This window comes from Homo sapiens, chromosome 6, assembly GCF_000001405.40.
Source record: "Homo sapiens chromosome 6, GRCh38.p14 Primary Assembly".
Taxonomy (NCBI): Eukaryota; Metazoa; Chordata; class Mammalia; order Primates; family Hominidae; genus Homo; species Homo sapiens.
This window is the reverse complement of record NC_000006.12, coordinates 98,798,956-98,859,903: the sequence shown is the minus strand read 5'-3', so window position 1 is coordinate 98,859,903 and position 60,948 is coordinate 98,798,956. Positions and strand designations below refer to the sequence as shown.

General features: G+C 42.3%; 1 protein-coding gene and 2 long non-coding RNA genes across 3 annotated transcripts, besides 9 other annotated features; 1 reads left to right on the top strand and 2 right to left on the bottom strand.

Moving 5' to 3' along the window:
- Positions 1 to 9,638: 9,638 nt before the first annotated feature.
- LOC124901364 (uncharacterized) lies at positions 9,639 to 12,895 on the bottom strand. Its single transcript, XR_007059690.1, has 2 exons — positions 11,064 to 12,895; positions 9,639 to 10,330 (listed from the first exon to the last, which is right to left on the bottom strand). It is a non-coding gene; the product is annotated as an uncharacterized LOC124901364 (long non-coding RNA).
- Positions 11,478 to 11,697: a silencer, noted in NCBI's record as "silent region_17412". NCBI's record gives its function as "represses an Ori minimal core promoter by ATAC-STARR-seq in GM12878 lymphoblastoid cells {active_cell/tissue: GM12878}" and the evidence as "EXISTENCE:reporter gene assay evidence [ECO:0000049][PMID:35858748]".
- Positions 11,808 to 11,927: an enhancer, noted in NCBI's record as "active region_24851". NCBI's record gives its function as "activates an Ori minimal core promoter by ATAC-STARR-seq in GM12878 lymphoblastoid cells {active_cell/tissue: GM12878}" and the evidence as "EXISTENCE:reporter gene assay evidence [ECO:0000049][PMID:35858748]".
- A 7,550-nt stretch (positions 12,896 to 20,445) lies between the features above and the next one.
- POU3F2 (POU class 3 homeobox 2) lies at positions 20,446 to 25,330 on the bottom strand. The gene has a single exon (NM_005604.4). It carries the CDS (start codon positions 25,028 to 25,030, stop codon positions 23,699 to 23,701), a length of 1,332 nt encoding a protein of 443 aa, NP_005595.2. The 5' UTR covers positions 25,031 to 25,330; the 3' UTR covers positions 20,446 to 23,698.
- Positions 23,421 to 24,016: an enhancer, noted in NCBI's record as "H3K4me1 hESC enhancer chr6:99283764-99284359 (GRCh37/hg19 assembly coordinates)". NCBI's record gives its function as "activates a minimal SCP1, AML or CMV promoter by ChIP-STARR-seq in naive H9 embryonic stem cells {active_cell/tissue: H9 hESC(naive)}" and the evidence as "EXISTENCE:reporter gene assay evidence [ECO:0000049][PMID:30033119]".
- Positions 24,017 to 24,613: an enhancer, noted in NCBI's record as "H3K4me1 hESC enhancer chr6:99283167-99283763 (GRCh37/hg19 assembly coordinates)". NCBI's record gives its function as "activates a minimal SCP1, AML or CMV promoter by ChIP-STARR-seq in naive H9 embryonic stem cells {active_cell/tissue: H9 hESC(naive)}" and the evidence as "EXISTENCE:reporter gene assay evidence [ECO:0000049][PMID:30033119]".
- Positions 24,612 to 24,681: an enhancer, noted in NCBI's record as "active region_24850". NCBI's record gives its function as "activates an Ori minimal core promoter by ATAC-STARR-seq in GM12878 lymphoblastoid cells {active_cell/tissue: GM12878}" and the evidence as "EXISTENCE:reporter gene assay evidence [ECO:0000049][PMID:35858748]".
- Positions 25,320 to 25,389: a silencer, noted in NCBI's record as "silent region_17411". NCBI's record gives its function as "represses an Ori minimal core promoter by ATAC-STARR-seq in GM12878 lymphoblastoid cells {active_cell/tissue: GM12878}" and the evidence as "EXISTENCE:reporter gene assay evidence [ECO:0000049][PMID:35858748]".
- PNKY (long intergenic non-protein coding RNA PNKY) lies at positions 28,204 to 29,763 on the top strand. Its single transcript, NR_148381.1, has one exon. It is a non-coding gene; the product is annotated as a long intergenic non-protein coding RNA PNKY (long non-coding RNA).
- Positions 31,554 to 32,719: an enhancer, noted in NCBI's record as "amplified fragment containing the chr6:99275060-99276226 (GRCh37) conserved CAGE region with expression in brain". NCBI's record gives its function as "drives transgene expression in the floor plate {active_cell/tissue: floor plate}" and the evidence as "EXISTENCE:transgenic organism evidence [ECO:0001131][PMID:24670763]".
- Positions 33,738 to 34,243: an enhancer, noted in NCBI's record as "H3K4me1 hESC enhancer chr6:99273537-99274042 (GRCh37/hg19 assembly coordinates)". NCBI's record gives its function as "activates a minimal SCP1, AML or CMV promoter by ChIP-STARR-seq in naive H9 embryonic stem cells {active_cell/tissue: H9 hESC(naive)}" and the evidence as "EXISTENCE:reporter gene assay evidence [ECO:0000049][PMID:30033119]".
- Positions 34,244 to 34,749: an enhancer, noted in NCBI's record as "H3K4me1 hESC enhancer chr6:99273031-99273536 (GRCh37/hg19 assembly coordinates)". NCBI's record gives its function as "activates a minimal SCP1, AML or CMV promoter by ChIP-STARR-seq in naive H9 embryonic stem cells {active_cell/tissue: H9 hESC(naive)}" and the evidence as "EXISTENCE:reporter gene assay evidence [ECO:0000049][PMID:30033119]".

Genomic DNA, 60,948 nt, shown 5'->3' with positions numbered 1-60,948 from the left:
TTTAGTAAAAAAAGATTGAACCACATTAAAACTGTCCACTTTTTAGGACATTTCTCACTCTGTGGCCCAGACTTTTCTGCTTATTACTTTACACCTGCTCTAGTGCTTGGAAATGCCCATGTGTCTACACGCTGTCAAATGACCTACAGATCTGCTTGGGCTAATGCTCAAGTAACACCTGTCTTAAGACCTTAAGCTCAGCACCAAACAGTTGAGTAGTAGACCCAGCAGTTTCTCCAAATGATGTACAGCTTTAGAGTCCAGTGAGATCCAGCTATGGAATCTCCTATGTTAGCACACAGAAAAGTCAATTCCCTCAAAATATGGTTTGTTCTTGTGTCATTTTATTACCAGTCGACATACCCTAAATTATCACGTAAGATTCCAGCTTTTATGTAATCATACCTAGTGGCAAGTTCATTACATTGGACCACTTCTATCATAGAAGGGGCAGCATTTTGTTCTTTCTGGAATAAACACTTTGGATGTGGATTTGCCTTCCCCGCACACAATGCTTCTGCCAAAACTACCATCTGTGGACTTATGAAATGCCTTATCTGCCATCATAGTATTCCATAAAGCATTACTTCTGATCAAACAAGGCTCATGAGATTCACTGGTCTTACCATGTTTCACACCATCCTGAAGCATCTGGCTTGATAGAGTGGTGGAATGGCCTTTTGAAGGTCAGTTACAGTGCCAGCTAGGTGGCAATACTTTGCAGGACTGGAGCAGGGTTCTCTGGGAGGCTGGGTATGCTCTGAATCAGTGTCAATATATGGTCCTGTTTCTCCCATAGCCAGGATACACAGGTCCAGGAATCAATGGGAGGAAATGGAAGTAGCACTGCTTGCTTTTACCCCTAGTGACCCATCAGCAAAATTTTTGCTTTCTATGACCTTATACTCTGCTGGCCTGGAGGTCTTATTTTTAAAAGGAGGACAGCTTCCACCAGGAGGAACAATTATTCCATTGAACTGGAAATCAAAACTGCCACCTGGCCCTTTGAGGTTCCTTATGCCTTTGAGTCAACAGACAAAAAAGGGCGTTGTGATGTTGGCTGGAGTGATTGATCCTGATTACCAAGGGGCAACTGGACTACTAATGGAAGTAAGGAAGCGTATGTCTGGAAGACCCCTTAGGGCTGGCTCTTAGTATTACCATGCTCTGTGATTACGGTCAATGGAAACACAAAACAACCCAATCTAGCAGAACTACGAATATCCCAGACTTCAGGAATAAAGATTTGGGCCACCCAAGCAGGTTAAGAACTATAATCAGCTGAGATGCTTGCTGAAAGCAATGGGAATATAGAATGGGTTAGTGGAATAAGGTAGTTATGAATACTAGCTATGACCACATGACCAGTTACAGAAATGAGGACTGTAACTGTCATGTCTATTTCCTCATATTGTTTTGAATATGTGTATGTGTAGCAAACATCTGTGTTTTCTTTCCCCTGTTATCTCTCTATCATGTAATATAAGATGTATTGACTTTATGTCATAGTATTTAAGTAGTGTTAACTTTATAGCATTTAGGTTATGGGATGTGGAGAAGAGAAAACATCATCCAAGGACTTTGCATCCTTTTCTGAGGAAAGGTTGTATTTTTGGTTGTACATAGGGTAGTTGTATCATTTTAGGTGGAAGTATGATGATATAGTTTGGATGTCTGTCTCCACCTAAATCTCATGTTGAATTGTAATCCTCAGTGCTGGAGGTGGGGCCTGATGGGAGGTGTTTGGGTCATGGAAGCAGATCCCTCATGGCTTGGTACTGTTTTCACGATAATGAGTGAGTTCTCTTGAGATCTGGTCATTTAAAAGTATGTGGCACCTCTCCTACCCCACCTCTCTCTCTCGCTCCTGCTTTTGCCCTGTGAAATGCCTGCTCCTACTTTGCCTTCCATCATGATTAAAAGCTGCCTGCCTGAGGCCTCACCAGAAGCCAAGTGATGTTAGTGCCATGCTTGTACAGCCTGCAGAACTGTGAGCCAGTTAAACCTCTTTTCTTTTATTCAGTTACCGGTATTTCTTTACAGCAACACAAGAACAGCCTAATATATATGACTTTGTTATTGTCTTTATATGATGATTAAGTGTGGTTCAAGGAGATGCATATGGGTGCCATCTTGGCAAGGAGTGGACTTGTGATGGTTAATTTCATCTGTCAACTTGGCTGGACCATAGGATGCCCAGATAATTAGTCAAACATTATTCTGGGTGTTTCTGTGAGGGTATTTTGGATGAGAGTAACATTTAAATTGGTGGACTTTGTGTAAAGCAGATTGCCCTCCGTAATGTGGGTGGGCCTCATTTAATCATTTGAAGGCCTGCAGAGAGCAAAAAGACTGCCCTCCCTAATGCAAGACAGAATTTCTCCATCAGCCTGCCTTTGGACTTCACTGAGACTTTTGACTCTTCCTGGTTCTACCACAGACTGCCTTCACATGCAAATTGGGATGCTGGCTCTCCAAACTGCTGGCCTTCAGACTGGAACTTCAGAGCATCAGCTCTCCTGGGTCTCCAGCCCACCAGCCTTCCCTAAAGATTTTGTACTTGCCAGCCTTCATAATCACAGGAGCCAATTCCTATAATAAATCTCTTTCTCTGTGTGTACACATTCTATTGGTTCTGAATAACTAATATTCTTCCCAATAAAGCCAAAAATGCTAGTGACCTACAAATTATATACAGGAAAAGAAAGATATTTTATTAACTGGATTCAAAACACTTTACAGGTACTAAAGGCCATGACTCAGAGCTAACAGAAGTTTGCATTATATACACTTTATCTGAGAGATCTAGTCATTCATTGGGTGTTAAGTGTGTAGACTTTTCTATTTCCATGCTCTTGCCTGCCTTATAAACGTCTACTTAATCTTTATAATAAACACCATTTTTGTAGGACTTTTGCTTAAGAATATTTAAGTTAAATATTTTATCACTGCATTTTAAAAAACTCTGTAAGCTAACATAACACTGATACACAAATCTACTTTGAACTTTCATTTATTACCAATAATGGTAATTTAGTTTCTTTTTTTATAAAATGTTTTTGATGCATTCAGCACTACCTAATATATGTAAGCTGAATACAAGCTAGGAAGCAAAATAAAAATTACATTAAATATCTTGCTACTACATTCATTAAATCAATTATATATGATCCTGGGCTACAGAAAAAATTACAAAATTATGAAATATGTTTTGAAAATAATCTCAGAAACTTGTGAGATATTGAGGCTCTGTAGAACAGTTTACAAAACAAAATGCAAGAAATTATGTATAGCATTCGTAGGCTTCTTATAAGAAAAAAAAGCAATTTTTGAAGTTCCTTCAAGGACAAAAGATAATGGATGTTTTTATAGTTTGCATCTGGACTAACTCTATTAGCATCATTAGTGGTAATGTATTCCAGAAGCCATTTAATGTAATGATGCAGATAATATTTTTTTCATTAAGAATGTTGTGGAATTTCAAATAACATTTTTAAGATGAAATATTTTAATATTTTAAGAGCAGTTTTCTCAAAAGATCTATTAACCTATATAGAAAGAAATAGGAAAACTGTAGGTTAAGAGACTACTAAAAATCTTCACTTTTGTAACTCACCTACGAATTGGTACAACCAATAAGTTGCTAAGACAGAAAGGAAAAAGTTCCTTTACTTTTATGTCTTAGCCTAGAGATGTTTAAAATATAAGCATTATCATATTAAAAGTACGTTAATTATCATGCACATGATTCTTAATTCCTTTTTTTTTCCTATTCAGTCACCTTTTAACGTTTCTTGAACCTCCATCCTTTCTTTGGAAAAACACCCCTCTCAGACTCTCAGGACATGTGGTTTGGGTGGGGCTATTTCCTTGGTTTTAAAGATTGATATATGATGTGGAAACTAGGCAATCAAAGCACCTCCCCACTTCCACACTCCACGCCCACGTGCTTGCATGCGCGTGTGCACACACACAAACTCAAAAAGTTTTCTGGGCCTTGGGTGGCTGGGACTTCTGGTAGTACCAAATAGATGCCTAGCATACTACCAAGCTTTCTAGACAACAGAATGAGTTCGCATGCCAGGAAAGGAAGAGAGCCAGACTCAGTCCTATAATCTAATTTGTCCTCATGGATAGAGCCACTGCAGAAGTTGCATGATCTAATAAATCTTCTTTGCTTGAGTTTTTCGTTTGTTAAGCCTATTTAGTTTCGGTTGTTTGCAAATGAAAGAGTCCTAATAGTCATACACTACTATTTTTAAAAAATATATTCTTATAAGCAACTCTTTCTCCTACCCATTTCTTAAAAAGGACAATATCCCTTTGTCATTTCCAGGTGTTCCCCACATCCTACTTCTTCCTACTTCTTCCTGCTATCATCCTACTTATTCCTGCTAAATATCATTTTCTCACATTAATAAACACTGCAGAATCATTTTCTTATATTACCCCTCCTAGGTTTGAGTTCTTTTCCAACTAAGAATTTAAATTGAGTCAGCTTGCACCTAATATTCACCTGCTTCTGTTCTTCTAGAAGTTGGTATGAATTTATGGACTTGGATTATAAATTCCTCATGGCAATTACAAGTAAGATTGATATTTGAGTAGTTCACGGTTCCCCACACACTTAGAAATAAGTGTCAAGCAGTATCATTTGGACTGGTTAGTTGAAAATTGTATCTAGTGTAAAGTCCTTCACTCACATTTGACATACCTCAGAGGATTGTAAGTTGGGCAGGAATGGCACCTCAAGAACCTTTAAATGTTGAGTTTTACTATGATGCAGAACAGGTAAGATTTTTTTTCTTTGTGAAAATTTTCCTATAACTTGACCTCACAGTGAAAGTATGCTAAACTTACAACAAACCCATTCTCATATCACTCTTTCAGTTATTTATTGCTGCATTGTGACCCTTCAAAATGTATGTCTTGAAGCAATAATGCTTATTTCTCATGATTCTGTGGACTGTTTGGGCAATTCTTCTGTTCTCTGGAAGTGTGTATGTGTTTGTGTTGTGTTGGCACATATCATGTACCTGAGCTCACTTGGGGCTTCAATCAGCTAGCTGATTGGCTGGGATTAGGGTTAGCTGGGTTGTTTGCTGAGTACCTCGTTTCTGTCTTCTCTCAGCACTTCCAAGACTGCAAAAATAGAAGTTACAAGATCTCTTAAAACGTAGCTTTGCAAGCCATCCAGGGTCATTTCTAAAACTGCATTTTATTAATCAAAACAAGAATCAGCCCAGCTTAGGTAGGGTTGGTGATGGTGGGAATAACTTTACCACTTTATGAGAGATGTGGCAAAATCCCACTGTAGAAAGTGTGCAGGATGGAGGCTATTGTAACCATCTTTGGAAACAAGGTACCACACTTATTTTTATTTATAATTGGAGAAAAACTCCTTTTGATGCATACAGCAGAATTCTTCCTGAATCACTTGATACTCATAAAAGTATTCAAAATGAAAAATAATGTTTTTCATTCAGAAGTAAATATTTCTGAAGTGGAAACTATTAGAACATGCAGTTATTTATAAGTCACACATATGCTGGGATATTTTTCTTTTTCTTATATACACAATTGAGCTGATAATCTGTAAAACATGTAGGCCTTGCTCTTATTCAAAAAGGCAAAACATAAATATTGTTATCACTATCCATTCTGTCTTTTACTTTTCTCTGTAGTGTTTCAATTTTTTGAAAACATAAATGGTTTGGAAGGGCCATACAGGCCTTTAAACCAAAGTATTGCATTATGTAAGTCTGAAAAGTGCAGCAGTATATGCAAGATGCTTGTCTTTTGCATTTGAGATATTTTTAAATGTTCTATGAAGTGTGATTTATTCAAAAGTTTTACATAATTTATATAGTTTTAAAACAAAAACTCTCAAGAATACAAATATGTGTGTAAAAATATAAAGACATTCATAGAAATGGTAAACACCAAATTCAGCATGGTGGATACCTCGGGTGAAGAAGAGAGGAAAAGGTGATCAAGCAGCTGTAACTCAGGGGAAGTAACATGTTGGCAATACTTTATTTCTTAAACTGTGTGATAGGTGTGCAGGTAATTGTTAAATTTTTCTTTATATCTTTCTATGGAAAATACTGCAAAATTATAAAGAGAATTTTATATTTTATATTTATCATCTAATTAAGATGCCATCAGATCTATGCTACATGAAGCTTTTTCAGAAATAAACTTTTTTATTGGTTTCTAAAATGTTGCCTCACTATAGAGATAATTCTGAAAATTTAGCCTCCCATGCGGTACCATTTCATAATAGCTTTTTCCTTTTCTTTCCGATTTGAGAGACCATGCTAATAACAGCAGAGAGGCAGGGCATCCTGCAAGTTTTCCCACTCCATACATGCACCTTCTAACTCAGAGCCAATAGCCTCTCTAGTCCACTTAGTTGCATCTGAGAGGTTATGGTACATTTTGTGAAATATACAGGGGGTATATGTGGGAGTAGTTTGTCTACATCTGAAAAAATGCTAGCAAAATGACTCCGAAAACTTTAATTCCCTTAACAAATTAGAGCAAAATTTTATTCTGACAAATGTTACATAAAATAATTTCTTGGTTTTTTCCCAGTAGCCTAAAAATTTTAATTTTTTTTTTTTTTTTTTTTTTGAGATGGAGTCTCGCTCTGTCGCCCAGGCTGGAGTGCAGTGGCGCAATCTCTGCTCACTGCAAGCTCCGCCTCTCGGATTCACGCCATTCTCCTGCCTCAACCTCCCAAGTAGCTGGGACTACAGGCGCCCGCCACCACGCCCAGCTAATTTTTTGTATTTTAAGTAGAGATGGGGTTTCACCGTGTTAGCCAGGATGGTCTCGATCTCCTGACCTCGTGATCCGCCCATCTCGGCCTCCCAAAGTGCTGGGATTACAGGCGTGAGCCACTGTGCCTGACCAAAAATTTTAATTTCTAACTAACATTTTCAGGTGAAAAGTTTTTTTTTTTAAAATATGAATGCTATGTAGGGAGCTTCCAAGAAAAAGAAATTAATGACCTCTGGTTAGCTTTATTTTAAATAAGAAGTGGAAAATAGAACTAACTTAGGTTGACTATCTATAGCACAGAGAAGAAGAAGAGAAATTATGTGGAAGTCAGTTCATGCTCTGTTTTTATTTTTCCCCTAGCTTTATTAAGGTATAATTAACAAATAAAAACTGTGTACATTTATGGTATATAACATTTTGATATATGTATATTTTATGATATGATTACATCAAGCTAATATATCATCCATCGGGAGGCCAAGGTGGGCGTATCACGAGGTCAGGAGATTGAGACCATCTTTGCTAACACGGTGAAACCCCTATCTACTAAAAATACAAAAAAAAATTAGCCAGGCGTGGTAGTGGGCGCCTGTAGTCCCAGCTACTCAGGAGGCTGAGGCAGGAGAATGGCGTGAACCCAGGAGGCCGAGCTTGTAGTGAGCTGAGATCGCGCCACTGCACTCCAGCCTGGGCGACAGAGTGAGACTCCATCTCAAAAATAAATAAAAATAAAATAAAATATAAATATATATATTCCATCACTTCATATAGTTGTTTATTGAGGTGAGTATATTTAAGATCTAATCTATTAGAAATTTTCAAGAATACAATACATTGTTATTAACTGTATTCATCATGATAAACAATAGATCTCTGTAACTTAGTCACCCTTTCTAACTGAAACTCTACCCTTTAACCAACATTTCCCCACCCCTACCTCCAGCCCCTAGCAATTACCATTTTACTCTCTGTTCTATGTGTTCAACTTTTTTAGATTCCCCATGTATGTGAGATCATGTAGTACTGTCTTTTGGTGCTTTGCTTATGTCATTTAACATAATGTTCTCTACATTCACCCATGTTGTCACAAATGACAGGATTTTCTTCTTTTTTAAGGCTTTGTAGTATTCGTGTGTGTGTGTGTGTGTGTGTGTGTGTGTGTGTGTTATTCCTTTATCCATTGATCCATTGATGGACACTTAGATTGATTCCATATCTTGGCTGTTGTAAATAATGCAACAATGAACATGGGAGTGCAATTATCTCTTTGACATACTGATTTTATTTCCTTTGAATATATATCTAGAAGTGGAATTGCTGGATCATAGGGTAGTTCTATTTCTTTAGTTTTTTGAAGAGACTCCATACTGTTTCCCATAATAGCTGTACTAATTTAATTTCCCACCAATAATGGACAAGGGTTCTCGTTTCTTCACATCCTCTCCAAAACTTATTTTTTCTCTTTTTTATAGTAACCATTCTAACAGGTGTGAGGTGGTATCTCCTTGTGGCTTTAATTTGCATTTTCTCTGATGATTAATGATGTTGAGCTTTTTTTCATACACATGTTGACCATTTATATGTCTTCTTTTGAGAAATGTCTATTCAGGTCCTCTGACCATTAAAAAAATAGGCTGTTTTCTTGCTACTGAATTGAGTTTCGTATATAATTTGGATATTAACCCTTTATCAGAGGTATGGTTTGCCGATATTTTCTGTTGACTCTGTTGATTGTTTCCTTTGCTGTGGAAAGCTTTTTAAGTTTGATGCAATCCCATTTGCCTGTTTTTGCTTTCCTGCCTGAGTGTTATGGTCAAATCCAAAAAAATCATTCTCCAGACCAATGTCAAGGAACTTTCACACTATTTGTTCTTCTAGTAGTTTTACAGTTTCAGGTCTTACATTTAATTCTTTAATCCATTTTGAGTTGATGTTTGTATATATCGTGAGATACAGGTCCAATTTCATTTTTCTATGGGTGGATATACAGTTGTCCCAACATAATTTATTGAAGAGACTATCCTTTCCCCATTGTGTGTTCTTGGCACCTTTGTGAAAGATCAATTGACTGTAAATGCATGGATTTACATATAGGCTCTCCATTCTGTTCTATTGGTCTATGTGTCTGTTTTTATGCCAGTACTATACTGTTTTGATTACTTAAGCTTAGCAACATACTTTGAAATCAGGTAGTGTGATGCCTCTAGCTTTGTTGTTTCTGCTCAAGATTACTTTAGCTATTCAGGCTCTTTTGTGGTTCCATACGAATTTTAGAATTTTTTTTTCTATTTCTTTGAAAAATATCATTGGAATTTTGATAGGGATTGCATTGAATCTGTCAATCATTTGGGGTCATATGGACATTTTAACAAATATCAATTCTTCCAATCCATGAACACAGGATATATTTCAATTTATTTGTGTCTTCAATTTCTTTCATCAATGTTTTATAGTTTTCACTGTACATCTTTCACCTCCTTGATTAAGTTTATTCCTAAATATTTTATTTTTTGGTTGCTATTATAAATGGGATTGATTTCTTCATTTCTTTCTCAGATTATTTTTTGTTAGTGTATAGAAATGCTACTGATTTTTTGTATGTTGGTTTATATTCTATAACTTTATTGAATTCATGTATTAGTTCTAAAAGTTTTTTGATGTAGTCTTTGGGGTTTTCTATATGTAAGATCATGCCACATGCAAACAGAGACAATTTTATTTCTTCCTTTCCAATTTGAATCCTTTTACTTCTTTTTCTTGCTTAAATGCTCTGGCTAAAACTTACAATACTATATTGAATGAAAGTGGTGAGAGTGGGCACTTTAGTCTTGTTTTTGATCTAAGAGGAAAAGTTTTCCATTTTTCATATGCTCTTTATTTAAAACCAGGTAATCTCAGTTACTTTACACTATATTCAAGAGAATATTGACATATTTGTATTCCACTGGCCCCTATTCAAATTGCCTTCCTTTTTCCTAACTGAAATCAATACAGTATACCACTCCTATCTTTTAAAGTCTAGGAAACCTTAGAAAGGGGTTTTTGTGTTTTAGGAAGTGATATTAAGTATAAACAAATGTCTTCTCCCCAAACATGACCTCTCATAGTTTTAGTTGACTGAATGTGTTAAACAAGGAAAGTTTAATGTATGTCTAAATTTCTTTAAAATAGACTCCTTTCTTTAGCTGTCTTAGAAACAAATAAACATTTGGATGAAAATATGTGGCAGAAGATACATGAAAAAGAAGTGATATGTCTCAAGCAGGTCTCATTCTCTAGCCTGGGTGCTGTTCTTCTATAAAAATTTCTCCACACCATGGATAGCACCTACTACAAATGAAAAATGTGAGACCTCAGATTCACGTACGTTTTTTCTTCCTTCACATTCTTGCAGTTACAGAGGTACCATTTATTAGCATGTATTCTTAATGAAATTTCCTGAATTGAAATTAAGTTGTTTTTACTAGGGTCAGCATTAGAGGTATTTCAGTAAATAGTTAAATGTTGCTGAAAAACCTGCTATCCTGGTGACTTCGTGATATTCCTGGGAGGGGGTGGGGGAGATGGAGGAAGGAAAAGAGAAATAAACTAGTAAAATTAGCACATCTAAAACTGAACACAATTTCTACAATTCTCTTTTGTTCTCATCTGTCTATGCTTGTCCATTTTCTTCCTTAAAAATGTAATCATGGTATCACCATTCTTTTGTCTTTTTTTCCCCCTACAGCCATTCAGGCACCAGTCATTTGCCTATCCTTTTCAAATTTCCCTGACTGACCACTTTGAGTCAGATCTACACCAGCAACCTCCTACCTAGTTAACCTCCCTGCTTTCATCCTTACCACTTTCCAACCTATCCAATGCACTGTGCCAACTCTCTTCCTTCCAGGAGCATTATTTCCATCGGATCTCCCCCTCTACGATGGCTCTTAATTGCCTTTTGAGTCTAATTAAAACTTCTTCCAGACCCTCTACCAATTAACTCCATACACTGTTTCCCTTAGCAGCCCTCTCATGCCAGGTGCCAGCTCCTGCTCCCCGGCCCAGCCCAGCAAACCTGCTCGCCCTCTGCCTTTTCCTGCTTCCTGCCTCACATTGTGCCAGTTCCCTTCTACCCAGAGTGCCTACTCCACTTCTCTCTTCTTTCTGCCAAAGCATTCTTCCTTTTTTGTTTTTGAGATTGCTAAATCACCTCCTAACTAACTTTGATTACTCTAAGGGTCCTAAAGTTCTGCATTTAGGTCTGTTCTTTTGGAAATGCGTGTGTCTTCACGTACCTGCATTATCGACACCTTGCAGGGAGCAGTGCCCACATATCCTGGTTCAGGGACTCCGGCGCTTGGCGAGAAGTCCGGCTCTTTGGGGCTAGTGGCTTGGTCTTTTCCACGACCTGGTGAAAGTTCCTCTACTGCCAAGGCCTTGGCTCATGTCAGACCTGCATTCTCCCTGGATGTTCTGGTTCCTGCCTTGACTTCCCTTTCCCGCCCGTAATGTGCGCTGCCCTGGAGGTCTCAGGCAGCCACAGCCCCCCTCTCCCCCCGACCCCATTGCGGTGGAACACCGGAAGGGTCAGGGCCCTCCAGGCGTTCGGAAGGCAACTATGTAGGAGATAGCACGGGCTGGGGCCGCTTGGGGAGGGGACTATAGGCTGCAGGTGGCTTCCCGGCAGAGGCCGCTTCCTGGTCTTCGTGAGGCGGCTTGGCCTGGGTCCTGAAAGGTGGCGGGGTGGCGGGGGGAGCCGCCAAGCCGAGGCCCCGCTGCTCCCCGAGGCCCCACTGCTCCCCTCTGTGTAGCGGCTTCAGACCCAGACCGCCTCTCGTCACCCCCGTGAGCTCCTGAGGACACGAAGTGTTCATAACTCTTGACCCCAGCACAGCCCAGGAGGCCCTGCGCTGCTCATGCGGCAAGAGGGAGGCCGGGAGGGCGGAAGCGCAGCCCTCTAGCCTCCCGCAGCGAAGCCGTTCCTTCGTCCCTGCTTCGGCCATCGGAGCCTGCCCGACACACACAGGAGCCCCGGCTCCCCAGACGCCAGGCCTGGCTGGGCGTCCCAGGGGCCCTCCGCTCTCACCCAAAGGGGTGCCTGGCCTAGGCAGGCTCTGCTCGAGTGGCGGAGGGACCCCCACATTGCGCCGGCAGAATGGCCCTTGGGGAGGTGAGAGGACTTTCCGAGTGGAATGGGACCCCTAAGCCCACTCTAGGCACCGGCTTTCACCGCAGCGCCACTCCCGGCGACTCCAGGATGTCGCGGGGCGCCTGTGGGATCCACAGCGTCCTGATTTCCAAGTCCAGGGACTGGAGGTGGCCCTGGGCCACTGGGGCTCTCTAGACGGGAGGCGTGTGTGGATTCGTGAAAAGCTGCGGGTGATTAGTGCTGCTGCTGTTTCGTGTGTGTGCTTGGTTTTAAGTGCATGAGCCTAGTATTCTCTTCCTAATCCAGGCTGCTATAAATGACACCACAGATGGACACTATAAACGTCAGGAGTTTGGAAGATGTTGAAGAAATGGAGTGCTTTGCAAGAGTACGGGGCTAGCCATCGCATCACAGGAGCTACAGTCGCTGCAGTCACTGGTATGTGGCGCCAGGGGCCCGACTGATCGTTTCAGCTACAAGTCAGGACCTGAACATGCTAAACACAAAATGTCTCCTGAGTGGCAGCCCCAATTTAAAGCTAAGCAGAATCGGTGGTGCCTTCCCTGGATAATGCAACTGAGATGACTGTCCTGCATTTCTCTTCCCCCACACAAATAGACGTAAGGCTATATGGTTATTTTTAAGTTAGAAAACATTTCTTAAGCCGGGCACAGTGGCTCACATCTATAATCCCAGCACTTTGGGAGGCTGAGGTGGGGGAATTGCTTGAGTTTAGGAGTTCCAGACCAGACTCTGCAACAAAGTGAGACATGGTGGCACATGCCTATAGTCCTAGTTACTGTGGAGGCTGAGATGGGAAGATCCCTTGAGCTCAGGAGTTCAAGGCTGTAGTGAGCTATGATTGCACCACCGCAATTCAGTCTGGGCGATGGAGAGAGACCCTGTCTCAAAAAACAAAACAACAAACATTTCTTATTAGTCACAGCAAAGACCTCCATTGGAGTTGGCAACAGTAGTGCTTCAGGTTGGATTTGCGGTAATTTATACAATGCTTTCATATACATTATTTCATCCGAGCCTTACTTCAACCCTGTTGCAAAGTTTAAAAAGGAATATTATCCACATTCTGCACATGAGAAAACTGAGATCTGAAGATGTCAACTGACTTTCCCCCGTTGCTGGTTAGTAAGCATAGAAGTATAGACAAACACATGTGTTCTGACTGCAAATCCTTTGCCCAGTTCCATTAATACTGCTGGGATCTGCCTGAAGTCCATGTCCTTTCTCTTCTTCTCCTTGTCGTGTTACTTTGGATAAAGGCGGAGGGAGAAAACAACATTCATGGTGCAAATGGCCCATAGTATGGGAGGACAAATGCACTGGGCTCTGAGGGAAGCAAAGTTCAGCTCCACAGGCTGAACTGATACCTTTGGTGGGAGTTTCTAGGGGAATGTTTTCCCTAGTCTGGAAAATTCTTCCATGGATGAGTTTCTGTTCAAGTGATCCACTTTTTAAAAAACTCACTTTTGAGTGGTAAAACTGAACAAACCTACTATAGAGCAAGAAGTGTCTGATGAAAACTGGGCTGGGTTAAAATAGCATTTGCTGGACTCCATTTTTGCTGATTGAAGCATTGTACCTGTTATTAACCGTGGCTTCTAACCTGGTATTCTGGTCTTAATGCCTGCCAAAAGCTGAGGCTCCTTAGAGAGACTAAAGACTTATCTGCTACAGCCTCAACATGTAGGAACTAAGGAACTGGGGAAGTGATTCTTTCTTCCTACCTTTGGGAACTTTTCTGGTATAGAACGTAGTGTCTTTTCTGGCTAAACTTTTCAAATATCTACTCAGGAATTACCTAGAACTAAATGTTTAGAAACCCTTGTAGGGGTCATATGCGTAGTCACCTTCATAAGTGTTTGCCTAGGAGGGGTTGAGGGAAAGAATGTAGAGTGAGGAAGGAGAGGAGTAAGGGGAAGGAGAATTGGATCTGAAACAAAAACAGTTGTGCTGACTGGGAGGCTGTAAAATCAAAGGTAGTTCCGAGCCGATGCCACTGTGGGGCGCCAAAGTTCTACTCGGCTAAGGCCCGCCGCTTTCTTGGGTGCGAGGACAGAAGTCCTGGAGAACAGATGCACTGAGGGAAGAGAGCGGGGAGGAAGGAGGGAAGGGAAAGGAAAGGAGGGGTGGGGCTAGGGTGTCCTTTATTCTCCAGTTAAACTCGCCTGGGAGACTTTGTTACATAACAAGTCTGTGCGTGGGGGAAAGAAGACTTTGTTAGACGGAAAGAAGGAGGGTGTGGGGAGGGGGTGAAGCTCTTAGAAAAGAAGAAAATCTCGGAATACTGAGTTGACTTGGGAGCACAAACGGTCCTCGTGGCTTCAGAGACGCTGGGGCTTATTCTCAAACTGGGGCCACCACCTTTTTAAAAGGGCTAGCGAGGAGGGGAGATAGGTTTGGAAAGGGTACCTTCCCCGACCCGCCACCCAACACATACAAACCATAGACCCCGCCCAACCTCCCGGCCCCTGGCCCCACTTGCTACCCCCTCCTATGCCTGGGGGCTGCTGCCTCCACGAAGCCGGGCTCTTTCTCCTCCGGGTAGCCGCGGCTCCATCTGCAGCCCCCGAGGACTCCTCAGCCGGGATAAAGGGCGGCCTCCCCCGCCTGCCAGCGCCCAGGATGCTCAGCCGTCAGCTGCGGGGAGGCGCTGATTTCATTCCGGCGCGGCTTTCGCTGCGGGCGGCGAGGGGCGGACAGGCCGGGGCCCGCGGGGCGGGGCGGGACGGGGGAGGGAGGCAGCGGCCGCGACCTGGGGAGGCTGAGCGCCCCGGCCCCGCCAGGATTTATTACATCCCAGCCACTGGCAAAGGTTAGGAACGCGCATTTGGAGACGGGATAATCCAAGTTTAAATATTAAAAGTAAAAGCAGAATCGGTCGAATATTTACCTAGAGACTGAGCAGATCAGATCTCCCTTTGCGAGGGGAGAGGACTGTGGAGGAGCCCGGCTCCCAGGCCCGCGGCTCTAGCGCTGCGCTTCCCCAGTGGCATCGCCTGGGACGGCCAGGACCCACTTCTGAAGCTTCCTCAGACTGTGGTTAAGGGGGGCGGACCGCGGATCCCCTCGCTCTCCCAAGTCTATCGGAGTCGGTGGGGCTTGGTCCAGATCTTCTGCTTTGTATATTCTCTTTTTTAAGGGCCTCCCGGACCAACACAAAAGGTGGCGGAAAGTACGTTGGATCAATAGCAAAGATTGTTATTTAGATAACGAATTAATCTCCCTGTTATAGTACTTTTTGTAGTGAACTTTGCACCCCTTTCATAAGAAAAAGGAATTTAGAGAGAGAAGAAAGTCTCAAACAGGATTAAGGTTTTAATTACAATTCCCTATCGAAATAGTATGTTTGATGAGCTGATCTTATCAATTAATAGTAACATTAAAGCACAAGAAACAGATTCACGGAAATATGCTTAAAGGAGCCTTTAAAAAGTAATCGCACTCGGGGAACTAGCGGGGCAGGCGGCCAGCGATGCTGCGTCCGAGCAGATTTCGGAACCCCCCTCTGCTCGGACTGGTCCAAGCGGGGCGCGCATCTGGGGCGCAGGATGGGGCGGGGGCGGCGGGCACGGCGCTGGGAGACCAGGCTACGCTGGTGGGAGGGAAATAATAAATAACAGACGCCTCTTCCAAGCCGAGGCCCACATCAAAGTTGGGGCCCCACAAGGGCCGTGCAGTTCACTGCATTTGGGTCAGCGTTATATTCCAGGGGCAAATAAAGTAATTTGAACATGCACCAACAGTTTTCCATAAAATACGAGTTAAAAGAAGTAATAGAACTAATCACTGTCTCCTCAAATCAAGTAGAAAACATTTCAATGCACTAATTAGAGTAATTAGAATAATAAGCCTCTGCCTATATGTGGTAAGACAATGTGTACAAACAACTTTATTTAATGTATACTGGTAATCAGCGATGCGTGCCTGCTTGAATGCTTAGCGCAATAAAACTACCCTCCGTCCGCCCAAACAATCAAACACAAATTAGTTTAATGATTGTGCCTGCTGAATGTCTTAGAAATCTACAGGCAGAGGCGAGTAAATAGAAGCATCCTTGTTTGCGTGCGACCCCGCCCGGGCTGGCCGCGGGGCCGGGTGAGTGGCCGCGGGCGGGTGCGGCGGGAGCAATCGGGAGGCTCCGCCGAGCCTGCAGAGGCCAGGCCCGGCGCCAGCACAGACCTGCGCCCCGCAGGAGCCCCTGCTGCTGCCCTTGGTCGCCTTCCCACTCCTCTCCGGCCAGCTTCCCGCCTCTGCGGCCCTGCGGTGCAGTTCTGGGCCCCAAACCCGCACATCCCCAGCTCGGCCTCACCTCCTCCGAGAGGCGAAAGGCCGCTTTAGAACTCTCCCACCGCCCGTTTGCGACGCTTTTCAGAGCTGAGTGATTTCCTCTCCCGGGGCGACTCCTTCCAGGGGCCTCGGAGGGCTAAGGGGGATTTCTGCGGGCCCTGAGAGCCCCCAGTTCGCGGAGATGGACTCTAGGCCTCCAGTACTGAGGCGCGGCCCCTCACTTTCCGGGCCCTCAGCTCTGGCTTGAGATGCCGGGGTGCCCAGAGGGTCTCCCGGGCTCCCTTCTCTAGGGAACTGACTTTAGGCCCAGCAGGGGAGTGGTTTCCAGGGGGTCTAAGAATTCGTTTTCCCCCGTGCTTCAGCTCTTAAAGAGTAGGTTCCTCTTCATTGGAAGCAGGGAGCTGAGGTCAGAAACACCCAGAAGTTTGATGGGTGGGAGCTGAAGGAAACCTGCCTCAGAACTTTGCTCCCCAGCTCTCAGCTGTCCCCCTTCATTCTCACAAATACCGCCCGCCCCCCTCAAAAAAGCAGGAAAAGCCCAGATTACTGTACTTCCCTGGGCAGCTGTCCCCCTTTCCTCTCCAGTCTTCCTGCACTTGTCTCATCTCCCTCTTTCTCTTGGGGCACCATCTTCCACAGTTGCCTCTGCCATGCAGGTGCAATGTCCTGGGCCCGACTCTGCAGAGTCAAGTGGAAAAGCCGGGCAGGCAAAAAGCTAGGAGACTCTCCTCCGGGCCTCGAACCCTTGTCACTCCTAGGCCCACTGCACCTCTGCCCCAGCCACGCGTGCCCCCAGAGAGGGCTTGCCAACTCCTGCGTCTAGAGCCCACTTTCCCGGGGCGACGGCTATACCCAAGACATCTGGACTCCTAATCGCCACCGCTAGCCTCTGCTGGGGGCAAACCCACCAACCGTGCCCGTTACCCCTAGCCCGCTTCCTTGGGAAGCGATAGAGTGGAACAGCTCGACGTCCGAGCTGTTGACCCTTCCCCTGGGGGTCCGGGCGTCGAAGCCTGGGGAGCCGCAGAGAATCCCTGATTTCCAGGCAGGAACTCAGGGGCTGTTGGCAGCGTCCCGAGCGAAGGCCGGGGCTGGGAGTGCAGGGAGTGCCCCGCTCCTTTCCCTGTCTCTCTCCTCCCCGCGCGGCCGAGCTAGGCTGTCTGGGCCTTCGCGACAGCGGCCAGGGTCCCCGAGGTGGGGGGTGCGCGGCAAGGCCAAGGTACCTCTTTTGCGACTGGGCAAGGAGCAGATGTTGGCCGGCAGCACACTCGCCCGCCTTGTCCAGGTGCTGCACCAATTTTGAAGCAATATTTGTTAGGGGAACAACATCAACAAAAAGTTATTAATGCCAAATAATTGTCTCCAGAATCATGTGCTGTAGAACATAACAGTTCCCCTGACGAAATGAGATTTCTTAACAGGAGGAGGAAAAGAACTCCTAACACTTTCCACATAGATTTGCCTGAACCTTGAAGCCCAGTGATTTACAATGGCTAATTTGTGTTACAAACCCACAAGAAACTTTCTTTTTCCCATCCTCCTGCCAAAGTCTCTGTGGCCATATTTTTTGTTGTGTGGCCTTTTTTTCCTTCTTTCCTTTTTAAACAACAAACCCAAAGGAAACACTGGTGGGAGGAAAAATACATTACCCAAATAAAAAAGGACGCAAATTCAAATTTAGTCCACAGTGAGATTTCCTATTGCCGTCGCTCGACACACAGAGAGTTAATCTTATACAATTCATAACAATCAAAATCCCCTCCATATCCCTCAGATGGGGTCCTAGTGCTCCCCTGTCTTCCTAAAATTGGTGACAACTACGTCTTTGTGGGGGATTTATTTCCTTCTTTTTTTCTAGGTGACAGCTCCCCATTCTGAGAGCAGAGAGCTGTTTGCCGCCAACTAGAGACCACTCCAGAGCCTAGGCTCTTCACGCACAAACCGCATATGGAAGTCCCCCCCTCCCCAAATCCCAGACAAAGAGCTATAAAAACTCAGAAAGACATGGAAGGAATAAACTTTAGGCTATAGATGCACTTTTACTGGTGTATTAAATAACATTTCAGACCTTTTTTTTTTAAAAAAAAGAAAGGCAACTTAATCTTACCAACAATCAGAATTCTAGGAACAATAAAAGAGGCCAGGATTGTTTTGATGGGATATTAAATTATTTCTAAAACCTCTAACAGCTAAGTCAAGCAGAGGTGTCTTTAAGATAAAGGAAGGTACTATATGATTAAGTTTATTAACTTTTCTTCTTTTAAAGGAGGGAACAAATTTCCCAGTTTCCCACCAAACACCAGAAAAATGTTAAAATATTCATTGTTTCCTTATCTCCTTATCAGCCAAGCAAGGCCTTAGGAAAATGAAAAAAGCCATTTTCTGGTACCCTCATGCCTGCCTGATAAGGAGGCATTAAAATAACACAGGACCAGTTCTGAAAACCTGGGTCAGTTAATTCCATGATTTGTTAGCTGGGTGGCAGGCCCCTGCCACTTTTGCCTTGTTTCCCATCCTGAATCAAATGGTGGGAATAGGTAGCAGAAGCCCTGATTCTTTCCTATGGCCATCTGCCCCTTGTTAAAAGAATATGCATCATTGAAAAGTAAACTTTCCTAAACAGGGAAAATGTTTATAAAAAACTTAGTTGTACATTCCATTTAGTTATAATATCAAGATTCATAGTACTCCAAGATGCATCTTTTTCTTTCATTTTAAATAAACACTGTCCTTTGCCCTACTCACTGAAATATACAAGCAGACCCAAAGAATCACTTTTACCTTTGACCCTCACTTCACCAGCCTTCTTTCTTTTTCTGTACAAGTTCCATTCTTTGCCTGATTTTTAAACTTGTGTTGAAATTCAATAGAATGTAGAACAGAGTTCTATAAACTGTTTGAAAATTCAACCAAGACAAATCACAGAGACTAGTGATAGAAAGATAATTTAACCTGGCTCCCCAGCACTACTCAAACTGCCTCCAAAGTAAGGCAAGTGAAAAGCAAATGAATGCAGCATATAGACATACGTGCAGGTACCAATGCACCCAAATGCCACCCCCTCCCCCATTGCTGCTGTTGCATCTCTTTATTAGTTGCTTTTGAAAAAAGAAGGTAGATGAGTGTCTTTACCAAAGCCATTTCACCAGAAATTTTGCCAACCAGTGTGTGGCCTCCACTGGTAGGAGCAGGAAGGGAAGAGGAAGAGAACAGTGCTTTTGTTGCTACCATCTGAAATATAAAGGCGGCTACTTCGTGGGAACCGAGAATGTTTAGGACGGCCAAACGTAATATTATTTGTGGCTATTCCCTCCATCTGACCTTCACATAACTCTTTTTCACATGGTCATTTCTCCCCCATATTATTACATAAATTTTACAAGTAACATATTTTGAAGAAACACAGGAGGTCTTTGGGATAGCTGTATTCTGCATTGTCTTAGGAGAAAGAAAGGGTTTGTTGTGACGGCTAGCCAACATCTTAGGGGCAACTGCCCCAGAAATTTCTCCCAGTGGCAGTGATGGGGTTTTCCACCTTAGTGTGTAATACATTCCCCAAACCAGTGTGGCAACTATTCGAGTAGCCTTAGGATCTGAACAGAAAGCATGGGTCAAAACCATGGTGTGCACGTTTAACATGTGATGGTTTCCACTCAGCAGCCCCTGTGGCTAAGAACAAAAATGCCTTCTCAAGGTCCACTAAAATGCCCTGCAGAGGGCAGATGCTGCTTGTTTTCTGCCTGCAGTGGAGGAGAATATTGACCCAGAACTCAAATCTATACCCAGCTTAAACATTTTACCCATCAGCATATCTGCGGTCACAAAACACTTCTTCTTTCTGTCGCTTCTCATTCAGACTATTGATAAGATCATTTGGTGGAATCTGTTTGAGACCCATGTAATATTGACTAGGAGTTAGAAAAGATGATCAGATGTAATAAGCCCAGAAACTACTTTTCAAAATGGACATTTATACTTAAACCAATGTTCCAAGGAGGGCTTTAAATACATCAGCAAACTTGTAAACTGATCCAACACTGCTTGAAATTCTCACTAACCTTAAAACGGATTTTGGTACTGTTTCATCTAAGATTGTCTGAAACAATCTGTTATTAGCATCACGGCTTGAATCTCTCCCATATGTTCTTTTTTTTTCTTTACTTGCTTTAAAGCCCATTTGTATGCCTAATGAAAAATAGACACAATTGTATAAACCATTGTAAAATTCATCTTTTTATGCAAACCAAACAGGAATAATGTATAGGATCTACTTCTAATCATTTAGTAAACTCACAATAGTATACTATCAGGGTTATTCTTTGTTAAGAGATATTTGTAAATTATTAAAAATAATAATCTACTAAATCCTGCTTTTCTGTAGATCCCAAATTATTTGAGGACCTATGGGTAGAGATCAAAGTCCACCTAGTTCCACTGATGTTCTCCAAAACAGCACAATCGAATAAGGTATAGTTAACCTGGAAAGAAGATGCAGGCATATCTGCATATGTTTAAAGGGGACAAACATCTCTTTGTAGGACCATGAAATGGCAAGCAAATTGAAGCTCAAACCCAATGACCATTTCAATTTAATGCTACAGGCATAGTGACTGAAAGATTTGGGACTGATAGTTTTTGCAAAGTAAAGTGAATTAGACCAGTAGTCTCCATTAAAAAAAAAAAAAGCCTCTGAAAGTTATGAACATCAAATCTGGCAGTATATGCATAAAATTTATTCCAAAACTTTATGAAGTATAAAGGAAGGGAAGTGTTTTACACACAACTCAACTCAGTCAATTTAAGGTCTAGGGTTTTCCCCCCTTAAAACTTGGCACTATCTTTAAAAATAAAATAAAGATATTTCAATAATTAGAACAAACTATGAAGGTATTGTGCATTTCTGTTTTATGTAGATAATAAAATATTACTTTAACATAAATATATAAGGATCTCTGCGTTTTTATTTTCCCCACAAGCACAACCAAATGTACCAAAACAAAGTATTTTTTAAGAGACTGAACAAAAAAATTACATCCCATATAGATTTTGCTCACCTATTCATTTAAAGCTACAGAAAAACAGTTTCCAGAACCTTTTTGTTTCAAAAGAAATAAATATACATTGAGGCAGGCCACTTAAAAATGATATGAAAATATTTCCCTGGGTAGCATTAAAAAAAAAGAAAAATAGACAAAGAAACATTTAAACTATTTCTGCATTTCAAAAGACAGATATTAAACATATATACATAGTGGTAAGGTTCAGTGGTAACTTTCATCTTAGTAAACCTATAAGAGTCAGAGAAGCTGTAGACACATTCTCTGAACTCCAGCTTCTGACCTTACCTACTTGGTAATAAGTATCTGGAAATTCATTTCCTCCCTTTACCAGTGGCTATTTGCCCTGCTCTGGATAGCTTCACTAAAGGCCAGTTCCCATACCTCAGGAACGAGCAGCGTGATGCACCCGAAGCAGCTCCGTGCCCATCTCCTTGTGACATTCATTGGGGGAAATGAAATACAGGCAAATAAATATGCCCATTATAAGTCACCATTTATCTTGCAAAAACATGGAAAATGAAACAATCACAGGTGTTTGAAAAGACAATATAAAGCATATTTCCTAAAACCTTAAAGACTACTGAGTGCAATGCTAATCTGATGCTGAACCATAATTTTATGGTAGTGAGACTTTCATTTTTTAAAATAAAAATTTATCTAATACCTAACTGGAAAAAAACCCCCAAACTTTTAAGATTAATAAAAAGTGTTTTCCCTTTTAGCGCCCTTTTGTGCTGATTTTTCTTTTAAATTTTAACTGATCACAGTTTAATGGTATTTATTTTCAATACAGTTACAAGTTTTTTCACCTACACTTTCCAGTAGAGTCTTTTGTGTTTGGAGTTAACCGTTTTCCATTAAGATAAGGTCAAAAATTCACTTAAAACTATTAACAAAGGGGAGAAAGGAAGGATTGAAAATGGCATTTTTTTTTTTCACTTCATTTGCCTTCCTTAGTGAAAGAGGGGGCAGAAAGCTGTCCAAGTCAAAGTGGTGTATTCTGCAATAAATTACAGGAAAAGAGGGTGTGGGACCCTAAATATGACTTGATAAACAAATGAGCTAGTGAAGACAAAACCTGTCTACTGCGTGGAGATCGTCAGTGTATGCTGTGGGTATCTGTGTGCTAAAAAACACAGTCTTATGCATACACTATTAAGTTCCTGGGTCTTTTTTTATGTAAAAAAAAAGCTATTAGAGAAACAAAGTTTAACTGCTGCTGTCAGCACAAATAATTCTTCATAATTGTTACTAAAACTGAAGGTAGAGAACTATATAGGGATATCTGAAGATATGTACTTCCCTAGTTCTCTTCAAAGTGCCACTTTCTTTCTGCTGGACAACTCTGGAAATATATTTAACCTCCACATTTCCCCTGAGCTCTTTCACAATGGGCCCGCCTGATAAAATGAAGCAATCAGTCACTCACTATCGATTTTTCTTTTTTCTTCCCTCCATAACCTCCCCCAGAAACACTGCCTGAAAATGAAGTTTACTTTGTGGCTGGTAAGAACAACCAATGCTTATTTTTATATTCCAAACCGGATTCTTGCCTTCGATAAAGCGGGTAGACCATGCACATTTCCTGAAATCAGAGAATTGTCTATTTTGTATGAAGCCAATCCTTTTGCTTTGGTAAGAGGAACAAATAGATGTTACACCCTCGTAAGGGGAATGTGAAGGTAACCAAAGTTCACAAACAGTACGAAGAAGGGGCAACACAAGAACATTAGAAATGGAGAGTGGCCAAGAGCTGGCTTCAACTCTCTCCGATGAATAAAGCAAAGCAAAACAAAATCCCCCAAAACGGCAACTCCCAAATTAACGGTGGGGAGAAAGAGAAAATATGCTCATGAATTTGTTCACGTAAACTTCAATTTTCTTGCAGTGCAAATTTATGTGGTTAAATTTTGCCTATATGAAAGAACATGTGTATTTTTTCCTCTTTCCTGATGGGAATCCACAATAAATAAACACAGCAGCATGTGCCAACTCTAAGCATCAGGAAGCTGCATTTTGTGTTTATCATGGTTTGGTGGATTTTTTTTCCTTTTTGGTAATTTATTTAGTTTTGCCAGGTATTTATCTCAGTGCTTGCCATCTCTCTGTCTCTCTCTCTTTCTAGCTATCACACACTCTCCTCACTCTCTCCAGGAGACACTCCACTCCATTGCCTGGTTACTCGCCTGCAAAGGTCAAAACACATCATTACACCTGCTACCTTTAAAGGATAGTCCAGTGTCTTAGTTGCTTTCCTTTTGCCTTATTTTTTTTGTCTTTTTAAGGGACGGGGAAATAATAATTAAAAATAAAAGAACAATCAGAAGTTAGAGAGGGAACAAGAGGGCCGGGAAAGGGCCAAGGACCGAAGGGGAGGGGGAGCCCCGCGCTCTGCCCCTCCCCCAGCTCGAGTTCACTGGACGGGCGTCTGCACCCCGTGGTGTGGTGGAGTGTCCCTACTCCCCCCGTACACATCCTCGGCGCCCGGCAGAGTCCCTCCGGGAGGGGTCATCCTTTTCTCTTTCTGTCTCCTGTTACAAAACCAAACTCTCACCACCTCCTTCTCCAGCTGTAAGCTGTCCGCGAGGGAGGTGATCTCCTGGGCCGAGGGCTTGGGGCATTTGAGGAAATGGCTCTCCAGAGCCCCCTTGACGCTCACCTCGATGGAGGTCCGCTTTTTCCGCTTGCGCCCTTGCGCTGCGATCTTGTCTATGCTCGTGGGGCTGCCCGAGGACGAGTCCGCCTCCTCCAACCACTTGTTCAACAAAGGCTTCAGCTTGCACATGTTCTTGAAGCTCAGCTGCAGGGCCTCAAACCTGCAGATGGTGGTCTGCGAGAACACGTTGCCATACAGGGTGCCCAGAGCCAGCCCCACGTCCGCTTGGGTAAATCCCAGTTTGATCCGCCGCTGCTTGAACTGCTTGGCGAACTGCTCCAGGTCGTCCGAGGTCGGCGTGTCCTCGTCCGAGTGCGGGTCGTGGTGCGCGCCTGGGTGGCCAGGCGGACCCTGCGGGGGCGGCGGGGGCGGCGGCTGCTGGTGTGGGTGCGAGTGCGGGTGCGGGTGGTGGTCGGCATGGTGTGGCTCGTCGTGCGCGTCCCGCAGGCCGTGGTGGTGCAGACCGGCCGGCTGCCCGCCGGCGCCCAGCATGCCGTTCACCGTGAAGCTGGGCTGCGAGTAGAGCAAGCCGCCGTTGGACGCTCCCATGGAGGGTGGGAGGTGCGCTGCAGCCGCCGCGCTCCGCCATGCCCCGGGTCCCGGGTGGTGGTTAGCGGCGTGGTGCACCAGATGCGGCGGCCGCTGTTGCTGCTGCTGCTGCTGCTGTTGCTGCTGTTGCTGCTGCTGTTGCTGTTGCTGCTGCTGATGCTGCTGCTGCAGGGCGCCTGGCCCGTGCAGCTCGTCTCCGCGGCCGCCCTGCTGCACCACCACCGAGGGCTTGATGTCCGGCTGGCCCAGGGGGCTGGTGGACCACGGGGAGCCGTCGCCGCCGCCCCCGCCGCCGCCCCCGCCCCCCCCGCCGCCGCCACCGCCCCCGCCGCCGCCGCCGTGGGACAGCGCGGTGATCCACTGGTGAGCGTGGCTGAGCGGGTGTCCGTTGCTCTGCAGAGCGCCGTAGTCGCCCTGCACCAGGCTCTGCGCTTCGCGGTAGCCCCCCGCGCCCTGCTGCATGCCGCCGGGCGGCTCGGCGTGCACGATGGAGGCGCTGGAGGTGAGCAGGCTGTAGTGGTTAGACGCTGCGGTCGCCATGACTCTCGGAGCCGGACTGAGCGCTCCGGTTAAAGGAGCCGCGCATTTGACAGTTACTTTTTCGCCTCGGGCTCCCTCTCCTCGCTCGCTCTTTCTGTCTCCTCTCTCTCCCACAGCGGGCAGCTCCGACGCCCGCTCCGACGCCTTCTGTTGCTGCTCCTGCTATTACTGCTGCTGCTGCCGCCGCCGCCGCCTCCCGCCCGCCCTCGCTCTCTTTCTCCTCCTCTCCCTCCTTCTCGCTCTCGCTCACTCTCTGACTAGCTCGGCGCTCCCCCCTCTCCCTGCTCTCTCCAGCTCTCTCCCGCTCTCTTGGCAGCGCCGGCTCGCAGCGGCACGCGCCTGGGCCCCGCCCCCTCCGCCCCCTCCCATTGGCTCCGCGCCCTTTGATTTACGTGGATACCGCTAGCAACCTCCCAGGCCGGCGCCACTGATTGGCGCAGAGCTACTCCCTCCCCCTCCCCCGGGCTCGGAGTCCTCCTAGCCCTCCTCCCCGTCCCCTTCGCCTCCCGATTCAGATTCTCTCAGTTCTCACCCCCCCGCTTCTTCCTCACCCGGGGCCTCCTCCGCCCTCTCTCGGATGGGCCCCGCCCCCCATCTGTCTCCCAGGCAGAGAAGACCGGCAGGGGGGCGGTCCCGGTGCTCTTATCGGCCACAGACACTTGGAAGACTTGGATTGGGGTGGGGGGCGGGAGGCAGTGGTGTCCACTTTCGTTTCCCAATAGGGCTTTAAGATGGGGAAACGGAGGGGGTAAGGGAAAAGCTGGGTCGCACCGAGCCAGCGGGAGTCGGATTTTTATTCACCTAGGGACACACACACAGTGTGTATCTCTTAAACCTAGAGCCAAGAGCCAGACCTGTTCCCCTGTTCAACTCTCCTTGCATCCCACGGTTAGAATTTCAGTGCACAAGTGTCTCTTGCTCCAGGGTGTGCGGACACTTCGGCCCAAAGCTCTTCTCCTTCCCCTCTACCCCGCGGCTAGCACAGGCTCTCTTCCTTTTAGGTTCCAGGCCCAATTGTCTCCCACTCCCTTGGGGAAAGAACCCCGAGAGAGGCAGGCTCAGCCCGCACCGCGGCTTGTAAGTCATTCCCATCAAGGCTCGGAGTTGCTTGCTCTGACAGCGTAGCGGTCTGAACTGAAAACCAAACAAAACTCTAAAAGTCTCTCCGTCAGATTCACACGCCGGCGCGTGCAGTTTTTGGTTTAGAAAACTAGAAGCCTGCGTGGGCTCCGTCTTGTGCGAGGCTGCCGGAGTGCTGGCGAGGGGTGTGCGGCCTTGTAGGGGCGGCGCAGTCGCCAAAGGCCGCTCCGGGAAGCCGCGCGGAGGGCCTGCGTGCGCGATTCCCCGTGCTCCTACCGCTGGTAGGTGCAACTTTTCCGTTAGCCCCTTGGGAAGGAGGAAGAGTGTGTGAAGCAAATGGGCTGATGCCAGGGGAACCTTCCTAATCAGTAACTTCGGTGGGCGCTAGCGGGTGGGGTTAGTCTATGTCTTTGGCGCTCCCTGGCCAAGCTCCCAGCTCAGCTTTCAGCAGTGAACTCCAGAGCAAGACTATGGGACCATGCACCCGCAGCGCCGCTCTACGGAGCGCGGGCGCGTCGCGCCATCAGTTCTTTAGCCGCCCAGAGCAGGTGCCGCCTGCGAGTTTCCGAGCCTGCAAGCCCGGTAGCTAGAACTTGGGCGCGGACCCAGGCTGGAGCGGCGTGACCGCCACGCAGGGCCGGGTGTGTACATGGGCGCTGTAAAGCGAATCAACAGTTACTGCCGGGAAGGGAATGACAGACCCCAGGGAACCTGGATCGCGTCCCCACCTCTCACCCCTCGCTCTATCGCTGGTTTTGCCGGCGGTCGTAGGCTTGAGAGGGCAGCCAAATCAACGCTCAGAGGGAGCATTTTGGGGCCTCTGAGCATCTGAATCCAGACAGCAGACTGGAGCGGGCCAGAAAATTCATCATGACTAACAAGGAGTCATGCTCTTTGGAGAGTGGCTGAGCTGTTTATAAATCACCACGTTGAGCACCCGCCCGGGCAAGACGCTTTGGCTGAGAATTTCCACGTGTCCTGTGTTTATGAGCGTGTGTGGGGGAGAGAAATGGATAGGGGAGGGGCGAGCCCACAGGCCGCCAGCAGGACGGACCTGCACCCCCACCACGCGCGCACCCGCGCGGCGAGGCGAGGCGAGGACACACACAGCGTGTCGCTCCGTCCCAGCGCAAGCGCGGGGCCACTCTGGCCGCGCGCCTGGGGGCTGCTAGGAATCCCATAACTTTGTCTAGCTAGGAAAAAATGAACAAGTCCGAGCCTCAGCGCGCAGACTCAGCGACTGGTGCCCGCGGCTCCGCAACCGCGAGCCAAGGGGCTGGGTGGCGGGCAGAACCGCCTTCTCCCGGCTTCGGCCCTGCGTCCCCTGTGCTAGGCGCGTGACTTTCCCTGGGCCTTGGGGAGCGCACAGACAGCCCGCCAGCCGCATCTTCTCCTGACATGTCGTGCCTTTCTTTTCGCGGACCTGGAGCTCAGAGCTCCCACGGACAGAAGAATCCAGCCCTGGGGAAGGGCCGCGTCCAAGTGCTAAGCAGCTCATACTTCTCCCCCACCTTTCTGGGGCAGGTGTCTGCTTTTCTCTGGATTTAATTTCACATTTCTCGAGGCACAAGGCCTTCTGCAGCCCATAGGATGATACACTCGAAAGAAGAATGAAGTTTTCAAACACATCTTCGAAGGAACTGAGGCGGCCTGGCTCTGAATCAATTTAAAAGTTCCTCCTCCTCTTATCTTTCTCTCCACACCCCACCCCACACCCCCGCCCTCCTCCCGGCATAGGGCGCTAGTGTGAGGGGACAAGAATAGGCTGCACGTGTACATCAAAACTTCCTGTCTGCGATAGGACATCACCGGCGATTAATGCTGAGATCCTTCCCACGTTGACTTCCCAGGTCTCAACTCCAACTTCCATCCCCGTCTCATTTCGCTGGCGGCCAAGGAGCCGAAACGTTCCCAACAGGGTTTAATATACCCAATAAATCCCCGGGAGTACACAAAGAAATAGCCTACCCGGGGCCTCAGTCTCTGCACCCCACCCCCACCCCCAAGCGCGGCCAATCACCGGGCGGGCCAGGCTGGGCTCGCACCGCGGCTCTGAGCAACACCTCCCCACGAGCTACCGCCGCCTCCCCTCCAGGCGCCAGGGGCCCGGTTGGCGCGAACGCCGGGTTCCGAGCACCCTGGGCTTCCTTGTCTGCCTCCCAGCGCGGCACCTCTTCGGGGCTCCCGAAACCTGAGCTCTCGCTGGTTTTAGGTCCAGACTGGGGCCTCTCCACCGGTTCCTCCCCCGCCCCGGGCTCTGGGGCCCATTCTTTGGGCTGACCCTGTCAGGGCAGAGTCCGCGCGTCTGCCTGCCATTCTCCGCCCGCATAAAAGCACGTTGAAGGTGTCTCGGGCAGACACCTCCAGGTTTTGAATCAGTTTATTCCCTTTCACTGTTCAAAGCAGCTGTTCAAATACACAGGCTGCTTACGTTGACGTGGAGAGGATTTCAAACAACGCTAAAATGCTTTGAACTGACAAGGTGTCTTGATATCTCCCTCACTCCATCCAGCACAGCTCCTCGAGATCACTCGCTAGGACAATGGCTGAGCAGGCGATTCGTGCGGGCCTCGCCACCTCGGGGCGCGGACTGCGGGGTGTCCTAAGCCCCTTCCGCAAGGACAGGATGGAGGCACCTGTAAGGAGATGCTGGCGCCACCCCAGCTTCTCCCAGGTCCGGAGGAACCTCTACTCAGTCAATACCCTGAGCTGGACTTGTCTGAAGAAACGGAGCCGACTCCCTCTTGCCGGGGTGCGCTGAGTGGAGGGGAAACATCCTCGAATAACAGAACTACACCAAAAAGACACCCATGTTATCTCTCACACTTTCACACTCCTCGAGATAGTGAGCCGGACCTGGGTCTTAGTAGCACCCAGTACCTTGACACAAACCTCCCAAATTTCCACCTGAGTAACAGTTATGGGGTCAGTCCATGCACTGTAACTTGAACTCTAATTTATTAACTATTTCATCTAGTAAACACACTCACACCATATATAAAATAGCATTTATTTATTTCTATATACCAGGAGTTGGCAGAAAACCCACCGTGACCACTCCCATACATTGAGCTGGAGGCACACAATTACTAAAACAGAGGTGAAATGGTATTCATTTGATCTTAATTTTTTCTTATTTATGTAGTCCCAGGATAATAGAAATCAGGAAACAAAAGAAAACAAAGAATTTTCTGAGGAGATGGCCATTGGGGGAGTGGAGGTAGCAGCTGGTTTAAACCTAAGTAAAACTAGAAAAAGAAACTGCTGTTTCCTTTTTCTTATATCCACCTTAGAGGATCATGTTTGAACGTCCCTACTCCTCCTCCTCTTTTTAAAAAGCCTTGTCTCAGTCATTCATTCCTGTGCTTCCTGCTCTTCTGCTAGACCCCAGCAGCTGTTTGATTTGGTGAGGCCCCCCTCCAACCTCTGAGTGGAACTTCTTTTCTAAGGGCCTGCAGAATGTCAAAACTGAGGCTCTGGCTTCGGAGCTAGAGCTTTGAACAGCCAATCCACACAAAAAGGCAGCTGGCTGCTTTAATGAAAACTGCTATAAAGCTTCAAGAACTTTAGCCTTGGGGGATGCATTTATAAGGAACATGGAAAATGCATTTCCAAGTTGCTGGTTCTTGGGAGAGACATAATAAACATTTACCAAAAAAAAAAAAAAAAAAAAAAGGATAGAACTTACTATCTTTAATTATGCAGCAGCATATTTTTTCCTGAAGAAATAAAGCTTCCAATAAATTTGTATGTTACTGTCTATACCTATATTTTGCAAATTCCTAAATGTGCATCTGTCCTTGTGTAATAAAAGGTCTTGAAGAATGAAAAGTTTTCTGAAAGTTGAAACTCTCCTACGTCATATGCTTGGCAACTCTGTCCATACCTCACATACAAACAATTCTATTTTACCTTCACTACTGTGTAAACCAGTGAAATATAATGTCCTTAATTCAGTATTTGAAATAAAATTATCTGTATTTATAGATACTAATATCTTTCCCTTTTTCTTCAAGTTATAAATTTTATCATTAAAACAGTCCCCCCTTTGTAGTCTGCAAGTGAATATTTTATATACAGGGATGGCTTGAAGACATCTAACACCATGTCACCCAGATAGTCTAGCTGTTTCAAGGATTACTTTGAGTAATTTATCAAAGGAAGCCTGCTAAATCCTGAGCGGTGAATATGAGGCCTTAGGAGGGAGAAAACATAAAGGAAGCATTCCGTCGGTGTATAAGATAAATTCTGTTTGGAGGAGTTAATATAGCTTGTTTATACGAAATCTCAGAAACAGAACAAAAATCTCAGAAACAGAACAGGAGACAATTGGTGGCTTCCAGTTTGCTTCCCGCAATTTCACTTTCAAAGGACTAACAGTTAAATGACCTCTTAACAATGGAGCCTAAAGGTGTCTGTGTGTGTGTGTGCGCGCGCGTGTGTGTGCGCGCACACGCACACACAGGCACGCTCGCATTTTCTCCCCCTAGCCTTAAAGCAGGTGGATGGCTGGCCACCAGTAGGGGATGACAACTCTTTGATAAATTAAAGTGATTTCAACAGAAACCTCCTTAGCTCTAAAGCATTTGGAAATGTACTGGGATGAAGCTCTTGCTAGAGCTCCTGGCTTCTCTCATCCTCTGGAGCAATTTTCGAAGAGGAAGGCAAGCTAGGGACGAGTGCACTAACATACACCTGCGCACAGAGGCGGACTGGGGAAGTGGGAGGAGGGTGTACTCAGCTATTTCACTGAAGCCATTTTCAAGGGCTAGGGCTGTTGCTCCAGCCCTGGGATAAACAGGCGTATTTGGTTGAAGTTGGACTTCAGTTCTCTTATTCTGCCTGCACACAGCACGAATGCAAATCCTTCTGAAGTGTACAAGTGCACTTAACAATTGTGTCGTTAGTGTCCGGGAGGACGGCGGTTGGGGGGGGATGGGGGGGTGGGCGGGGAGGGGAGCAGGTGGTGCACGGGCGGGAGAGATGCTTTTCTGGAGAGCAGTTAACCACAGTCGTAATAACTGTGGGCCAAAATCTTCTGCTAGGTCTCAGAGTTTCGAATCTGTCATTCTAGACAGCTTTTGGACATCATAAAGTTAGAGATGATTGTATTTTTAAAGACAGGTTTCCAGAATTTGGGTCCTGGGAACATAGGGGCAGACGTTGGCCGGAAGAGGAGGCAGGAAGAGGAAGCCTTAGGCAGATTGGAGCAGGGAGACCTCCTGGCTCCTCTTGTCTTTTCTGAGAGTTTTCGATGGTAATCTAGGGCAGCCGGGTCCCAGCATTAAATGCAAAATAGGAAAACAGAACACGGCCGAGTCATAGGCCTGATCATATTAACGCCCTAGGTCAGAGGGAGAGAATAATGAATAGGCACGGAGCTCAGTTCGTGGAAGGGAACTTAATTAACCTTGGGAGAGTGAAAGAAAGTCAGAGATCATGCCTAGTACTTCGGTCTGGGGTGCTTATATTAATATGTGTGTGTGTGTGGTGTGTGTGTGTTGGGCAGGGGAGAAGTGTAGTCTGCTCAATGCATTTTTCTAATATATATATTTTTAACCCTGGAAAAAGCTGGAGTTACTCCTCAGGGCCATCCAAACACCCACACAATCCCTGCAGGGAACTCCCCTGCGGGAGCCCCCGAACTCGGTAGTGAGGTCCTGTGTCCTAGCCTCGGCCCGCGTGGGGGGATCAGTGGGGGTAGAAAGCGAGAGCTAAGGCTTCCCAGCGCCCTGGACTGACCCGGGGAGAGACTGCTATGGAAAGGATGGAGGTGGGGGTGGCGGGGAGGGATGTTCCGTGGTCGAAGAGCGCCTAGGCAGGTCCTGGCTGGGATCCGGGGGAGGAAGACGAGGGCGAGAAGCAGGAGGCCGGGCCATTGTCCAGGGAGGGCGCATTTTTGTCCGGATGCTGCTGGTTGCTATAGCGAGGAGGGAAATCCAAACAGAAAGGCTCAGTTCGCCTCCCTCGGGCCTGGGAGCAGCCCTCCCTCCTCTTAACCAAAATAAAAGTGCCGCCTGGGGCCTGGCACCCTTTCCCTGAGAGCCGACTGCGGGCTCGAGGAGAAGGGCCCGGAGGACCTGGGCACTGAGCAAGGGAAGGGGGGCCGGCCCCGCGGGGAATGGCCAAGCAGCTTACTGCTGGAGCAGGCAGAAAGCCCCAGCTACCCTCCCCATTTCGTCCCCCAGCCCAACTGTTTTCCTGTCCCTATTTTGTTTAGGAAAAATCCCACAACTTTCTCCAACTTATGCCTTCTCAGTAGTTGAAACCCCTTCTCCGTCTGGGCTCATGTCAGCGATTCCGCGTTGAAGGCGCGGTCCTAGCAGAGGGACCCGCACGCGGCGCGGACAGTGTACAGAGGAGCGGCAATACCAGCGGCAGAACGGCCTGTTAGGAGAGTTTAAAAATCACTCAAAGGAAAAACTTACTAGAAAGAAGTGTAGTTGCAAATTTCTCACATTTAAAAGAGACTTTTATTTTGCAATAGGTTTTTTTTTAATGTCTTGCTATTCAACTTTGAAAACAGTGTGTGAAGGGAAGGTTACAATGAAGACTTTTTACTGCTTATAATTTCTCCAATAGTATAGCTCAGAAGAGTGAGGGGAAAACAGTAAATATTTAGTTAATGATGAGCTGTTAGCTTCAGAAAATTTTGAGTTTGTTCTTTTAAAAGGGCAGTTGTATAGTCTCCTCTATCTCAGATAATGAGTTAAGATTTTATTTGTAGGGACAAGTTATCTATACCAGAAGGACGTGGATAGTTGGAACTTGAAAAATTGATTCTCTCTTACTCTCCTGTGACTTTGAAAGTCAGCCCCATCTCTCTTTGTTTCTTTCTGTCTGCCTTTTGCCTAGAAGTAGCATGAAAAACTGGACAGAAAAACTTTTATTTGATCTTAGGAAGCCATTTGAAAGGCATAGTCAAAGCATTTTTCTACATCCTCCATTTAAAATATATGCTTTCCTTTCCAATGACAAATTCCTTTTTTAAAAAAGTTCACATAACTTTGTAAAAAGTCTCTTAATTCACAATGATATCCACATTTTAAAAAAATGCTTGAAAGAAATCATGTTAATGAAGTGAATATTTGCAGTAGTTTGGAGGTAATTATCAGAATCACTACATACTCGCAGAGGCTTGAACAATACGTGTTCAGAGAAAAGCAAAACACATTATTTTAATAGTCTGATATGCAAACTATGGACCGTTCAATTATGTGGCTTAATAATGCATACATGATGTGATCTTGTTATTGGGAAGGGTGGGTTTGTGGTGAGTCACTCCTAAGACCAAGAGCGCTCTCACATCCAGTAAAATCCATTGCCATGGATCAGGGGCCCATGCCAAACTACATTTAAGAGAATAAAATTTAATGACTGAGAATTTGAGCGTTAAATTAACATTAATTATATGACCTGCTTGCTGGAAAGATTAAATTTCTTACGCCCTAATTAGATAACGTCTCCTCATACATCAAACAATTTCTATTTTCATTTCCAGGTTTCAGGAATACAATGCAAAGTGCTGAGAGGCAGTAGTTGAGGATTTTCCTTCTCCGAAGTCAGAGTTTGGGGGTGTCTAGCCACCATCTCCACTGTTTTCCTTTCTTTCCTCGACTGAATCAAAATAGGAGGTCATATTAAAGAATTAAGCTCGTTCTCCACCTTGCACTAACAATGATAATTGGAGACCAGGGAGTTGGTGGGCGGTCCCCAGGTAGACCTGGAGCGTTACAGGGACCTTTTACAGCTGCCCCAAACAAGCCTAGGTCACCAGTCAACGTCTCAGTCCAGGAAACTTAAGCGGCAAGACACCTGCAAGTAATGCCCAACCAAAACGCACCACACATTCGTTTCTAGTAGAAACGCCTAAACTAGAAATGCAAGGACGAAACTTGATCCAAAGAGTGTTTGGAACAGAAAAATTGTTTTCTTGGGGGCCATGAGGGACACACAACCAAAAGCCAAGACAACAGCCCTCCTTTCCTTCGTGAAGAGGTTTACTACAGGTTTGTCAGACATTTCCTTAACAGTGCCCTGACATTTAGAAATCTCACAATACGCTGGCCACAGGCGCCCACGCCGACGCGGACAGCTCAGCGTCTGCCTGACTGTCTGGGATGAACACAGGGCAGGCCTCGGCCACAAGTGGGGAGTGAGAGAGTTTGGAGGGGATGTCTCCTCAACTTGACAACCTGTTGCTGATGGAGAGGGAGCAGGGAAAAGGGAGGAGTAGGGGGGAGCAGTACCTCCTCCCACCAGGATAGGTGGTCGGTGGTGGCACGTTCCTTCTCCCAGTTCCTAAGTTGCCACTTGGGGTACCCGGGCTCCGAAGAAAGCTGCTAAATGGACTCGATTTGGAAACTGCGCAAAGACTTACATTCTTGAGATTAGGATTCAGAGTTTCCTCCTAGATACACAGTGTGGCCCCAGTCCTCTCACATTCCCTGCGTTGCCTCCCCCTTCCTCCTAGCCTCACCTTTCCTAGGGACAGCAAATGCGGGGACCTTTCGGACAGCTGCTCTGAACTTTGGGCAGGACCGGCGGATCAAGATTAAAACCTCAAAGCGGGAGATTCTAAGTCACTCAGAATAGAGTTTTCACGTGTCAGTGTTTGAATTCAGCCACTTTCAGGCTTCTGGAGAAAAGGGCAGGCGTGCGTGAGCGCGAGTCGACGCGGTCGTAAATAGTGACTTACAAGGCAGGGGAAGGGGAGTGTTAGCAAAGTTAGCAGATACGGCAGAGGCGGGGTGGGGGGTGGCTTCTGAGTGCAGGTTTTCCATTCCTTGGGGCAGTCCGCAGGTGGAGGGAGGGTCGCCCCGGGGGGAATGCGGGGCGGGGGGTGGAGGAGGTGGCGGGAAGGGGTTCGGGACGGGGAGACACTGTCCGAGGCTCCTGGCCAGGCGGCTCCTCCCGCTGCCGACTCGCCCCTGGTCCTCTGCTGTCTGCCCCACAGCAAGAGCCAGCGCCGCGCAGCCACCGCGCACTGCGGAACGCACGCTCTGACTTGGCAGTTACTTCGCGAACTCCAAGATCAAGTGGAATCCGATCTCTGGGTTGGAGTGGACCTGAAAATTAGTCCGCCCCGTATTTGAGGCTGGAAAATTCCCGCCGCGGTTCCCTGCAGAGCCTGGAGCCTTGGGATTGTGGGGATGGGGAGGCGGGGCGGGGCTCCGAGGCCCGGAGAGGCGCCTGCACCCAGTCCTGCGAGAGCCAGGGGCTTCTGGAAAGACTGGCGACATTTGAAACTTGGCGCGCGCTCTCTCCCTCCCACGCTCCCTCTCCACTTTGAAGGGGTTCCGAGGGGAGGGCCTAAGGATTCAGGGTAATAAAGGTGGAGGAGAGTGAAAACGACTAGAAGATACTCCTGCCTTCCCGAACAATACATAAACCTCTCCTAAGAAGGCTCTATTTTGGCAAGGGAAACGCCTCTCCTGGCAGGTCCACAGAATCAGAACGTCTCAGCCGTTGTGGCAGGAACTTTGCAGCCCCACTACTTGGGCAGAGAGAAGCCTCCGCTCGCTCCCCACAGCTCCATCCCCCACTCTCCGCAGCGCTGTTTGAAGTGTTTCTCTTTTTCGCAGACCTGCCCCCTATCAACCCCCGCGTCCCTGAGAGCTTGCCTTTGCTCCAAATGGTTACTCCTTTTAGAAAGTGGAAAATCAATACTAGTTTAGCCTCTTCCGTAAGATGATGCACTGTCGAAACTCACAGGGAGGGAACCCGCGCCATCTGACTCTTGGGCGGACCAAAGCAATGCCCCTGCCCCTGGATAATTTACATAGAAATTTACAATGAATAATGTTCTTGGGCGCTCCTGAAAACATACTGTGGCTAGTGGCATTATTATAAGCCCCAGGACACACTTCTTACATATTCTCTAGTCGTGGTTGAAGTTTGGTAAAATGATTGATCAGAAGTTTGCACCGTGGGTGTTTATTCTTCCTGTTTTCTTAAACCGCGTCTTGGATGGTTTCCTGTCAGTTTTCAGATGCCATTTGCAGCACAAACAGATTTCATATGCCTACTGCAGATTGTCTTCAAAGTTCTAGTTTAAAGAGCATTATGTAAGCCTCTCTCTATTTACATAAGAGCTTTAACTCAAATCTCTCAGAAAACCATTTATTACCAATGGAAACCCGTCCAGGGGAGCAGCATAACCGACCTGTATCTTTATGACACTTTCAAAAACAGCAGTAGTTTATTCTTTCTGGGGGTGGGGTGGGGGGAAGTAGATGTAACAAAGAATTGGAGTACTTGCATTTTTATTCAGCTTGGTTTTGTATAATTTGAGTATTATTCTTAAGCTTAATTCAGTCAGTGGGGACTTTTATAGGATCCACTTTTTAAATTATGTGGTCAGCACTTATCTAGACCACAGAGATGGCCCTGTCTCCCTTCCTCAAGTTGAATCCTAAATGTGAGAACAAATGTCTTTTAGTTAGTAGAATCAATTAAGTATAATTTTTACTAAAACTACTAAAAGGATTCCTGAATAATGCTCACTGTAAGCCAAAGTCAAGCAATAATAAAATGTATATAATAAAGTTTCCTTTAAATTTTTTTTACCACTTTTAATATCTTCCCATTCCCCTCCCCATAAATAACCACTTTTATTTGTTTAAATGGGTATCTATCTCTCTTCCTTCTTTTGTTCCTTCATTCTTTCTTTCCATATTCTTACTAAACTTTATATATATATAGTAGGAATATTTTATATATATATATATATATATATATATAATTGGAAAGGGACCTGGAGAGATAGGAAACTTAGTTATAAGGAGTTCAAAATTGTGACAGTTTAAGGAAGGCCAATATCTTGCCCCATATCACATGGGACACTAGTTTTCAGGTATTGTTCTGTCTGTTATTGCATTAGCTGAAAAATAAATCACTTAGACATTGGCACTTAAATGTCATTAGAAAAGATCAACAAGGGTCTTGCAGACTTCTTTGCTTAATCGTTAGGCCATTAAAAGCTGGAAATACTTCAAGAGAATTCTTAGAGTCTAAGGTTCTTCCTGGTGACAGTCTTAGGTTTAAATGACCTACAGTTTCCTTGCAAACTCAAGGCCGATGCCATTCTTCAGCCATGTCTCCAACAAGGAACTTCTTTTGTTGAGAAAAGGGACTGGATTTCCAAACATCCTCTCATAGGTTGCCTGTTCTAAGATATAATTAAATGGTGGTATGGGTAGTGTTATAAAGAGAAATTGCAAATTAGACACGTTGTGCCTGGAGTGCACCACCACCCTCCAGCCCTTTCCTCACTCTTCCTATCAACCTGACCACACAGGTTCCAGACCTGCCCTTTGGGACATTTCAACCCATACAGATTCCTTCCTCTGAGGGACTCCTTACTATTGCCTTACCTGTTATCATCAACCAGATAAGGTAATAAGGTAATCAATATGAGGTGTTAAGAGATGATAAATGCTAAGAGACATTTGCCTTTTCCAAAAAAAGCTTGGAGGGTCCGTGCTATAGGCCCAAAACAATGTATCTCAGTAGTGTAACTGGATTTAAGACTGTAGTTGGCAGATGGAAAAGATATTTTAGGCTGGAGGAATTTGCGGCATTCCTAAAATATAGCCACATGGCCATGAGTCACCTTCTTTGTCCTCTCTTAAAGACCAACTCTACCTCTGTGAGCTACTAAGATATGAAATTTCTACTGTAAAAATAATGTCATTGAATTTTTATTAGTAATTGTGCAGTGTTGGAAAAGTTTTAATGGGACTGGTGTTGTATTGAAGAACTTACTTCTCCTAGTAATAGGTTGAACTGATCCCATTCTGGGGAGAATGATCCATGACTGGCCAATGAAAGTATTGCACATTATAGTGATTGGTTTAGGAAGGGCACATGACCTAAGCAGACCAATCAAGGCAACTCAACATTAGCCTCATAACTTTGGCCAGAATAGTGAGGGAAGGGAAAACTAGTTAAAGCTCTGGTTATCTTATTATACTAAGGTATATAAAGTATAAGCCTTCATCTTCTAGGAGCTCCTGTTGTGAAGACAATGTGCTTGAGGAAAACCATTGCAGAGAAAAGCAAAAGACAGAGGAAGATAAGATATAATTGAACCACTGGATTCATCTGTGCTTAAAGTGTATTCTTGGACTTTTAATTTTTTATTTATTATTATTATTATTTTTTAAGACAGATTCTGGCTCTGTTGCCCAGGCTGGAGTGCAGTGGCATGGTCTTGGCTCACTGCAACCTCCTCCTGAGCTCAAGCGATCCTCCCATGTCAGCCTTCTGAGTAGCTGGGACCACAGGCATGTGCCACCATGCCTGCCTAATTTTATTTTTTTTTTGGATCTTTTTGTAAAGAGAGTTTCACCATGTTGCCTAGGCTAGTCTTGAACTCCTGAGCTCAAGTGATCTGCCTGCCTCTGCTCCCAAAGTGCTGGGATTACAGGCAAGAGCCACCACGTCGGCTTGGATTAGGGTTATTAATACTTTAAAGTTTGGAGGAGGAGCCCCAAGGAACTAGCACTCACCTCTGAAGAGGGAGTGCTACTCAGCTAGCGCTAGTAACGCCAGGTGAGAAAAATGGTCTTGAATAGTTGAGGTTGAAACCTCAGGAGGCATTGCCAGCTGTTGCTGGTGTTTCTGAGCGGGGCAGGGTATGATGAGGCTGCTTCTGGGAGTGCCAAATAGAGTTGGAGATGGAAAGACATTGCTGCTGCCAGGATAAAGTATCATTGCTCTGGTGACACTGACAGGAAGAGCAAGCAAATAAAAAGGAACAAGTCCCTCTCTGCCCTCTCCCTGTCTTCCAGTTTCTCTCTACACTATCTTTTTGACAGATTTAACGGGTTCAGCTAACAAAGTAATCTGAAGAATTCCAGGCCTAGTTTCACAAGGCAAGATCTAGAAGGGGGAAATTTAGAGCTGAAGGACAATAGCTTAATAATATGCTTGTACACATATCAGAAAAAACCTTTTGTCCAATAACAACTTTGTGCTTCTGTTTAGTAAAATGCAACTATCTTTCAGAAGATGGTCTCACTCTCTAGCCTCCCTCCCCAAGAGGAGACTCAAGTTTTCCATAGGTGTTGTTTTCATATATAGACAATTAGTCACCTAAATAATGAATTGTCAATTTTACCACCAACAACACTCCTTATACAACACAACAGAGAGAAAAAAAGAAATAGAAATATATGTGATAAGCAAGGAAGAAAATATGTGTAGCTGCTACAGCCCATGTTTCTAGAATTGGTCACAAGACTATAGTTAATTTTCATAACCTTCTTTGTCTACTAACTGGTCTATATTTCTTTGGCTTTCAGCCATCATTTCAGCCAGTTCTTTGCCTGGCAAAAGCCCCATACTTCCATTATGAGAAGTTTTAATCCTCAGTTATTCTCTGTTTTTTTTTAATTTCTTTAGTATTCTTTTAACTTTTAGTCTTATAAATGAAAATTCTGAGAGGCATCCCAGTGAGTCCTCTGGTTTTTCCTCCACCTGTATTATATAGCTGTAGCCAAATTCTCCTTGCTAATCAGGATCAACCACCACAGTCATTAGAGTAATCCCCTTCTTTGCCTATTGGCTCAGTGGCATGAAGATCCTAAAATAGACAGGTGACAGTCTCAACTTTCAGTTCAGTGGAACAATTGTTATGTCTGCTTGTAGAAGTTTTCTTTCTGTGGGAATTAGAACCTCTAAACCAGAAGAGCACCAACTTGTGGGGAATGGAAAGCAAAACTTCTGCTACCGGGTTACCAGATGGAACAGTGACACTGACTACTAGACTCCTGCATTCTGGCCATGGGAGAAACAGCACCATATGTTGGCCACTGATTCAAAGCATATGATGGCATTTTATAAGACATAGCCCCAAACTTTTAGGATATTCTTAACTGGAATGATAATGATTCTTCATAGATCATTTCATCATTTTGTCAGTCCAGTGCATAAGTGATGGGATACTGTGATACGACCAGTGAATTCCATGGACATAAATTCATTATTGTACTTCTTTGGTTGCTCTGTTAAGGTTTTTGGTCAAAGGTAATATTGCGTGGAATTAAATAATGTTGCACAGAATACAGTGACTTAATACTGTGTGGAATTAAACGATGTTGCACAGAATATAGTGACTTAGACTTTCTATAAGTCCATGATGGTGGTGCTGTTGGAAGCAGTGAGAAAAGAGAAGGAAAACCCATTTCTAGACTACCTGTACATTACAGTTCGAACTAATTGTTGTTGTATATATGAGGCAAGGTATCCAGTGTAATCAATATACCACAAAGTTGCTGGCTGCTATTCCCAGGGAATGGTGTCATTTGGGGACTTAGCACTGGTCTCTGTAGTTTATGCATTCTGCAATGGCAGCCAAAGATCAGCCTTGATGAAAAGAAACCCATGCTGTTGAACCAATGCATAGCTTCCACCCCTGCTATCATGACTGTATTTCACATTCATTCAGCAAGCACCCGAGTGGCTAGGGAAGAGGCCGCCTGGTATCTACAAAACATCTTATTTTTTAAACTCGATCTTGATTATTGAGAGCGTTATCTGCAGTGGATGACTTTGGGTGAACATATGTCTTTGCACTCCATGTGGAATCTATTCACAAATAACTTCTTCAGTATTTCTTGCCATTTGTGCTCTGATCTTGTTCTTAACCATCAAACCTAACCAGTGGTTATTAGCCACTGCCTATGAATCAGTGTCGATCTATATTTCTGGCTATATCCAGTCCTGAGAAAGGAGGTGATACACGTTGGATGTTTGTCCCCTTCAAACTTCATGTTGAAATGTGATCCCTAATGGTAGAGGTAGTGCCTAATGGGAGGTGTTTGGATCATGGGGGTGGATCCCTCATGAATAGCTTGGTGCCCTTCCTATGGTAATGAGTGAATTCTCATTCTATTAGTTATCATGAGATCTGACTGTTAAAAATTCTGGCACCTCCCCACTCTCTCTTGCTTCCTCTCCTTGTCTTGTGCCTTCTCCCTTTTCTCTCCCTTTGCCTTCCACCATGATTGTAAACTTCCTGAGGCTTCACCAGAAATTGAGCAGATGTTAGTGCCATGATTGTACAGGCTGCAGAATCATGATCCTAGTAAACCTCTTTTCTTTATAAATTACCCAGCCTCAAGCATTCCTTTATAGCAATGCAAAACAGACTAACACAGGGGGCAACCAAAGGTACTCTTCTAATTTCTTTCTTTTAGAAGGATTTCCCTTCCCCACTGTCTTTCAGGGACACTCCTGATTAGGGCTATAATATTGCAAGTATCTACTTCTAATAAATGGTCCATGCCCATTCAGGATTTCCCTGTATTTAAATCAAAGTCAACTGATTAGAAACCTTAATTATATCAGCAAAACCCATTTACCTTTGCCTTATAACATAATCACGGAACTGATATCCCATCACATTCAGAGGTCCCATCCACAGTGAAAGGGAGGTTAATTATACAATAATGTGGATCAGTGGAGGTCACTCTACCATATTATCATCCCATTTTTAATAACATTTTCACTTAACATTATGTCTTTCATATCCACCTATTCTTTTTAATATTTATATCTATCGTACTGAATCTAATTGCTATATGGTTCCTCATTACAAGCATCTGCCACGGTTTACTTTTCTTCTCTCAGTTATGAACACTCAGCTTCTATTAATAACTTGTTGCCACTACAAATAATTCTACAATAAACAGATTATTGTATGTCCCTTTCTGAACATATGTAATAGTTTTCTCTCTATATATAATCAGATACCCAGGGGGGATTTTTTATTTTTTGGCCTTGCAAGGTGTTCAAATACTTAATTTGACTGAATAGTGTGCCAAATTGTTTACCCAAATGGGTACACCAGTCTACATTTACACCAGCAGTGTATGATGATCCCTCTATTCCAGGGAGACAATGTGATTTATTGTTCAACTGGGGACGCTTTTGACAATAAAAGCAGGTGCTAATAATTATGCTGAACAACAAGTGCAAACCAGGACTGTCTCAGACAAATTGGCATATATGGCTACCTTGCTGTATCCCCACACCCTTGCCAAATTGTTGTTTTCCATTTTTCTAATTCCTGTTAGGCAAATAGGTATGAAGGTGTATCTCCATTATTTTATTTTATTTTTCTCTCATTATGTTTGAGAATCCTTTTGTATGCTTTCTAGGCTGTGGCATTTTATTTTCTTTAAATTACCTGCTTATATTTATTGCCCATTTTTCTTTGGTTGAGATTGCTAAAGACATTTTTTTACATTCTAGAAATTAGTAAGTATCAATTGTAAACACTGGTGATACAATCACCCTTTCTACTTCTGTTAACATTATCCAAGATATCCTTTATTGAACAGAAATCTTTAATCTTAATGTAATCACATGCATCAGTGTGGTAGATACAGTGGTGTATGGTTCAAATCCCTCTTCAAAGAGAGATTTATTACCTTGGCTACTGGAGGTGCTATTTGCAGACAGACTTTAATTTTCAGCCACGAATTGTCTCAGCTGGATGCCCAATTCTATTCTATTAGTCTATATGTTGATCCTTATGCCAGCACCATACTATCTTGATTACTGTAGCTTTGTACTATAAGTTTTAAAATTGGGAAGTGTGAGTTCCCCAACATTGTTCTTTTCAAGACTGTTTTGGATATTCTTTGTTCCTTGCAATTCCAAATGCATTTTAGAATCAGTTTGACCATTTCTAAAAATAATGCAGTCAAAATTTTGATAGAAATTTAATTGAATCTACCTATCAATTTGGGAAGTATTGCCATATTCACAATATTGTCTCCCTATCCATGAACATGGGATATCTTTTCATTTATTTAGGTCTTCTTTAATTTCTTTCAACATGTTTTATAGTTTTCAGTGGACAAATCTTGCACTTTGGTTAAATTATTTCTAAATACTTTACTGTTTTTGGTGCTATTGTAAATTAAATTGTTTTCTTAATTTCATTTTCAGATGGTATATAGAAATGCAACTGATTTTTATATGCAATTATGTACTACATAATAATGTTTAGGTCAATGTTGGACTGCATATACAATGATGGTCCCAGAAGATTATAATAGAGCTGAAAAATTTCTATTGCCTGGTGATGCCATAACCATTGTAATGTCATAGTGCAATCCATTACCTTTTCTATGTTTAGATATGATACACAAATACTTACAATTGTGTTACATTTGCCTACACTATTCAGTAGAGTAATATGCTGTACAGGTTTGTAGAGTAGGAGCAATAAGCTATACCGTCTAGACTAGATGTGTAGTAGGCTATATCATCTAGGTTTGTATAAGTACACTCTATGATGTTCACACAATGAGAAATCATCTAATGATGCATTTCTCAGGGAGTATCCCTGTCATTAAGTAACTATGACTGTAATTTATTTTATATGATCTTGTATCCTGAAACTTTGCTAAACTCATTTATTAGCTCTACAGTTTTTTTTTGTAGATTTATTATGGTTTGTACATATAAAATCATGTCATCTGTGAACAGAGATAATTTTATTTGCTCCATTCCAATATGGATAGTTTTGATAGTTTTTTTCTTTTTTTTTCCTAGTTGCTGTGAGTAGTACCACCAGTACAATGTTGAACAGAAGTGGTGAGAGTGAGTATCCTTGCCTCATTCTTGATCTTGGGGGACAAATTTCAGTCTTTCATCACTAAATATGATGTTAGATGTGTGTTTTTAATAGATGTTCTTTATCAGATTGAGAAAATTCCCATCTATTTTTTTCTGTTTAATGTTTTTAATCTGAAATGGTGTTGGATACTGTCAAATGATTTTTTAAAATATTTATTGAAGTAATCATGTAATTTTTTTCCCTTTATTCTATTATTGTGGTGCATCAGTTGATGTTCACAAGTTGAACTAACCTTGCATTCTTGGGGTAAATCCAAGTTGGTCATGGGGTATAATCCTTTTTATATATTGCTGAATTTGGATTGCTAGTATTTGCTCAGGATTTTCACATCTATATTCATAACAGATATTGCTCTGTAGTTTCTTTTCTTGTGATATCTTTGTCTGGCTTTGGTATTGGGATAACAGTGACTTCATGAAATGAGTTAAAATGTAGTTCCCACTCTTCTGTCTTTTGGATGCATTTGAGAAGGGTTTATGTTAATTTTTCTTTAAATATTTGGTACAATTCACCAGCGAGTTTTTCCCATTATTTATGAAGGTCACTTTGCATGGTTTCAGCTTAGTCATTTTTACATTCTCTCACTGCTGTGCAAAGTACATACTGCATGTGTGTGTATGTGTGTTTTACGATTTTTAAGAGTAGACCCCGCACAAGGCATATATTCAGTTCTCAGTATATACATATCAGAATAACTTTGAATCTATCCTTATAGCTGACCCAGTAAGATCTGCTCATCTAGTAACCTTGCTAAGTTCAACTGGGCCATCAGTCTTGCCATCCTAGGCATCCACATAATGACATTATTGCATAATGGGATGTCAAAATTCCAGTAGTTGAAACCAGTGACTCTCTAAGGAAAATAAATCAATGTATTGTATACATGTAGTTACCTGTAAAATCATCATCATTCAAATATTTGGCTGTCTTTATGTTTTGACCTTTATTTTATATTTTGCTTTCATACCAATTGGTACTGGGTCACATACAGAACTTCTTGTAAACATTTCCTTTTAAACATCATAATAATTCCATCAAAACATTTCATGAGTATGAATTTACCAATATGTATAAATAAATAATGAGAAAATAAATAAATATATACACTGCACCTTTTAAGCTATTTGCTATGCTGAAGAAATAATTTTGCTGAATAAATCAGTAAACATTTCACCAATGGGCATCTCTGGCTTTGTCTTGCAGAGTTCAGGAACATTGCAGCATTTCTTAGACCAGGGGAGCAAGCAAATCTTACCTAATTCACACTGCATGGGGAATATAAGAACTAGCATGCACTGAAACTGGAAACAGACATTACTGGCTGCACAAAACTGTTTATAAGAAATGGCCATCCAGTAAATAATGCATTGCTGACATTAGTGTCTCTGAGCTATGAGAGGGCCTTCCTTGGGTGATATGCTCAACTCTTCCAGGAGAGTCCAAGAAAGTCCAGATAAAAGCCAAAAAAAATTGGAAACATACAAACAAAGTCTATTTTTTAAAATATGTCCATCTACATAAAGAACATTTTGAATTTAATTAACCAAGAAAATTATTTTCTCCTTTCTTCATGTTATTTTATTTCAACAAAAAATTGAACTCTTAATATATACCAAGCAATGCAAAGGTGAATAAGACACTGTGAGAGGAGATGAGTATAGAAAACAATTAAGACCCTATGGTTCTCATTCTCTATGAGTTTACAACCTACTGGGGGAAGATGGATAGGTAAGTATTACAATGTTCTGTGTGACATCTTTCACTCAATCACTCACTGAATTTACTCATTTATTTTATTTAACATGCTTCCTGTGTGCTAGATACTGTGCTAAACCTCTAAAGCGGGAGTTCTCCTAGACCTTGCTCACACGGAAATTACCTGGAAGCTTTTAAGTTTCTCACTCTCAAAGATAATTATTTAAATGGTTTGAGAGCAACTTAGGTACTGGGAGTTTGAAACTCTCCCAAGGTTATTCTAATGTGCAGCCAAGGTTGAGAACTGCTTTTTTTTTTTTTTTTTTTTTTTTTTTTTGAGACGGAGTCTCACTCTGTCACCCAGGCTGGAGTGCAGTGGTGCGATCTCGGCTCACTGCAACCTCCGCCTCCCGGGTTCATGAGATTCTCCTGTCTCAGCCTCTCGAGTAGCTGAGACTACAAGTGCCCACCACCACGTCCAGCTAATTTTTTGTATTTTTAGTAGAGACGGGGTTTCACCATGTTAGCCAGGATGGTCTCGAACCCCTGACCTTGTGATCCACCTGCCTCCACCTCCCAAAGTACTGGGATTACAGGCGTGAGCCACTGTGCCTGGCCGAGAACTGCTTTAAAGAGATCAAGACTCTTTCTTTCTCCAGGAAACTCATAAACTCATAGGAGGAACAGACAAGTAGCCAGATGATTATAATCCAGTGTGAAAAGCCTTACGGATAGAGGAGAGTATGGGGAGCTACGGTCCTTCTTCCCATTTTACAGATGAAGAACCTGAGGATCTCAAATTTCAACAGATTTTCCCAACAGCACAGATTGAGTAGGTGATGGAGCCATGATATAAACCTAGATTAGTCAGACTTGACTTATCTAAGCCACTGCACTATGCCTCCCAAAAGAACAAAAAAGAAAAAATAAAAACCAAGACTATTTAATTATTTTATAAGGAAATTCGGTGTTCTTGTATCTTTAAATATAGAAAACTACTCACATGACTTTCTAAATATTTGCATGTGAAGAACTATAACAGCAATAAATAAAAAAAATACTTTTATGATTCCATGTTCTCAAAATATTTACTGAGCTAGATATTTCTCATATAAGGAAATTCTGCATAGGCTATATTTTTATATCATTATTCCTGTGTCTATTAGAATGTCCATCTAACACAACTGGGCAATGTTTATTATTCTCATGAAAATATGATAATAGTAAATATAATTTGGGAATTTAGGGTAGAGGCCTCTTTGATAATCTGACCCACAATGATTAAGCCTTGAAGTATATACCACTATGTAATTTGGACGTCTCTCAGGCCTTTTCAAAACCGCCATTCTAGTTTTAGGCTTTTTTTGCTTTTTCAGAGACTTCACAGCATCCTCTTACTTTTTAAGCAGGAAACTGTAAATATCTGAATGCAAAGTTTCTCTTTAAATTATTCTATTTTAGTTTTTATTTTTTATAGTTTTTCTTTAGGAAAACTTTTGACTGTGGAAAAACATCTCAGCTCATCATAAAAAGGGTATACGCAGGCAAAAAGCAGAAGAACTTTTCTACATTTTGTACTGATGTTTTATACATCAGTGAGGCTGTGCATGGCATGTCCAAATTGAAAAGAAAAAACTGAAGCAGCATCTCTGCGATGTCCATCTGGAGGTTTCCTGAGTAAGGATTATTAGCCAAACTCTAGAAGAAACCCTAGCCCTTGCCAAAACAAGGCTGGAGCTGCAGCTGACAAAAAGAAGTTTGAAATAAAGCAGAATTTTATTATTTTAACTAGATTTCAGTAGCAATCTAGTTAAAACAAGAAATTTTAGGTGGGATTCAACTTCTAAAAGTGAATTTTAAAAAGAAAAAAAAACCTCAGTGATGCAAATACTTCATGGGAGAATAAACATTTACAAGCGTCATTGAGATATTTAATAGTTATAATATATTAGAATGCCTTTGATTCAGAGATTTCAGAATGTCTGGAACTTAAAAATACCACAATGATTCACATTATGTGTATCTGTAGGGGTTCTTTTAATGTCTTGTAGCTGTTTCATTTTTATCCATGATTTTCTATTGAGGTTCTATTGAGCTCATTGTATGAAAAGGTCCTATAAAGTTCAAGACAAATTTTCTCTTGTAGATCTCATTTTATAAGAGTAATAAGAAATAGTTACGGCTTTTGGTCATTACGTATAATACGAACTTTAGTTATTTCTATCCATGGATTTATATATGTAAACCAGCTTCTTTCTGGGCCACACCAAAGAAGCAGGTGTCTTTCTTTTTTTGGTATCTCAAAGAGACTGGGCCCTGCATAAAATTTAACATGGGTAACTCAGCATGAAATACCCCACTCTGGGCATTTGATTCTGAGGAAGCAGTTTATGGAGGTTGGAAAGGGCTATTCCAAAATATAAGGTTATATATGTGATATAGAACTTGTCTTATATGCAAATTATGTGTTTGTATTGGGATGTTGTATTGTTATGTTACTATTGTGTATGGCTGTCTGTAGCAGAAAAGATTCAAATAATGATTCCCCACGCCAAACCCACTGTATTAACAATAAAAATGTCCTGTTATCCTATATACCAAGAAATTCTGAGATAAGGTAGCTCCAGCATTGTTAATTTGTTGGCTCATGGACTCATTCAGAACTCAGGTTCATCCCATTGTGTTTTTCTCCGCTATCTCTTGTTTTGTCCTTGGCTGGTTTTCCTCAGGGTTACAAAAATGGCTGCTAGGGTCCCAGGAATAGCATGCAGATACTATAATGTCCAATAGTAGGAGAAGGGTCATTCATCCCATATGTCTCTTTATTTGGATATTAACTTTTTCTGAAGTCTCCAGCAGACTATGTCTATAGATTGGAACTGAGTGATATGTTCATGCCTAAACCAGTTGGTAGCAAAGAAAACAGGATCATCCTAATTGTATTCTTAATCAGGATTTACCTTGAATCATATAGGGAAGATGGACAGTTGAGTTAAATTGGGACCACTTCTGGTAAGGAGGAAGGGTGGTTGCTTGTTGGACAAAAACGAATGACTCCCTGTGAAGAATAAAGAAAGTGATGGAGAGAGAGTGAGAGAGAAAAAAATAGTTCACGAAAATCAAGCTCAGAGATGATTCTCTATGGGAACAGATGGGACTTACAGCTATAGGAAGCAGGTGGCAACAGAGGAGATGGACTTTATTTTTAGCCACCCTAAGTGGGCCTCTATGCACATCAGGTCAGGACTGTGGGTAAAACAGCAAGGGCCTCTGGAAGCCTCCTTGTACTGGTCATTGAGTTATTGTCAATTTTGTTTTTTCTTTTTAAAAACAAATTAAGATGATTTTTACAATTAAAGCTTACAAGCTGTGGGTGCAGTGTATAAGTAACTTGCTTAGGTTAGCATGATAAATTGGATTATTCCCTTTCCCCAAAGAGCCTGGAAACAGAAAGGGGAGTGGTCTGGAGTGCATGCCCAATTTTCCCCATCAGCCATCCATTCATCCATCCATCCATTCTTTCCTTCACAAATACTTATTGAGCACCTATGTGCCAGGCATCATTTTAAGCTCTATAGTTAACCCTGAATTAAGTATGGAAAGTCTTTGTCCGCATGGAATTTAAAGTCAGTGGGAACGGACAATAAACAAACAACCAAATAAATGTATAAAGAACAGATGGTTATAAGTTCTATGAAGAAAAATAAAGCAATGTAAAGTAGAGGTGTAGTGAGTTTGGTATTTTATATGATGTGCTCAGGGAAGGTCTTATTAAAAGAGTATTTAATTGGAGACCTGAAGAAGGGAGTGGTCATGAGAATATCTAAGGGTAGAATGCTCCAGATAAAGGGAAAAATATGAAGATCCTGAAGTAGAAGGTTGCTTGGAGGCTAAGAAGGACAGTGTGATTGGAGCAGAGAGGAAGAAGAGAAGTAACAGAGGATGAGCTCAAAGAAGTAACAGGAGCCAGATCATACAGGGCATTGTAGGCCAGTGGTTCTCAGAGTGTGGTCCCCAGACCCACAGCATCAACACAACCTGGAAACTTGTTAGAAATGCAAATGTTGGGCCCCATCCAGGCTTTCTTTAATCAGAGCATCTGGGTGGAGTCTAGAAATCTGTTTTAATAAGCCTCTAGAAAGTTTGAGAACGAGTGTTGTAGGCTATTGTAAAGATTTTGGATTTTATTCTGTGTGGAATGGGGTTATATTGGAGGGTTTTGAGCAAAAAACCCATAATCAGATTTTCATTTAAAAATGATCACTCTGGCTGCTTTGTTAAAAATAAACTATAGAGAAACAAAAGAAAGAAGCGAATAAATCAGTTGCAGATTACTATAATAGTCTGAGCAAGAAGTGATGGTGACTTGGGCTAGAATGGTGGTGACAAGTGGTCGAATTCTGCATGTATTTTGAAGTGAGAGTCAATGGGAATTGCTGATGGATCATATGTAAAATAAGAGTTAGCAGGTATATAGGTATAACTCCAAAGTTTTTAGCCTGAGCAACTGCAAGGATGGAATTGCTCCTTATTGAGATGTGGAAACTGTAGGGGAAGAAAGTTTAAGGGCTAAAATCAGGAGTGCATTTTGGTCATGTTAAATTTTAAAATGGCTATGCCAAGCAGGCAGTTCAGGGGAGTGGTTTGAGCTGGAGATAAAAACTAGAGAGTCGTCAGGGCATGTGTGATATTTAAAACCATGGCCTGGATGAGATCATCTAGAGGATGAGTATAGATGGAGAAGATGCCCTAGAGCTGAGATCTGAATATTTAGAGGCTGGAGGAGGTGAGGAACTAGCAAAGGAGACTGAGAAGGAGTAAACAGTGAGATTGGAGAAGAAAGGAGAAATGGTGCCCTGGAAACCAAATTCAGATTCAAGAAAAAGAGAGTGAGGCACTTGCCTTGGGTACAAAATTTAACAGGGGAACCAAGAAATTCAGTAATCAAGATAATCGATATCGTAATATAACATTAAACAATACAAATTATTAAAAAATCTATGATAAAATGTAGGGAATTATCTCTTATGAATCCCTTAAAACTTGGAGGATATCAGCCTGGAGTTGTCATTTTCATAAATTTTTTTTTTTTTTTTTTAGTTTTTTTATTCCTGAAAGTAAGTGGCTATTAGGATCATTTGTCATTTGATCCTAGCCATTTGATTTTTTTAGTTTAGTCAAATTAGCAAATGTCATAATTAAAATATAGTCAAATTAAATGTTTTATGTGATATGTTAGCTAAATAAATATACACTGATTAAATTTTTCATATTTCAGAGAATGATCTTAGTGACAGGTAAACCCAACCAGAGCGTGTGCCTTGGATGCTCTTTTTTCTTCCTTATTTTCTGCTATTATCATAGAAACCCTGCTATGAGAATGGGCTGAGGAAGTGCAGCCAAAGTGAGTCAGGGCCAGCCTGCCCATGGGAGCCTGAGCATTTCAAAGAAGTTGGAAGGTAGGAGCAAAATCTTAGGGCTATGCTAGATGACAATGCGGGGCATACACAATGCTGAGGAACTTACAGAAGTGTCGCAGGGCTAGACTAGTACAGACACAAAAGTTCTGCTTGAGAAGGGTCACAAACTGCTAGCCTGGGTTTCAAAGTGCCAGAATATACATATATTTTTTTGGAAACCACTAAGATGTCCATCTTTAAGGGAAACTATTCAAATCTCCGGTCTCTTAGAGATGATTCATCTCTAAGTCATTTTATACTTTTGAAATTTGTCAGTGATATAATGGGAGCAAAGTTTTTCCTGAGAGAAGACATAGGCTGTTTGTTTCTTGCAAAGGAAGTGAAAAATGAGGAAACCATCTGGCATTTGCTCAAAATATCTAGATAATTGAGGCCAAAGTATCTTTAAGCTTAATTTTACATCAATGAACATCCTTTATGACCCTTCCACGTTTGCTATGTAGAAAATATCTTAAGGAAAGAGTCTGAAATTTACTAACAAGAATTTTGAAATACAATGGTTATTAAGACTATTGGATTGTGTTCTCCATTATCCCTAGCAATTCTGCTGTCCTTGAATTTAATATATGTGTGTATATATATACATATTAATTAAAGAGACGTTCTTTAAGAATGTTTATATATTAAAAACTTCTGCTTTTATTAAAAATTTCATAGCATTGATCAGATATCTTCCACAGGTGATGTGATCTCTCTGCTATCTCTCAAAATTTGCATTTCAAAGCTGATTGATGGACTTTGTGAGGTGAAGTTGATGTCCTTTCTGTACAACAGAGTTGTAGGATGAATCTCTGCTGAAGAAAGATTATTTACTCCCGAGGTTATTTCATAAATTTAGTTTTGCATTTCTAAATTGGAATCATATGTTTTCTACCACATCTGAAAGCTCTGTTATTAAAGCTCACATTTCTTGGGAAAAAGGATTTAAAAGACATTTAATAGCTAGGATTCTTCTTCTCCATAAGTGTATATAGTATTGTTTTATTATTCCTTAAGAAATACGATTATTTGATGATATTTTTCACGAAGTCAAGGGATGCATACTACCTTTCATTCCTAGTTTTAGTCTGGGTATAGATCACTTTTTGTTTTACTGAGAATAAATTAAAAAGATTTGGGAAACACTGTAACTTCCTAAAGAAAAATGTTTATTTATGAGAAAATAATATTAATAGTCAAGCAAATTTGAAATCACTGCATCAAAAATGTGCCAGTATATTTAGCTGGGTTCTATAATTCTTGTTATTGGCTAGTGTGTAAAGTTTGCTGTCACTTTTGCATCAAAATTTTCTTTAAATTACATCATCCTAAATGATATGGAAAGATTATATGTCATGTCTTCTATTTATTTAAAAAAACTTTTTAGAGACAGTCTTGCTATGTTGCCCAGGCTGGGTTCCAGCAATCCTTGCCTCAGCCTCCTTAGTAGCTGGGATTACAGGTGCATGACACCTCACCTGGCTGTCATGTCTTTTAAAATTTAGAATTGGATGATTCAATGAGGGCCTAGATTTGAAGCAAGCAATTTTACCCAGAGCAGTACAAATACAGAATTTTATGGTTTTGCTGGGAAATATATAATAAGAATTATATGACAGGAACTTAGTTTTGGACTTTTTATTTTATATTTTAAAAATATATTCCCACTCCTCCTCCTCCAATTTCTCCTCCTTTTTGACTGTATGTTCAACTTGATTTTGAACAGAAATGGTAGAAACCACTATAGTTAATTAGCGAAACTGGAGATGAGCAGTGGTTTTCCTTAGTTGAAGAATTAACACGATTCCTAATTTATATTTCTCTTCCTTAAGCCATTCCTTAACTAGCCACCAACTGAAAATAACTGTGGGTTATTTTGAATGAAATTTGCTTATTTTTTCTATGTCTTAAAAAACCTGATTTAGAAAGACCAGGTTTACCTTTCTACTTTAAATAACTAAAATGGGCCAGGCGTGGTGGCTCATGCCTGTAATTCTAACATTTTGGGAGGCTGAGGCAGGCAGACGACGAGGTCAGGAGTTCAAGACCAGCATGAACAACATGGTGAAACCCTGTCTGTCCTAAAAATACAAAAAGCAGCCAGGCGTGGTGGCGCGCGCCTATAATCCCAGCTACTCAGGAGGCTGAGGCAGGAGAATTGCTTGAACCTGGGAGGTGGAGGCTGCAGTGAGCAGAGATTGCGCCATCACACTCCCTCCAGCCTGGGCGACAGAGCGAGACTCCATCTCAAAAAACAAAAACAAAAACAAAAACAAACAAACAAACAAAAAAACAACCTATAAAACTGGGGGAAAAATGAAAGAAGAATTTTCAAGACATTGACATCAGGCAATGAAGGACAATGATTGCTGAGAGATGGGAAACTAAAGAGGTGGGTTCTATGACTCAGCCTCAGCTGACTGCCCAGAGAGAGTTTCAAGGCCACTGCACAGGGCAGGAGGATCCAAGTGGATTTTGGGAGTCTATCTGAATTCTATACTCAGAGAAAATATTTTTAAAAAACAATGGCAAGATCAGGAAATCAGATATGTGAGGCCTGGAAGCATTTATTCCTAGTAGAATTATACTGTAAGAAATATTCATGGAAGTCTTTCAGGCAGAAGGAAGGTGATAATAGATGAAAATCTGGATTTATAGAAAAAAATAAATGCTACAGGATCAGTAACTATGTAGACAAATATATTTCAATCTCTTTAAGAGATAATTAACCATTTAAGGCAAAATAATAATGTGTTTTGTGGTTTATGACATAAGCAGAAGTAAAACATCTAAGAATAATAGAAAAAAGGGCAGGGAAAAGAGAAATAAAAGCATGTTGTTATAAGGTTTTTATATTCTCCATGAAGTGGTATAAATGTTATTCAAAGGTATACTGTGATAAGTTACAGTACAAACCGTAATGCAATCACTAAACAACAGAGCAAAAGGCCTTATCTAGCAAATCAACAAAAGAGATAGAGGAAATCATGAAAACTACCCAATTAATCCAAAGGCAATTGGACAATGAGGAAAATGGGAACAAAAAACAGATGGGACAAACAGCAAGCAAATAGCAAATGGTAGACTTAAACCAAATATTTCTTATTACACTAAATATAAATGATCTCAATATTCAATTTAAAAAGCAGATATTGTCAGATTAGATAAAGCAAGACCCTACTTGTATAGAAGAAACACAAAGTATAAAGTCAAAAATACATTACAAGTGAAACTAATGATCAGGGAAATGCAAATCAAAACCACAGTGTGATACCACCTTACTCCTGCAATAATGGCCATAATAAAAAAAAATAGTAGATGTTGATGTGGATGCAGTGAACAGGAAACACTTCTACACTGCTGGTGGGAATGGAAACTAGTGCAACCACTGTGGAAAACAGTGTGGAGATTCCTTAAAGAGCTAGAAATATAACTACCGTTTGATCCAGCAATCCTACTACTGGGTATCTACTCAGAGGAAAAGAAGTCATTATGCAAAAAAGATACTTGCATATTCATGTTTATAGCAGCACCATTTGCAATTGCAAAAACATGGAACCAACCCAAATGCCCATCAATCAACGAGTGGATAAAGAAGCTATGGTGTCTCCCTCTCTCTATACATGTGATGAAATACTACTCAGTCATAAAAAGGAATGAATTAATGGCATTTGGAGCAACCTGGATGAGATTGAAGACTGTTATTCTAACTGAAGTAACTCAGGAATGGAAAACCAAACCTCATGTTCTCACTCATAAGTGGGAGCTAAGATATGAGAATGCAAAGGCATAAAAATGATGCAATGGACTTTGAGGACCCACGGGGAAAGGAAGGAAAGTGGATGAGGGATAATAGACTACAAACAGGATGCAGTGTATACTGCTCAGGTGATGAGTGTACAAAAATCTCACAAATCACCACTAAAGAACTTACTCATGTAACCAACACCACCTGTTCTCCAATAACCTATGGAAATTAAAAATATATATATATTTTATATATATATTTTTTTATATATATATATATACACACACATTACAAGTGAAAGGATGGGAAAAGATATACAATGCTAATTAAACAAAACTTGGAGTAATTATATTAAAATCAGACAAAGTGCCATTAAGAGAGACAAATCACCTGGAAGAGAAATAGCGTATTCATTCCTTTATGTGAGTCTAAAATAAAAATATTATAAAGACTGAACTTTGTCCTGATCTCACTCAGCAATGTAATTCTTTAATAACAGTTTTTAAAACTGTAGATATAGCATGTTGCTCTATGTATATCTTTCCATTAAAATGCTCTCTTTTCAAGGCTGAAAGAGACAGAGATAGGGAGAGAGAGGGAGAGCGAGAAGAGTTTGCATCAAAGCAAGCACAAAAACACGGAATGAATTCTGGCTATACAGCTGATTTGAGTGAGAAGAATAGACAGGGACAGTTTTCTTTCTTTTCTCATGAGGATCCCTCCTCTTTTCATTTTTTTTCTCCTTGGAGTTCTACAAATGCTGTGAGCTTCCTCCCAAGCATGTGTAGGTAACCTCATTTCACTTGATGGTAAGTTCACCTTTTCAGTTGCTTAGGCTAAGAGCCTTCGTATCATCCTTGAATCTTCTTTCACATGCCTAATCTTATTGTATGTCTTGTTCCTTCCTTCTTCAAAATATACCCAGAATACGGCATCTTATCACCTTCATTCCAACCACGTGGTTTGAGCCACTATCCTTTCCCCAGTCACTGCAATGATCTTTTATATGGATTCCCTGCTTTTGCCCTTGCCCCTCAGTAATATGCTTTACCCCTTTAATGTCAAATCATGTCCTCTTCTCTTCCACACGCCTCCTCCCCAACCCCCTGATTCTCTCTTCTTTGTAAAATCTGATATCCTTACAATGGCCCATAAAACCCAGAATAATCTCGTCCCCCATTTCTCCTCTGCCATCCTCTTCTACTCTTCCCTTTGTTCACTCTGCTCTGATCACTGGCCTCAGTTTTGTTCCTCCAATGCACCCTGATGCTAACCTCTTTAGGGCTTTACACTGACTATTTGCTCTGCCTGGAGCACTTTACTCCCAGATATCCTCATAGTTAACTCTTTCACCTCACTCAGATATCTATTAAATGTTAACCTCTTAACGAGGTCTATTTGAAACCCTCCCTCCTCATTCCCTAACTCTGCTTACTCTATTGTATATGGTAGCATTCATTTCCTTCTAACCTACTGTCTAATTTACTTATTTATTATGTTTATTATTTATTATCAGTCTCTCCACACTGGTATAGAAGGTCTGAAAGCTGAGATTTTTGTCTGTTTGGTTCACTGATGCATTCCAAGACCCTAGAATAGTGCCTAGTGCAAAGTAACTCAATATTTTTTAATGATTGAATGGCTATGCTCAGGAAAGAATAAAGGACATTGTCAGAAAAAACCTAGCATGTTTCATCTTTTCTATCAAACTGTCTTCCACAGTGCCACATGAATCTTAATTTATATGATCAGTTGGCAAACATCTAAAGATGGCACTTTGGCAGATGAGAGAGTGACCAAAGATTTTGGCTATACCTAAAATTGTTTTATTTTTGTTATATGTCTAAGGTAGAAGGATTCTATTGTTTCTATTTGAATGTAATTCTTGTACAGCTCAGTTAAATGGCTAATGCATTTTTAGGTTGTTTGGTCTAAGGGGGTGAAGTTTTATCTGCCTATTGTCAATTGTCAGTCATGGGGGAAGGAATTACATCTCTTAAAACAAAAAGTTTCTCTGGGTTTTTGAGTTCTTGAGAATCACTCTTAGCATTTAGCAGAAGGCCTGAATGTGTGTAACTGGTAGTTCCTTTGTAGAGAGTTTTAAAATGGCACCCCTCACATGAAGAGAGATTTTGAACAAGAAAATAAGCTGCTGAAGCACTGATGTACTTGAGAGTGGTTTCACTGGACACATACGCATATGTGCACACACACGCATCCTGGCGTGAAAAGATCTCTCACTCCCACTATCATACTCTCCACTCAGGACAGTTGTAGAACAGGATGACAGAACAAGTAAAGCTGAGATCAAAGTCAGCCATGGTAGGAGATGACCATTCTCTTTTAGGCTTTGAGTTTTGTTTAAAGGAGAGAGAGTTTCTTCAATACCTTCCTCAGCTCTGGTTGACATTTGTAGTTTGAATTTGCTATGCATTTACCTTGTGCTCTGTGTAACGTGCTATGTTTGAAGTAACCAAGAGTTATAATTGCATTGTCTTGCTCTTTATTGCAGTTCATCTCCCTGTTTGATGTGGTGGCTGTATTATCCTTTGAGCTTATCAAGGACTGGAGCCATATGCTCTATTTCTTTCATAGTCTCCCATTACAATAGTGTTACTTGCAAATGACCTAGGCTGTAGCAGCAGCAAACACAGTGGCAGGACTAACCACATCAACTGCCATTTATTAATCATCTGCTGTGTAACAGGAAATACACTAGATGCTTTACAAACTTGTAAAAATATGTTGTTGTATTATCTTTTATTTTCTATTGTTTTCTCAGACCTCATGACAATTTATCTGGAGGAGACATATTTGCTTTTTACCTTCCATATTCAATACAGAGAATGGACAGGGACAGGAATAGGGGTGACAGGGACAAGAGTGTAGAATGTGTAGAGTCACTACCAGCTAATCCGCAAATAGAAAATAGATTTACTCTGTGGCCCGAGAAACAGAGCAATAAGCTGTGAGTTTGGCTGACGGAATTTCACAGGGAGCCCTTTGGCTAGTGTAACTAAAAGATGAGGGATGGATGCTAAGCCTTCCCAAATAACTTCTGATAATCAACTGTGGATTCGTAGTTCAATGAATTGTGAAAATGATTTTGAACCCTTTAATAATTTGTATTTTTTGCATGTCTCTTTCTCTATCGGGGTAAAAGTCAAAGCAAAATTTACCAATTTTCTATTGGTTCCTTTCTCTAGAGATTGTTTTCTTTTCTTTCCACTGTCGTAGTTCAAATTTTATCCCCACAAACTCCAGGACACAGTCAGAGTTTTTTAATGAAATTTGGCTGCATTACATCATTGTCGAAGCTTGGAGAACAAACATTTTGTGACACAGATTTTCACTGCCATGTTATTTGCAAATAGTAATGAGAAAGTAACATTTTTTTTTAAATGAAAACCAGACCATTCCCAATCTCCTACTTATTTTTTGGATTTGAAATGACAATTGGCTTCTCATTAACTTTATAGTCACAAATTCCCTCCCATCTTCATTGTCATTGCTTTGGCTGAGTTCCTCATACTCTACTATCTGGATCAATCGTTAACTCATTTATTCAACACTTACTCTCATTTATTCAACACTTACTTAGAGTATTTACTTTAGTCTATATTCTGTCCCCAGGACTTGACACAAAAATAAATCAGAAATGTACTTTATCTTCAAGGAGCACTCCCATCCTTATGAGTAGGAAGTAGATATATCTATGAGGTCCAGTAGGAAATCAAATATTATACTGGATATCTTTTTTTCTTTTTCTTTCTTTTTTTTTTTTTTGGTAGAGGTTCTGGGGAGGTTACTCTGGGTATCTTAAAGAGAATTTAATATCAGGAACTGATTGCACAGGTGTTAGAAGCCTGGAAAATCACAGAGGAGAGACTGAGGTAGCCCAGAGAGAACGTATTAATAACTATAGAAAACACCTATCACCTGAAAAGTGAGGGAACGCAAGGGAGGAGATTAGGGTTACCAGACCCCAGAAGCTCAAAGAAGGGCCCTGTAAAACTGCCATTCATATCTATGAAGCTCATGACGAGGCTGCGATCACCAAGAGAAGATGGAATCAGCTGCTGCTCTGGGAAGGAACTGCAAGCAAGTGGAAAGGATCAAGTGGCATCTCTCTCCCCTGCCTTCCTGTCTCCTAGTCCCCTTATTGACAGAATCTAACATGGAGGCAGTGGTGAAGGCATCTGGGAAATGTAGTTGCCTCAGTCCCAGCCGCATCATCACAGAGAAGAGTTGAGAAGGGTAGAGAAAAAAATCTAAATAACCAGCATAACATTTAAACAAAAACTGAAATTGAAATAAGGTGTGAATAGGTAGGTCAGCTGATTGAAATATATGGTGGTGATCATGAGGATCCTAGAGGAGACTGTCAGGTCCTACCTTGGGGAGAATCAGTAATTCTTACCTCACAACAGGGGTGGTGCTGGAAGTGAGCCTTGAAAGACAACACAACACCTATTTAGGCATTCATTAGGCAGAAGGCCGAGCCAGCACCAAGGCTTGAACCAAAACTAGGTGTTTGGGGGGTTTTGCCAAATGATTCAGAATGACTCAAGATTAGGGTTTGGGAAGCGAAAGGAAAGGGGACACAGCCAAGGATTCATACATTTAGCCAATATTTGTTAAAAACTTACCATGTCCCATGTAGTATGCTGCATGCTAATTTACATCATTGGAGAAGGTAGACAAGACTCCTGCCATATGAAATGTACACACCCATACCTGAAACAAGCAACCATCACATACACAGAGAAAGAAAAAAACTACAAAATGCAGCAAAGGCAATAAATGGGGTGCTCTGATGGAGAATAAATGAGGACCATCTAATTTAGTCCAGTTAGTCTGAGGTGGTCTATTTAAGTTGATACTTGAAGGATGAAAAAGAACAAACTACTTGAAGTGCCTGGGAAATATTAGTGAGCATTAAGCTAGTCCTTAAAGCCAACAGAAGGCAAGGGTAACTGAAGAATACACACACACACACACACACACACACACACACACACACACACTCATACATATACTTTTTTTGTTCTTTGCAAAAAAGGAAAAAAATACATATCTCATTAGCTAGAGCCAGAGAATGCCTCAGCTACAAGGACCTCTGTCTAGGCCAAGCTAAACATCAGAAAAGGGATGGGAGAGGTAGGAAGGACCTGGTCACGGATGATTCTATGTGCAGTGTCAGGATGGGAATCCGTTCCATGGCAATGAAAAGCCCTGGCACAGGTTTAAACTGAGCCATGTTGACATCTGTTGTTTTGTGTTAGAAGAATTACATTGGTGATGATGTGGAGAACTTTTGCTACAGGTGGATATTAAAGACAATTTTAAATAATTGAAAGATACCAATATATGCTCTCTCTCTCTCTCTCTCTCTCTCTCTATATATATATATATATATATATATATATTGCATAAATAACGTCACATCTGCTTGTTTGGTGGTCAAATCATTTGAAAGCCATTGCATTATAGTTTGAACAGAATATTGGTTTTATTTTTCCCCCCAAACAAGGTTTGAGAGATGAAGTAGTGTAGGTGACCAAAAATATGATGAGACACAATTAAAATACTCTATTTAAACCTTACTTTCATTGGTTAAAATAGTTACATATACTATTTGATAAGTACAGACAATATATGTAATAGAACTAAGGCGTTGAGCTTAGTAATGAAAACTACAGTCTTGAATCAGTCTTCTTACTTCAATGTAGAACATTGCCAGTATCCTTGTGTCTACTTGTGTATTTCCTGCCCAAATCCACTTTTCTGAAAGGTCACTCCTAAATTGAATTTTGCATTAATCTTTTCCTTGCTTCAAAAATTGGTTTCACCACACATGTGTCTCTGCAGAATATATTGTTTTGTATTTCTTGTATTTAAACTTTATTAAAAAGACATTATACTTTATGTATTTTTTTTTAAAACTTATTTTAGGTTCTGGGGTACATGTGCAGGCTTGCTATACAGGTAAATTGTGTGCTGCAGGGATTTGGTGTACAAATTATTTTTTCACTGAGGTAATAAGTATAGTACCCAATAGGTAGTTTTTCGATCCTCACCCTTCTCTCACCCTCCACCCTCAGTAGGCTCCGGTGTTTGTTGTTCCCTTCTTTACGTCCATATGTACTCAATGTTTAGCTTCCACTGAGAAGTGAGAATATGCAGTATTTTATGTAGTCCTCTGTGACTTGCCTTTTTTTCCTCTTCAATATTGTGGTGTCTAAGATTGATCTCTATGGTTGTGCATTTTCTTTTTTAA

Excerpts from the sequence above, each read along its gene's own strand:
- POU3F2 (NM_005604.4), bottom strand. The coding sequence starts at position 25,030 with ATGGCGACCGCAGCGTCTAACCACTACAGCCTGCTCACCTCCAGCGCC.